This window comes from Lathyrus oleraceus, chromosome 5 (genome assembly GCF_024323335.1).
Source record: "Lathyrus oleraceus cultivar Zhongwan6 chromosome 5, CAAS_Psat_ZW6_1.0, whole genome shotgun sequence".
NCBI lineage: Eukaryota > Viridiplantae > Streptophyta > Magnoliopsida > Fabales > Fabaceae > Lathyrus > Lathyrus oleraceus.
In genome coordinates, this window is record NC_066583.1 from 24,388,956 (window position 1) to 24,461,044 (window position 72,089).

The 72,089-nt window shown below is 36.9% G+C and overlaps 3 protein-coding genes across 3 annotated transcripts; 1 reads left to right on the top strand and 2 right to left on the bottom strand.

Moving 5' to 3' along the window:
• Positions 1-9,592: 9,592 nt before the first annotated feature.
• Positions 9,593-26,057, top strand: LOC127087818 (O-fucosyltransferase 16). The gene is made up of 10 exons (XM_051028738.1): positions 9,593-10,256; positions 10,360-10,428; positions 10,544-10,634; positions 10,757-10,833; positions 11,435-11,523; positions 11,633-11,819; positions 12,589-12,770; positions 21,027-21,129; positions 24,726-25,057; positions 25,151-26,057. The coding sequence occupies exons 1-10, from the start codon at positions 10,089-10,091 to the stop codon at positions 25,575-25,577; spliced, it is 1,725 nt and encodes a 574-aa protein (XP_050884695.1). The 5' UTR covers positions 9,593-10,088; the 3' UTR covers positions 25,578-26,057.
• Positions 26,058-26,410: 353 nt separating this feature from the next.
• Positions 26,411-32,199, bottom strand: LOC127087819 (uncharacterized). The gene is made up of 11 exons (XM_051028739.1): positions 31,603-32,199; positions 30,989-31,074; positions 30,666-30,859; positions 29,672-29,711; positions 28,856-28,937; positions 28,694-28,771; positions 28,474-28,599; positions 27,935-28,056; positions 27,451-27,490; positions 27,196-27,270; positions 26,411-26,733 (listed from the first exon to the last, which is right to left on the bottom strand). Exons 1-11 carry the CDS (start codon positions 31,923-31,925, stop codon positions 26,562-26,564), a joined length of 1,338 nt encoding a protein of 445 aa, XP_050884696.1. The 5' UTR covers positions 31,926-32,199; the 3' UTR covers positions 26,411-26,561.
• Positions 32,200-52,596: 20,397 nt separating this feature from the next.
• On the bottom strand, positions 52,597-57,467 carry LOC127083659 (WD repeat-containing protein DWA2). The gene is made up of 13 exons (XM_051023987.1): positions 57,227-57,467; positions 57,044-57,127; positions 56,809-56,941; positions 56,004-56,115; positions 55,560-55,659; positions 54,666-54,793; positions 54,388-54,457; positions 53,962-54,050; positions 53,780-53,825; positions 53,429-53,499; positions 53,253-53,326; positions 53,126-53,184; positions 52,597-53,022 (listed from the first exon to the last, which is right to left on the bottom strand). Exons 1-13 carry the CDS (start codon positions 57,269-57,271, stop codon positions 52,981-52,983), a joined length of 1,053 nt encoding a protein of 350 aa, XP_050879944.1. The 5' UTR covers positions 57,272-57,467; the 3' UTR covers positions 52,597-52,980.
• Between the last annotated feature and the right edge of the window lie 14,622 nt (positions 57,468-72,089).

Here is a 72,089-nt window from a genome sequence, read left to right on the forward strand (position 1 = left end):
AAGGCCTTCAGCAGCCTTGTTTTCAATCACGAGGTCTTCAGTAACCCTCTCTTTCGTATTAGGGGGATGCTCAATTTCGTCGACTGTTTCTTCATCGTTGTCTGAAGAAGCATCTCCCCAACCGCTTGGCTGGATTATGTTGATGTCGATCTGAGAGCTTGCTGGCGCATTGTACTTCACAAGATAATCATATTTCCCACTTGGCTGTCCCAAGCGGTCCCAATTCTCCTCTTGTCGAAACTCCACATTCTCGACAGCATTGTCATCGTCCTTCTTGTCGAAACCTTCAGTAGTTTCTATTCTTTTCTGGCTTGCGAGATCATCAGCAATCTCGACCATGTTGACATTGACGTCGAAACTTCCAGGGGCTTCCACCATTTCCAAATTGCCATCAGGAGCAACTTCGGCCTCTACCATGTTCACGACGGATGGTTCAGCGTAGTGGGCTTCGACTGCCTGCATAGGATTCGAATCGATCTTCATCTGTTGTTTTTGTTTGTCACCAAACTTCAGCCTTCCGTCATGGATAGCATTTTGAACGAGATCCCTGAAAAGGAAACAACGAGACGTCTTATGGCCCAGAAAATTATGGTATTTACAAAAACCTCTCTTTTTCTGTTGTTCCATAGGCGGTTCTTTAGCGCCTGGCGGTTTTATTAATTGACCATCTTTAACCAACAGATCGAAAATTTCGTCACATTTGGTGAAGTCGAACGTATAAGTCCTTTTGGGGAACTTATCGTTGGTTTCGACTGGGTTTCCGTTCGACGGAGTTAGCACTTTGCACGAATAAGGTGGGCCTTGCTTTAGTTCTGCTAGGTCAATATCTTGTTCGTCGAAGTTACTTGGTGTGCCAATTTGTTCGTTTTCGTCGTACTCATCATCTTGGTGAACCCCTACGTAGGCTACCCTCTCTTTTTTATTCTTATTTGCCCTGAATTTTTCTTCCCTTAACCTTTCGACCTGTCTCACTCTATCTGCTAATTGTGCCATATCCCTCAGATACTGGGTATCTAGTTTCTTCCTTATAGAATAATCTAGTCCCCCTGCAGCCATTTCGACCAACTCATGTTCTGGCACTGGGGTGAAACATCTAGCCTTTAGCAATCTGAACCTATTTAAATAATCATCTATTGGTTCAGAGTGTTTTCTCTTAACACTGGCTAATTCTTTCAGACTTATTTTTGTTTGTCCCATGTAGAATTGTTCATGGAACAGCCTTTCTAACTGGGTCCACGTGTATACTGAGTTTGTAGGCAAAGATGTAAACCAAGTAAACGCGTTTTTTGTTAAGGAACTAGGGAAATATTTTATTTTCAGATTTTCATTACGGGCTATTTCCCCTGCCTCGATCAGATAACGTGCCACATGTTCTATAGTGGACTCATTAGTGTCCCCTGAGAACTTTGTGAACTTAGGGACTTTCCACCTTGGTGGCAGTTCTTCTTGCAGAATATATTCCGATAGTGGGGATGCGTAACTAGGCCTTTGTAAACCCATGTTCATCCCATTTTGTGCCATTATCGTTTCGACCATGGCTGCCAAATTGTTTTCGACAGGTGGATTATTATACCGTATCCGTTGTTGTAATACAGCATTCGCGTCCTGGCCTCTCTGGATTACTATCCTTCTAGGCTCCTGTGGAATAGGGATTTCGACACGAGGCTGTTCGACTACAACCTCTTGGTTTCTGACGTTTGTTTGAGGATTATCCAACGGTATCTGGTTTATCGTAGGCTCTTCCTGGACCGCTACCACTGGGTTATGAATCACTTGTTCTCTGTGTCAAGTTTGAGGGACTCCAAAGAAATCAGCAATGCGCGTCATCTGCGCCGCCAATAATTGGTTTGTTTGGGTGGTGTTTTGTATTAGGGGGTTAAACACCGCTCCCATTTGTTGTGTCAACATTTGGACCATATCATGATTACTCTCGTCCATCTGTTGTCTAATTACTTGCGCCGAATTATTTGTTATCGGCGGCACGTAAAGTGGTTGTTGATTCGGTCTACTCATGTTTCCACCATATCCTGACCCTTGTAAGGGCGAAGACACGTTGGCCATCGAATCCGAATATATTAACGGGGAATTGTGTAAATTTGCCATCACCGAAGTTGGCATTCCAAAGGGTTGTTCCCTACCAGGCGGAGGCAAGGTGAAATTTGTTAAAAAAGGCCTAGAAGTGTTCCCCACAGGAGGGGGTGTCCCAACGGGCATTTGTTGTGCCCTAAAGGACGAACTAGGCGCGTTTTGCGATATTGAAACCGCTGGCATTGACCCTGTTGACGAAGGTACAGCCTCTGATACAGGGATTGATCCTATATTGCCTTCTGTCGAAGGAATAGGGTTGGATACTAGGATGGATTCGTTTGGATTATTTGGCTGGTTCGCCATTTCCCTTACCCTTGTTCTTTTTGGTATTTCTACGTCGGATACGGCTAATTTACCGCTTCTCAGTCTCATACAACGAAGAACAAACTTTGACTAACGATTATCTAAGTTTCTAGATTTCTGCATTGTCCCACTGGGCGTGCCAATTTGTTCGCTGTGAATTTTGGCGAACAACCTCTAGTTTACCAAAACTTGTAGAATTGGGTTACTTGCAGGATCAACCACACAAATCCTAGGACATGTGCAGATCTAGATGGTCTTGAAGATGTCTAGAACCACTTTCATATATTTCATTTTTGTTCTCTAAGTGTTTTACGTCGAAGAAATGTTGATTAAAGCGTTTAAAGAGATGTAAATTTGACGAAATAAAGTAAAATGGCAGAAAATAAACTGATGAAATGTAAAGTGTCGAAAATAAAGCGTAGAAAAGTAACAAACTGGAAAGCGTAAAGGGAAAATATAAAGAACTTTGTTTTCTATGAAATATAACTTTGAAAGAAATTGGTGTTTGTTTACACATACATTTTCCAAATATGACTCTTTTCTCTCACACGGGTACTTTGAGTATTTTCAGGAATTCTGTACAAGTAATTTTTCACACTTTTTCCGATAACAACTACCCTATTTATATACAAATAACATAACTGTTACTAACGACCAAATCCTAAAACTGTGACACATGGCTTTCTTCCTTTCGCCAGATGCTTCCACGCGTCTTCTGCCAAACGTCACAACTCTTTTGAATTTGAATTTGTACTTTAAGTCGAAATGACGTCTTCCTTCAGGCTTTTTGTCGAATTGTCGATATACTACAATGTTCTCTATGTCTGCCAAAGGTGTCTTCCCAGCTGCAGATATCTTGTCGAAATGTCGAAACCTCCATTTTGTCGAAGTGTCGAACCATACTTATTAGCTAGACGTTTATCCCATGTTGTTATTTGTCGGAAGAAACATTTTGTACACCAAATCCCATGGCGTCGAAAACGCATATATACACGGACTCGCTAGGATATCACATCCTATGCCTACGTATCTCATCTAGAATGAGAATCAGAGTTGTCGTAGTTCGGCTAACGCACGCCGAAACAAAACACAACACAAAGATGCTGAGACGTCAAAATAAACACACAAAGGAAACAAACTGCCAATGGCTGGTCTTACGTCCGACTCCGAACAACAAACACAAATAAGGAAACGGAATGCCAATGGCTGGTCTTACATCCGATTCCAAACACACGCAAAAAGGTTATCAAACAGACAAGCTAACAGGGAGTCTGGCACTCGAGCCTAATAGCTGTCAAGCAAACACCAAGAAGACGCTGAGACGTCAGAAGAAACAAAGAAGTTGAACACACAACCTAAAAGGGAGTCGGGAACTCGGACCTAATAGTTGTCAAGCAAAACACACACAAAAAAGAAAAAGGGCGCCCGGAGAGATCTCGCACGATCTCCTGCCTACGTACCTCATCTGGAATGAGGATCAGGGCGACGTAGTTCCCCTTATCAGGAGAGAAACTTCTAACCAGAGACCAAGGGAATAACGAACTAAAAGGGAGACTGACTCGAGCCTAATAGTCGTCATGCAAATTATAACCCTAGGTTGAGGTCTCTAACAAGAGTTTGACTCACACAGGAAGTGAGTCAACTCAAGTCCTAACTCTACATACGTTCAACTTCCTCAAAAGTTAAACGTACGACTCCTACAGAAAAAGAGGTGAGAAGTGGAAAGCAGATAAACATATCAAAAGCAATCACACACTCTATATACAAATAAGAGGCTTCACACAAGGGTGGGCTTTAGTCAAGGGGTCATGTCAACCTCGACAAACAAGCCTGGATGCAATGGTAATCTGGAGCTCTTAACCTCTAACATTGAGAGTTAGGGTGAGCAGATGAAAGGTAATGAGGGTTAGACCTCATAGCTCTTAACCCTGGCCTGGGTGAGCTCAAGACAAAGAAGGTGTGGGGGTCCAGAATGAGGGACCCTATTCCACCTGACTGACTATACAAGATTTTGGGTGTTTATTCAAAAGCATCAGCACGTAGTGCGAGCATAATGAAAGACTCAACTGAATAGCAGGGGATTGATTGCAAATCCCTTCTATCGGCCAATTGCCTCTTCACTTGGGAGGTCTTAACAAAGTAACAGCACAAAAGTAAACAAACACAGTCATTGCCTCTTAAGGAGGACTTCAGCCAAATGCCTGCCAAACAGAAACGACAGGGCTTCCAGACTACATGGAGTTAGAGAGGTTACCTAAGTGGTATGCCAACCACAAGCAAAGCAAAGCTCAAATAATGAGCTTAAAGCAGCTAATGTACCTGTATGAAAAGCTAAACAATCAGTATTCTATTCAGACAAACAACCAACAGATAACATCAGTCAGACATTCCCAATATGTACACAAGGCAAGTCATAAGAGGCAAACACTCAAGTGATTCACCACCAAGGAACCTACAACACAACCAAGGTTAGTGTACAAAGTAAATTTGCATCTCAAGTCATAAGATTGCATCAACCACTAGAGTTAATAGCTTAAACCTGAAATACAAAGCTCAAAAGATGAGTACAAACCCCTAGTGCAAAGCCTAGGGTCAAAAGCAAAGAAAAAAGTCAAAACAGAAGTTGATATTCAACAAGAAGCAACTTTAAACAAGCAAGAACATGTCCTAAAAAGGACCAAGTATAAAGCATCAAGCAAAGTCATCACATGAGTAAGATAAGGCAAAGGCAATTACAAAGCACACAATTGGACATCAAGAATCAAAATTCCATATTAAAACAGAAATGAATCAAACAATCATGAAAATTTTTATGTGCACATAACATGTCAAACACAAGCATCATGCAAAAAATTGGAATCAGAAAAGCTTAATTGGCATGGGAATAAAAATGAACAAGATCAACATCAAAATGTGTGACACACATTGTCACACCCTAAGTTCATGTGCCTAAAACAGAGATGGAAAATGTTAAAAATGCCAAATAAAATCTCACAAATCATGCAACATGTTGGGAATCAGCACATTAAATTTCATGGCAAATGGATCAAGTATGAGCATTTCACAAAAGATTGAATGAAGCATGGTACATTTGCATACATGTTCAAATAATCCAACACAATTAAAAATCCAGAAATTATAAAATCAGAAAATCAACACCACAAAATAATAGACATTCACATGATCATGTAGCAAAATATTTGGATTTAATTGGATTTATTTTCAATTTTTTATGAATTTTACAAGTTACGTGAAAATATTTGGAAATAATATGAAATAAATGTTGAAAATGGAATTTGCAATGAAAAATGGAAATGCATCATGTGAGGATCGAACCAGGTATCACCAAAACGCGGTCGTTTGAGGCTAATGTGGGAAATCAAAAATGAAAAAATGGAATGGCGCTCGCTGGGAATCGAAGCGAGGTATGCGCTAAAACGCTGCACTTCACTAATTGAAGTGGCAGCCTAGTCAGCAGGTCCAAGGACACGCGAGCGAGTCAAAGGAACCCTGGCCTATGGAATAGCCACGAGGCGCTTGCATGGACGCACGCTAGATAAACCCTAGCGCCAACACAGCCTGTTGCAGACGGCGGCTGGGACGGTGGTTTCCACCGTCTTCTTCGTTGAGACGGTGGTGCTACAGTAGCATGCATCGATTTTTTTTCCAGAAACAGGCATAGCATACATCAATCAAAAGCTCATGACATGAGGAACACAAATCCAGCATCAATTCACAATAATTCTTCCTAACCAAAGCAAATCGAAGAGAAAAATTTTTTGCATTCAAAACTTCTACTCAGCAGAACTCAACCAATAATCATCCATTTCAAAATCTAAAAGCATCAGGATTACCAGCATCAAAAGATCTATCTAAACATGGCAATAAAATGAAGAAAGGTGATGATCAAATTTTAACCTCTTGAAGAGCATAATGAAGAAATCGTGGATTCAGGCTCTCACAAGTGTCCAGATCTTCTCCTTTACTCTTGTTATGAAGCTTGATGTAGAAATTGATGCTTGACACGGCCTGGATCTAGCTCAGATTGCAAATTCCATCTTCATGAGTTTGCTTGGAGTATGCACGAATCTTGGCCAAAATCTTCAAATCAATGCTCAATTCTTCATTACTCACACTCAATGAACACAATTATGCAATAAAATCAATGGATTGTGTGAAGAATTTTCAAATTTGGATGGAGAGAAAAATTGGAAGGAGAATGTGATTCTAGATCTAGAACTTGAAAAACTGAAAAATTCTGTAATGATTAAGGCTTTATACTATGTGTTAATCATGCTGAAAATGTAATTAGACAATGGCTAATGGAAGATTAATGAAATATGAGGTGCATGGCAAAATTAGTAAAAACACCTATGCATGGCAAGGCACACGTAAACAGTGTTATGTGGAGGTGTAGAATCACTTAAAATCAGTTTATGAACATGATGGAATGATCAAAAAGCTTGTAGCATCAACCAATTTCAAATTATGGATTTTCCCTCCAAAAAGCACATGTATGCACCAATGGTCATGTGATATGATTTCATGCAATGCAATGATAGGTTTGGAAAATATTGGTCATGACATGCATTTTGCAAAAAGAGGGACTCAATTTGGAGTTTTGGATCCAAAGTTATGGCATTTTGAAGTTCCATGCACCCTTGATGATTATTTGCTCATAACTCCTCAACCATTCATCAGATACTCATGATCTTGGACTTTTTGGAAATGGGAGAGAAAGATCTTCAACTTTCATGTTGGACAAAATTTCATTTGAAGCTTCTTTGATGTTGAAAAGTCAAGTTGAATGTAAGCCAAAAACTTGCCATTTTTGAAAACTTTCAATTACAGGTCACTTTCCATTTTGGGAAACTTTTGATCTGACTTCAAAATCTTCAAAGTAGATGTTTGTAATGATGAATGAACCTCTTTTGAACATGAATGAAGTGTTGAAACTTATTTCTCCCCCTCCTAGCCCTCAGCTCTTGCACAGTTGACTATATAGGTCCTCAGATGACCTTGACATGCCCTGATCAGCTTGAGCCTCAACCACTTGAGGAATTGGCTCAGAAATGAAACCCTAGCTCACATAAGCTCTTCATTATAACCATGTGATCTTCATCATCAATAGAATACTTCACCTCCTTGAGAATCCCTGGTTGGAAGAATGGCACTGATTAGGGTTGACCAGAGGTCAAAACCCTAATCTAGAGGAATCTGAGCATAGACAATGAACCCCTTGAGAATGACATAACCATGATGATGGTAATATATCCTTGCCACCAAGATAATACTCAACCTTTTGAAGGACCAATAAAACCCTAATTGAAGCTCAAACCCTCAGATGGTTGGTGATCAATTTATGGAGACCCTCAGGCTTGAATCATATTACTTCTCCATCTCTGAAAAGACTTTGGAGGATGACTTCATTATTTCCACATGATATGCAATATGCAAATGCCTAATGTCCTAAAACATGAAATGCAATATGCTAAACTAGTCCCAAGAAGAGGAGGGCAAATTTTGAGGTGTTACACACTCCACCTTGGATTTTTGCTTAAGCACATGCTCCTAAATATTACTCAATCTAAGAACCTCCTTGGTGCAATCTTTAACTTTATCAATCAGTTGGATATTCATTTTGTCTTGGAGAAGGTTGGTTTGAGCTACATAAATCTCTTCTCTAGCTAACCTAAACTACTGAGTGATGCCGCCAAAAGTTTTGATAATACCTCTAATAACAAGTTGAAGTCTTTGAAGTTTTTTCCAGATGACAAACACTGGATTTCCAGTTAAAGGCTCATTCCAACTCTGCTTCACAGCATCAATGAACCCCATCTTGCTAATAACCACATTTTGGAATTTGAAGGGACTTCTATTGGGTTTTCTAAGGGCTTTATCTTGCAGACAGAGCAGTGCATGATAAAAAAAACCATGACTCATAATGGAGAGAGTGATGTACAAGTTTTACTGATGCCGAATAAGGTTTCTCAAGATCCTATCAATCCTAGAATAAATCATATCATTTCTTTGGATATTGGTCTAAGTGAAATGGTCACTAATACTATATTTTTCAAAAAGGCCAGTTTTATCCATCATGTCAATAAGGTCTTTGTATTCATTTTCATTCACCAAACTACCACTAATCTTGTCTTGTGCTCTAAGGACATTGTTATAATCTCCTATGAGGCACTAATGGCCTGTGATACTGGCATGAATATTATCAATATCCTTCAAAAGCTTCTTCCTTTGGTCTAAGGTGTTAAGGGCATAAATATCAGTTAACCAGGTTTTCAAACCTCCATTGGGATAATATATACTATAATGGATAAATTGAGGAGAACTCTCATGGTTGATCACCTTGACTTTAGTCTCATCCCACAATATCCAAATCCTACAATTATTATGATTAATTATTATGATTAACATAGTTGTCAATCATATTCCACTTCTTGCTTCTTGCCAAATTTTTCATAACCTTCATAGCATTTTGAGGCTTCACTTTAATTTCAATAAGAATAACAATTTTAGGGTTCATATTTTTGAGACAGGAGATAACCTCATGACATTTTTCTAAATTATTTATCCCCCTCATATTTCAAGAAATTATCATATTGCCCCTTCATGCATGATCTCCAATCCCGAGGACATCAAATCCATTCTGACAACCGGCAAACTATGTTTTCACGAGTACTTGAAGTCATAATTCCTTTACTTTATGGAAACTAAAAAATTAACTAAAAAAATAAAAGGTAGAGATAAAAACCTGATTTTTTTTAAAGATATTCAAAAATAAAATAAAAATTAAAAAGAATACTGAAAATACATATAAATCTAAAAATAATATGGTCATGATTAAAGTTACACCGAGTCTTGATAAAATATGATAAAATGATTAAAAAATACAAAATATTATAATTGAATACTAAAAGACTTATTTATATTAAATAATTTTTCAATAGGATATTACAAGAAACTTTTATCCAAAAAAGTCTATTAAAATAAATAGACAAGAGAGATTCTTTTTCGACTTCTTTTAAAATAACTCGATAAATAACTTTTTAATCATCAACTTCTTTTAAAATAACTCGATAAAAAAATCCTTCCTAGATAATAATATACATTTTTATGGACACAGTAAAAGATACTACGATACTAGATGGTAGCATAACAACAAACCTCCAATGTCGATAAACCGAAAGCGTAAACGCGTTCATTTAAAAAAAATAGAAAACAATAAACAGAGATAGCACGAGAGCCCACGTGCAAGGGAAAGAAAGAATCGAAATTCCAAATAACAAAACTATGGCAAAAGACAATGAAGGCGATGCTTAGTATCGAAAGCAAGAAAATCTTCTGCTAGTGGATGAGCCCAGCCACTTCCATTATTCAGACTGTGCTTTTTTTTTAGTACTTTTCTTTTCTGTTCCATTCTTTCTAGCCCCCACTTATTCACTCACTCATCAATAATCTCTTCCAGAATGTAACGAATTTTCATTTCAACGCATAACGCACTCCTCTCCCACTTCTTCAACTCATGATTTAATTTATTTATGGTTTACATTTAATATTTAAATATTAAAAATTAAAAATTAATGATACCATGATGAATCGAAGATGAAATTATGAAATTATAATACATTTATCGATTTGGTGTCTCCTCCCATTCTACTCTGTTCAAAGGGGGAGAAGAAAAAATGGCATTTCAGCGGCGGCGCCACCACTTTTACCAACGCTTCCGTCTCATGATTCCGATGATTTCTACCGTCGCTGCCGCTCTTCTCTTTCTCTTCGCTATGCTTTCATTCTTAGCTCCTTCTCCCATCGAATCTGATCCTTTGCACCGGAGACGCCATTACACCGCGGTAATCTTACTCACTCTCTTAGCTTTTACTTTATCCGGAATTGATTATAAATCCATCGCTATTTTGTGTTTTTCGTTTTCTTATGTATGTAATTGGTGTACAGTTTAACGGTAAAGCGAATGATGCGGTTGGAAAATCTGATGCGAATGTAAAACCTGTGTTCCGCGTTCCGGTTAGGGCTTTCTCTGGCTTCTGTTTGTGTTCGATGTAGATTTCGCAATTTTGTTATTGGATCTTGATTCTTTGCTTGTGTTTTTTTGTTTTGATTTAATAATTGTAACGATCAGAAAGATGGAGGAAAGATGAGACACGATGTGTGGAGTTCTAGAAATTCGGAGCACTTTTATGGCTGCAGCAATGCCAGCAGCAAGTTTCCAAGTGCGTAAACATTTGTTGGTTCAGTAATCAAGTGATGTGATGTAAAACTTTTCGTTTGAAACTTGATTTGGTTATGTGTATGTATATGAAAATGACGGATAATTATGTTTTTCCAATGGCAGAAGCTCAAGTGACTACAAGGCCTAATAGGTATTTGTTGATTGCAACTAGTGGAGGCTTGAATCAGCAAAGAACTGGGGTATTTCTCTGGAGTACTGTCATTATCGTTGATACTGCTATAGTCAAGCATGGATTCCATATCTGGATTTATTTTCTTTTATAAAGTATGGTTCTGAATAAATTTATTAAATGTGAAATGAACTCAAAGAGCATATGCTTCCTCAATTAGATTTGCCTTAGATTAAGGTTGTCAAATGAAATTAACTTCCATTCCGTAGTAAGTAATGTGGCATTTGATGAGAAAAGGGATTAAACTTGTTGGAGTTGGAGTCATATATTAATTAAATAATCACTGCGCATTAGTGATTGGCACATTTTTCTCCCGTCCGTTGCTTATAGATGCCTTAAATGTTGTTGAGACTCCTATTTGTCTATTGCTTGCATCTGTGAAAGAGATGCATCCCTTGTGTTTTTAGATCCTATCTGCCCGGCTTTAAGAAAAAGTCTCGGTTAATTGTTTGCCGCAAAATCTGGAGTATTGAAACCAGTGAATCTTTTCTGCTTTATATAACGAGGATCGTATACTGCTGTATATAATGACTGCTGTTGGTGCTTATTATTTGCAAACTATATGAGTACTCAACTATCATTGTCAATCATTTTATTTCCGCAAATGGCAGATTACAGATGCTGTTGTTGTTGCACGAATTTTGAATGCTACTCTGGTTGTTCCAAAATTGGATCAACGATCTTACTGGAAAGATTCTAGGTTAGTTTCCGAAAGGATATATTGTAATTTGATTTGGTTGTATTGAAGCGTATCATTCTCGGTGTTTTATGTTAGTTTGTGATGCAATGTCATGCTTTACCTTTTGCAGTAACTTTTCAGAGATCTTTGATGTTAATTGGTTTACCTCATATTTATCAAATGATGTCAAAATTATCAAGCAACTCCCAAGTAGTAAGGGTAGGAAAGCATTATCTGCATACAGCATGCGTGTTCCAAGGAAATGTAACGAGAAATGCTATATAAGTCGTATACTGCCTGTACTCGTGAAAAAGCGTGTAAGTTTTTTATTTCATAGAAGTGCTACCGGTGCTTATTGTGCTGTACAACTAATTAGATTCTCCGAAGTGCCTTCATCTATCAGTTTGATTGTTATTTATTGCTTGGAAGATATATAACAGTAGTAGGAAATTTTAACTCCTTTTATATCAAGGACTAGAGTCCAAATCTCTATGTATGGATGTTACGGTAAGTGTTTTTTAGATGGATTAGGTGCATTTGCATAATGAGTTTTTCAGGCTTTTTCAGTAGGCTACCAATGAATTTTAACCCCGTTGTGTCGATGAATTTTGACCCCGATGTGTGGTGCCTGAAGTGCCTTTTCTATTTGCCAGTGATCTTATAATTGAACTATTTGCAAGATCCAGGTCCATATATTTTCTCGATGATTTACCTGAATTTTTTGAAGATTGTTTCTATTCATGTTAGCCATTCTATGACTGATAAAGCCCGCACTATGGTCATTAAATATTCAAACTTAGTACCCAAATTTAACCCACTTTAAAGTTTTTGTTTCTAGAAATTGGCCGATTTTGGTTATCAAAATAGGACGCGTTGTATGCTTGATACCGCTAGAGTTGTAGGAAAACTTTGGAAGTAATTAAAGCTCTAGTCTCTACCAACTGTCTTTTTTAAGCTTTAATAAACAAGTAATCAATGCTTTAAATTCTGACCAATTTATCCACTAAGATTAATAAGTTAATAACTATTTTGAACGTTTGATTATGAGGAAAGATATTTAATGTTGTTGCTCCATTTATATGGCAGGCTGTTCAACTCAACAAGTTTGACTACAGGCTTGCAAACAGGTTGGATACTGATTATCAGAAGTTGAGATGCAGAGTTAATTACCAAGCTCTAAGATTTACTGATCCAATACAAGAAATGGGTGAAAAATTGGTCAAGCGGATGAGGATGAGAAAGAAGCATTACATTGCATTGCATTTGAGGTAGTCTGTTTGACTTTGCTTCTTGTTGTTTGTTTGTCTTGGCTGTCCTGTTTAATTTACTTGCCCGGGTAATCGTATCAATCGAATTCATCAATTTGGTAACCACTAAAACTATAATATAGCATTAGTATCCATATACGTCGATCACTGTCCTTGATAAAAATGTGCTCGTATACAAATGCATGTTAAAACTGGGTTCAATTCTTGCTTTTATGCTGGTATCCATTTTATTTGCACAAACATGAAACACATGAATGTTCAGTTTCAGGGAGGACCGCAATTTTATTTAACATCATTTACAAGTAATATAATTCATATTTGATAAGGTGGCCATACATGAAACCTGCAAAGCCCTTATGTTAAAACTTTTTGTTTAGTTAGGGAACTATTAGGTGGTTGAAACTAAATCAATCCATTGAAGTTATGGGCGTTTAAATAAAAGTAGGGGAGAAAATATTTAGTAGAACTCTGAATATTATTGTTAATAACTTGAGACTGACTTGTAATCTTTATTCTAGATTGAGTAGTGCATTGTGTTCCATATACCGTAAATTTGTACTTGCTTATTTCTAGCTTTTATTGCAGTGAATATAAATAGAATGATCATATCTAGTGAAACAGAACTATAAAGGTTCGAAATGAGTAAGAACAAATGTACAGTATATGGCACACAATGCACTACTAAAGTTTCAATACAGATTACTACTCCAAGTTAAATTAGAGTCCCTGGCCTCATCTCTATTTTAACACAAATATACACCGGCATGTATAAAGATAATAGTACACTGACATACACTAAGGTTTACTGTCAATTTGCACACAGAAAATTAGCAAGTAATGCAAAATATAGGAAAAATAAAAATTAAACAAACATTCCCCCTTGAATGTGAGAATAGGTGAGCCAAGGAATAGTATAGACCAAGTTTCTCTCTGAGGGTGAGAAATCTTTGAATAGAGAGAACATTGGTTAAAATATCAGCCAGTTGGTGTTTTGCAGGGATGTCACCGCCACAAGAGTCTTGTTAAGAACTTTCTATCTTGCAAAAAGATATCAAGCTCTACATGCTTTGTTCTAGCAAATAAATAGATATAAGATACGACTGAGTTAATGTCATAGTTCTGAGATTGTCACATAAGATATGAGAAATGACAATAGGCACTTTCAATTCATTTAATAGGGTGTTTATCCATAGAATTTCTGCTGCTGTTGCTGCCAGACTCCTCAATTCAACCTCTGCACTAGATATAGCCACCTGAGGTTGTTTCTTAGACCGCCAAGAAACCTATTTATGGCCTTATAATTCACAAGACAAGACCTACAAGTGGACCTTATATCACCTGGGCCTACTTCCCAACCTGCATCACAGTAGACTGTTATGGCTACTTCTATACCAGGAACAGAATGTTTAAGATGAAGACCATGATTATCAGTGCCTCATAAACATCTAAGAAAACTATGTACCACTTTCTAATGATTCTCTGGAGGCTGAGACAGAAATTGATGCTATAGCCACCAATGGTTGTAGTAGAAATAGCTTTGGCTGGGACATTTGTGCTCTGCCAACAACTATCGAATATATCTTACTTGGAAAAGGATTAATGATCTTGAGCCTCCTCACTTCAATCCTCATAAAATAGTCAAGTGTCCCAAGATATTTGAGAGTAAATTTAGAATTCAACTTAGTAATTAACCGCTGAACAAGATCAATAGAACTCTTTATTACAATAATTCATCCTCATAATCGCACACAAAAAGAGAGTGCTGCTGACTGTCATCTACAGTAAAGAGTAAAAGGTCACATTTGTGTGATTTAAAACCAAAGCTCAGTGGTTAATAATAATTTTGAAGTATTACTTTTCACCCTAAAAAAAACAAAGTTCAGCAGTGCAGACCAAAGTCTTTCAAATCAGTCCTTGGGTTGGGAGCCCGTTTCAGCTCAGTAGGAGCTTAATTCAACTCATATACAAGGATATTAGTTATCATGAGTTTGAATGTAAACCTCGTCATCTAGTTTAAATCGACATTTATTTAAATCCAGTTGATGGATGTGCTATCCATTAGTGACAGCTAAAGTGTGTATTGTTCTGGCTGTAACTTCTTTCACCATAGGATATAGTTACAGTGTAGTTAAAGCTAGGTTGTTGATGAAAACGCTTAGCAACTAGCCTTGCTTTGTATTTATTGATGTTGCCATCAATATTTCTTTAATTGGAAACATCCATTTGTCCGATTACTTATCTATGGGAAAGAAGTGAGACCATAATCTAGTTATTGTTGAGCATAAGAGCTTCATATTCCAGCTTCGTGACTGCCAGCCACTGAATATGGTACAAGGCCTGCTGAGCTGAAGAATATTATAAAAAGCCTGGGATTTTACCATTGCCCATTGTCCAAAAGAATTTGGTCGGAACCTGATAGTGTCACTGGCAATTCTTGTCATAGATTTCCCCTGTAGATTTTCTGTATCTGGTGTATGTGATGCGTAGAGTCAGTGTATCACAACTGAGTGGTTCCATTCCATCGGTACTAGTGAACAGAGCAGGTAATATTATTCCAAAACGACTTATAATAAAAAATATTTTTCCAAAACGACTTATAATAAAAAAATGAAGGTAATATTATTTTACTTTCATTTATCCATTAAAAAAGATAAAAGTATTCTAATAAAAATTATTCATCTATTATTAAAAAAGATAAAAATATTCTAATAAAAATTAATGTAGTCTTTAATCTTCATTGATAGCATTGCTTTCAATACATATTTAATCCTTTTAGATGTGTGTGAGAATTGTCAACAAAAAAAAATGTAAAAGGTGTGTTGAAGAAAAAAAAAACAATTTTTTTAAGCATTTGTTTGAATTGTCCGACACATATTATGAGAGTGTCATATGGATGTTGGAATTCGATTCAAAAAATTTTGAAGCAAGAAAAAACACTAATTTTTTTAGGACACTTGTTTGACTTTTTCGACACTTGTTTGACTTTTTTGACACTTGACTTATCTGACATGTGTCATAAAAGTGTCAGATACCGCGACTCACCTACTTCTAGAGATGCGTGTCTGTGCTTCATGGGGTGAGGCAGTCGATGGTGCAGGTGCCGAAGGGTGTATTAGAATGGAGAAAAATCGAGAGAGTTGTAATCTCAATTATTGTATGTCTGTATGTTGATTGAAATAAGTTCGCCGAGCTTGATAGTTCAGATTAAAGAATTTATACAATTGCCTATCCTCCACTTAGGCTAGAGTTATCCTACAATCATGTAACTGCCATGGCCAACTGGCAGAGCTGTCTAACTTACTGTTGTAAATAATGTATTTTTACTATTATAGTAGTAATTTGCATTCGGCCATTATGTTAGAATAGCCTATATAAATAGATTAGTGTTCTTAGATTATTCATACTTGAAATATAATATGAATAGCCTATATAAATAGATTAGTGTTTGTACATTATTCATACTTGAAAAATAATATTAAGTTTCTAATATAATATCATGAGCTATTGTTCTTTAAGAGTCTCGCTTTTGCATAAAAAACCCTAGCCGTCTTGATTGCGACTCTTTTTTTTCTTCTGCCTTCGTTGCAGTCTTTTTCCTAAACACTCCGTGTCAGTTTCTGTTCACGCACAGCCGCCAACATTCCTTTTTTTTAACCAAAAAGTTAGTCATTCTCCGACCCGTTTGACCCTTTCCTGTCGGAATCTGTTCTCACCGCCACACCATCACAACCTCCGTCACAAAACCAACCAGACCCTAGGGACCTCCATTCAACACCGGTTTTAATTTTTCCAAATCATAGATCGGTTCATCCTCTTTCCGTTTTGGGTGTTTACTTTTTTGTCCGAGCACCTTGGCATCACCACCTTTGGAAAGCTTAAACAATACTAGTTGAGAAGAATTCAACCATGATGACTGATAAGAACCTATTTGGAAAAGCAAGGCGTGTGGTGTACTTATTGCAACAAGTCTCGCTACACTCAGGAAAAATGATGTTGAATGGAAAGCCACATAATCAAGAGTTGGAAAAGAAGGGTGATCCACCAAGAAAGGGAAAAAGACACATGGCTGCAAGTACTAGTGCCTGCACTAGTGAAGACAGTCTAGAAGGTATGACGCAACTCAACCAAGGTGAAGTACCAAAGATGAGATCTCTCCTTAGCAGATTAGAAAAACCAACAAGTGATTGTTCTATGACACATTCATGTACGTTTCCATTCTCATTTCCATTTTGTAAATTTCAATTTTCTTTGGGATTAATGCTTCAGATGTATCCTTTAAACAGTATTGGATATTGGATTCTGGAGTCATTGACCACTTGTCACCCTTTAAACAGTGCTAGATAATAGAATGACCTTTACTATTTCAGTAATCAAGATTCGAACCCAAAGTTACTCAACAACAAGAATCAACAAAGAACAACTGGGTGAAGGTTCTCCTGTACCATTATCACTTGGATCATTCTTTTCGTTTAGAGTCATTGAGCAATTCTTTCTATTGTTTTTTAAAACATTAGATGTTAACCGTCTGCATTGTTAGATGTGTGAACTTTCTAAACACAAGTGTGTACCCTTTTCAATTAGTAATGAAATGGATACTTTTCCATTTTATCTAGTTCATAGAGATGTGTGGGGTTCATCGAGTGTTCCAAATATATCAAATGCTTGTTGGTTTGTAAACTTTAGTGATGACTGCACTCAGATTACCTCTCAGATTACCTGAGTCTACATGTTAAAACAAAAGTCTAAAATCAATTTTGTTTTCTCAATTCTTGTCCATGATTAAAAATCAGTTTGGTGTGAATATTAAGAGACTTCAGTATGATAATATCAAAGATTGCTTAATCACATTCATGAGTCCTCACGTGTTAGAACACCCCAACAAAATGGGATTGGTGAGACGGAAAATTGGCACTTGTTAGACAAAAAATGTGCTATGATGATATTTCAAAATATTGGGGAGATAGTTTTAACTTTTAACAATATTGTATCTTATAAATCGTTTACCTTCTACCGCCCTTGCCTTCAAAAGTCTTATCCTGGTTCTATCCAGATGTGTCCGGCATCGAAAGGCTCACTCCTAGAATATTTTGGTGTCATATCCATGGTGATGGTATTGGAAAACTTGATCCTAGAGCCTTAACATGTGTACTTATAAGGTGTTCTTCCATTTAAAAGGATTATAAATGTTATGATCCACCATCTCATAAAGTATGTCTCGAAATGTCACCTTCAGGGGGATAATATAAATAAGAAAGACGAGTCTCTTCTACTTTTTGACCTTGCTCTCAGATTAGAAGTTGAGCTGACCTTGCTCTCAGATTAGAAGTTGAGGCTGAAACTTGAGGTGACAATATTGAGATTGAAATTGATTATGAAAAAGATGGAAATGTTGTAGACGGTGTGAGATATAGGAAAAATTTAGTATATACCAGAGAGAAAACCATTCTCGAAAATCTAGCTCGCCTTAAACCTATAAAAAAAAGGGGCGGGTTGGTTAGTTATCAAGCTCTCAAAATATTTATTTTGGTTGGTTGAAAGTTAATACTTGAACTATAGTTTTGGAATTCTTGTTAATGGTTCTATTTTAGGTGAAATTTCTTGATGGTTTTAAACTTTTAGTTGTCATTTTATCCTTTCTAATTGTTGGTTGATGTTTTCTAATTGAAATGTAAAAAAAAGTCTTTTAATCTATTAAAAAAATGAAGGAAAAAAATCTAAAAAAATACCCGTCACCTTGGCGGGGCAGACTAGATTTTTAAGTTCAATTTTATTTGGCGGGTTTTCCGGCCCGCTCTTTTTTTGGCGAGCTTAAGGCGGACGGATGATCCGTTTTACCACCCCTAATAATAATACCTACTTCTCTATCGAAGACATTGTCCGATAGGAAATAGAAACAAGCCATGAACTTGGAGATGGAGGCACTTGATAAGAACAATACTTGCGAATCAGTTTCTTTACCAAATGAAAAGAAATGAAAAGAAATTTGTAGGGAGACTAGTGGTTGTAAAATACAAGACTAGTGGATCTATTGATAGGAACAATGTAAATTGGTCGCAGAAGGATTCATTCATCCTTATGGAGTACATCAATTGATCCAAAGGCAAAGTTGGAGAACACAAAAGAAGATTCACTTACAAGTTGCACTCCAAATTCCGCAGTATTTTAAAGGAACTTCCGGGTACTAGAATTTCGTTCGAACAGAATGAAAGTGTGGTTCTTAAAGTATATATTGATGCTAATTATGCATGGTCAATTGTATTGTGAACGAAGTCTTGTGACTTGGAAGAATGAAAAACAAATTGTGACATCCCAATTTAGTGTTAAAGTAGAGTTCAAGGCAGTGGTGACACAAGGGATATAAGGGATATGCAAATTACTATGCCTGAAAATCATCTTTGAAGGCTTGAGGATATAGTGTTACAAATCAAGTCTATTATTAGCATAGCGTATAATCCGGTGTAACATGATAAAACCAAATACATTGAAGTTGTCAGACACTTCATCAAAAAAAAGTTAAATAGTAAGCTTATCTACCCTCCATTTCTTCGTCAAACTACATCGCTAATTTCTCCGATTTCTAAACTTTCTTCATTCCTTCGAATGCATTCATGCTAGGAGATTTGGGAACAAGTCCATAATTTCTTTATGAAAAACAAAAGTATTTCTAAATATCTCGCACAGATCAAGTTGGTTGAGTCTTTATTGTCAATTAGTGATTGCAATCATCTCATCAATTAATAGTAGTGGTGACTGAAGGCTTACCGGAGGAGTATGATCCCTTTATCGCTGCAAACTTGCAGACAGTTGACACGCTGCCATTTTGCAAAGTTAATTCAAGGCTTCTTTTGCAAAAAAGTAGTTTATCAACCTCACCCAAACGCTTCTTGCCATTTTAGAAGTAGAAAATGACATTTCTCTCCAATGTTTTGTTCATCAACCTCACCTAACGCTATTACAGCCAGCCAGCGATTGGTACACCACAATATCCGGTCTCCAATCCTTTAGCTATTCATCAAAGGAACTTAAAGAATCACATTGTTCTGCATCATAAACTGAGCTGCCCTTATCAGAACTAGAATTTGACGTCTTCAATCCCCCTTTTCTCTAATCCAACTCCGCAGAGATTTGATCCGAAATTGTAGTTGGAGCTAAGGACAGAACCCGGCACTCCAGTGAAGAGAACAGATTACTTGGAGAAATCATGAGTAATGAGGAAAGAACATGCTCATGATACCGATGCCGAGAAAATAAAGGTAAGTGAGAGAAAAATTAAGAAAACAAAGAAGAGAGAATCTGAATGTTTATTGTAGTATTGCAGAATGGTGTATCTCTTCATTTATAGAGAGCAGAAGCAGAACACTGCTAGATTTAGAAGTAACTGCAAATTTCTGTTAGAAACTAACTTTACTGTAAATAGATTAACAGAATAAATTTGTTCAACCAGCTGTACTATTGCACACAGTAAATAAATAAGTAATGTGCAATATAAGCAAAATATAAGCTACTTTTAACATATAGAAGCTTTGATACCGGAGTCACTCTTTTAGGAATTATTATAAAATAAATATCAATAATTGAAACTTTGAAGACCATATACAGAGCCCTCTGATCTTAATTTAGTATTTTGTTTCTCTGATTCCAAGACCGGCAGGCAGTTTTTAAAATTGCTCATATGCCAGATATTTGTAGCATAGCCTCTAGTACGTCGGTGGTTGTTGGATCTGTCTTGAGAGCTGGAGCAATTTCATCTGTCTTTTCTGAGCTTACATGAGTATTTAGGAGGCTAACGCTCTTTAGTAGTGAACTCCTTCTCCTCCCTTGGGATAAAATGGTTTTCTTAACCTGTTTATGGTGTTCATCTAGTGTTTATTTCGTTGGACATACTCTAAAATTGACTAGAGCTGTTAATTTCTCTGGGTGTGTGTTTATGCACTAATCATGTGTAAAGCTGTAAACTTTAGGTGAACTAAATGAAGTTAAGGATAAAAATTATATCAGGCATAGTTGAAATTTGAGCAAAACAAATAAAACAGTTTTGAAAAACTCCCAAATATCCACATTGAGAGTCTAAGACCTTCATATTTAGACTAGGTCCATATCACAAACTACACTTGGTCCTGTTGATTTTATTTAGACAACAATGGTTTCTACACTTGCAGAGATCCTATTAGATAAGTAGTTGGTCGCAAGGCCGGATACCAAGGATTAAATTTTTTTTGAGTAGTTTCTAAGTTTGACCCACTTTTTTTGCTACAGATTTGAACCTGATATGCTTGCATTTTCTGGATGTGACTATGGTGGAGGAGAGAAGGAGCAGAAGGAACTGAGCAGAATAAGGAGGAGATGGAAAACACTACATGTAAGGCTCACATGCTAAATTTTACTACTATTAAGAGATAATGAAACCTATTCGCTATTAGACAACATTTTTGTATGCTCGAGTAGATACAATTTTTTTTGTTATAATGAAACGGTTCATATAAACTTGATTGGGTTTTTCATTAAATGAATATCAACAATGACTTTTATCAAAGTTGAATAATAAGAATATACAAATGCTAATCTCTTTAAATAGAGTATTCTGAATAAAAATAACAAATTACTAATAAAAATAACAAATTAATTAATTATTTATAACACTCCCCCTCAAATTGGTGAATATATATCTATCATTCCTAGTTTGGAAACAATTTCTTCAAAGTTATTGTTGTTCAGCCCTTTTGTTAGAAGATCTGCAAGGTTGTTTTGAGAGGACACATATGGAGTGTAAATAAGACCACTGTCTAATTTTTCTTTCATGAAGTGTATCAATTTTAATATGTTTGGTTTTGTCATGTTGCATTGGGTTATGAGCTATGCTGATAGCCAACTTATTATCACAATAAAGTCTCATCGGTTCATCGCACTTTATCCTCAGATCTTCTAAGGTTGATTTTAGCTATATTAGTTCACATATCACTTGTGTCATTGCCCTGAACTCTGCTTCAACACTAAATCTCGATATTACATTTTGTTTCTTATTTTTCCAAGTCACAAAATTTCCACCTAGGAAAGTGTAGTAACTTGTATTTGATCTCCTATCAATAATTGATCCTGCATAGGCGACATCGGTATATGCTTCAAGACCTACACTCTCATTTCTTTCAAACAAAATTCCTCTACAAGGTGTTCCTTTCAAATATTGTAGAATTCAGAGCGCAACTTGTAAGTGAATCTCCTTTGGTCGGTGCATGAATTGGCTGACTAAGCTAACAACAAAAGCAACATCAGGTCTAGTATGTGAGAGATATATAAGTTTTCCGACTAATCTTTGATACATTTCCTTATCAACCGCAATATCTTCTGTATTTTCCAACTTTACATTTGGATCAACTGGAGTATTTGCAAGCTTGCATGCTGTCTTGCCAGTTTCCTATAAAAGATTAATAATGTATTTCTATTGAGATATGAAAATTCCTTTCTTAGAGTGGGCAACTTCAATTCCCAGAAGTATTTCAATTTTTTCAAGGATTTAATCTCAAATTTCTTTGCTAAATGTATATCCATCAATTGTTGTTCTTCCTCATCATAACCTGTGACTATAATATCATCCACATATACCAATAACACAGTTACTCCCCCTGTTTCAGAATGTCTGATAAATAACGTATGATCTCCTTGACTTTGTTTGAAGCCCATACCTATCATAACTTTAATGAATCTTCCAAACCATGCTCATGGCGATTGCTTTAACCCATAATAAGGTATGTTCACGGAATCCAGGAGGTATATCCATGTAGATTTCTTCTTCAAGTTCACTATGAAGGAATACATTCTTCACATTGAATAGGTTTAAGTTCCAATTAAAATTAGCTGCTAAAGATAATATCACCCTAACTGTATTTATTTTTGCAACTGGAGCAAATGTCTGAATAATCTACTCCATAGGATTGAGTGAATCCTTTAGCTACCAATCTTGCCTTGTACCTCTCAATCGACCCATTTGCCTTGTATTTAATAGTGTATACCCACTTGCACCCTACATGTTTCTTTCCATTTGAAAAGAAACCGATTCCCAAATATTGTTCTTTTCCAGTGCCTCCATCTCCAAATTCATGGTTTGTTTCCATTTCCTGTCAGACAATGCCTCAGATAGAGAGGTAAGTAGTTTTATAGTGTTCAGATTTGTAAGGAAGACTTTACGGGTAGGTGAAACGTGTTCGAAACTTAGGGAGTACATTGAACAAGATAGAGTCTACGATTTTCTGGTAGGGCTCAACTGTGACTTTGACCATGTTAGAGTACAAATTCTTGACAAAGAAAAAGTATCAATGATGTAGTGTCTATAGTGAGGAGTGAAGAAAGTAGAAGGGAATTAATGCTGACACCACTATCTGTGGAAATCTCAACATTGTTGAGAAGAGTTCAACCATGTTAGTTGATCATAAGAAATTGGGAGAAACCTATGTCGAGAAGAAGGGTGAAGGGGTGTGGTGTACTTATTGCAACAAGCCTCGTTATAATCAAGAAAAATGTTGGAAATTGATTGGCCGACCTCCTAATAGAGAATGAGGACAAAAAAGAGACTTGTCCAGAAAGGGAGGACATGCACACATGGCTGGAAGTACTAGTGGAGACAATCTAGAAGGAGGGGTACACCTTAACCTAAGTGAAGTAAAAAAAGTGAGATCTCTCCTCAGTAAGTTGGAGAAACCATCAGGTATTTGTTCTTTAACGCGTCCAGGTACTTTTTTATTATCTTTTTCATTTGCCAACTCCATTTTCGTTTAGACTTAATGTCTCAGATATACCCTTTAAACAATACTGGATATTAGATTTTGAAGCCATTGACTATATGACACCCTTGCCCACACACTTCTCCACCTATTCACCTTGCCCTAGTAACAAAAAAATATCAACGGCAGATGACACACTTATAACTGTAGCAGGTGAAAGAACACTTAACTTAATTCATCCATGACTCTTAACGTCCTTCATATCCCAAAATTGACTACTAGCCTAATTTCCATACATAAACTCACAAGACCTATCATGGAGTGTTATTTTGTATAATAACTTGTGTTTTTCAGGACAAGAATTAGGGGGGGGCGATTGGAAGTGCTAGAGAATGGAATGGTCTTTACTACTTGGATAACAAAGATTCAAGCCCATATTTTCTCAGCAGCAATTAAAAGTGACTAGGTTTTTTTTATGCAGAATTTGGGTTGGGTCTAACTCATCCCTACAAAACTGGCTTGTAAGGTGAGGATTGCCCCCACTTATAAACACAACACAAACCATATCTCTAAGCAATGTGAGACTAAATCCATCATTTCAAAACTAACACAATGAAGGTGTTAGGGGCTGCAATGAGGTAACTCAAAGTGCCGCAATTAAGGTGACTAGGGGAGGACCGCAATTAAGGCGGAAAGTCCAACAAACCCCCTCACGCTTGAGTCTTAATGAATCCAAAGCGTGGACGACGCGGGAAGCCCAACAATAGATCTAGGATAGGCTCTGATACCATATCAAAGTTGAATAATTTGATATATTATGATTAATAATATACAAGTGCTAATCTCTTTAAATAGAGTAATATACAAACCCCCTCACACTTGAGTCTTAATGAGCCCAAAGCGTGGACGACGCGGGAAGCCCAACAATAGGTCTAGGATAGGCTCTGATACCATATTAAAGTTGAATAATTTGATATATTATGATTAATAATATACAAGTGCTAATCTCTTTAAATAGAGTATTGTGACCCAATGAACCTTACTAAAGATCCAAACTTAAATTACTAATAAAAATAACAAATTAATTTATCATTTATAACAGCTTTTAACATTTTAACTGTCTTTAACTCTGCTTGTAGCAAGATGCCTAAAGAGGCATTATTTGATAGACCATATTTTATCTGACTATGTTTGCATGAGAAAATTGGTTAACAAAGAGAGTATGAATATTGATTTGCAGAAAAGCAATCCTGATAGGGCCAGGAGGCAGGGGAGATGCCCGTTAACCCCAGAAGAAGTTGGTCTAATGCTAAGAGCATTGGGGTATGGTTCTGATGTTCATATTTATGTCGCATCTGGAGAAGTATATGGAGGGGAAGAAACATTGGCGCCTCTCAAAGCATTGTTTCCTAATTTCCATTCAAAAGAAACCATTACTACCAAGGAAGAATTAGAACCATTTTCTTCGTTTTCTTCTCGCATGGCTGCACTTGATTTTATTGTTTGTGATGAAAGCGACGTGTTTGTCACCAATAACAATGGGAACATGGCTAAAATATTAGCTGGACGAAGGTATGCTCTACTCCATTTGCATGTTTATTTTCACATTCTGTTGGTCACTAATAGCTATACTTGCTAATTTACTTTCCGTGCAATTTCTTATAGGAGATACTTTGGGCACAAACCAACCATTCGGCCAAATGCTAAAAAACTCTACAGATTGTTCTTGAACAGAAGTAATTTGACTTGGGATGTTTTTGCTTCCGGTGTCCGTACTTTCCAGAAAGGATTCATGGGTGAGCCAAAGGAGCTTAGACCTGGTAGAGGCGGGTTTCATGAAAATCCATCTACTTGCATATGTGAAGATTCTGTGGCCAAAGCCACCCAAAATTCTGGACCTAGAAAATTTTCAAACAAGAAAGTGAATGATGAAGTGGAAGTTGATGATAATGATGACGATGATAACGATAATGATGATGATGATGATGATCAGAATGATCTTACAGATAAGGATATGTTCAATGAAACAATGTCAGACTATGAAACTTTGAATTTTGAGGATCCAGAGTTGGAGGAAATTATATCAGACTAGTGAAGCTGCAGTATTCAGCGGTGACTATTTGCCGACTCTTTTGTCAAAACTTCTTAAGCAGCTGCTGCTTGTTTGAAAGTTGCTAATAATGACTAGATACCAGAAACAAAAAACACATTTCTCAATACAGGCTGAGCTGAACTTGAAGTGGCTATAGTATGAAGACATCTTGAAAATTTAAATCATAGGAACAATTTGTGCATTTTTAAGAGCATCATGGCCTCGGTTTGTTGCTGAATTTAGTTGGTTTTTGGACTTATAAATGAATCTGGAAAGAGGGTTGATCAGAGGTGAGTAATGAGTGGAAATGGGAGGACAGCCATTCGACATTTAGCTGCATACATAATTGAGTTTTTTAGGAAGTAGGAAAATCTGTATATTGTTGAGAAATTGTGGGCATATACTTTCGTTCATATCTATTTTGACATTGACTCTGTCAACTTACTTATAGAAACATCAGGATACCAACTTAAGTTTTCATGCCTGAAGTGAACATAGATAGTTGTGGTCTGTTGACCTGTAGCTAGTCGTTTTGTTAAATCAGATAATTTCTTTTATACATTTAGTTAAAATTGGTACGTAAATTTTACTCACAAATTTCATGCATAAGTGACCGTGTGTGAGTCTATTGACCCTTAACTATTTATTTAGAGCAGTTGACGGAAGCAGCTATAATTGATGGACTGTCTATGGTCCGTCTTTGAGAGTAAGGAAATAGGAACACTGGATCTGAAAGTGCAGCCAGTTCAGTGGTTAAATAGAATTGTTAAAAATTGTCCTTAGCGAGCCCGGCATAAATTGAAAACCTTCAAGCCATGTGAAGAACTTGTAAATGGAAAAATAATGAGAATACCATTAAGATGGAAAGAATGAATAAAATGATTAATCTAGAGTATATATATCTTTCACAAATGGAGTTCCTCTTAATGACATGATTACTCTAAAAATTAAACAAAATAAACGATGGTGCTTTAAGTCAGATTTTCACTGCGACGAGGGGAAATCAACTGGTGGGTCATGGTCATCTGCTTGGGGCAATGGAGGTGAACCGAAGTCTAAATTGGGGAAGACACCAGGTGGTCTGTCCAGGGGCTCAATCGAGAGTAGTTGGCTTGAATCACCCACAACATCGGCCCATCCATAATGAGGTTCAGCCCTTCATAAGAGACAAATTTAAAATGAATATATAGTAAATTTAACCATACTACAACTTCATTCCTAACTGAAACAACTTTTCAAATTGCACTTCATCTCCTTTTTCTAAAACTTGCACTTTTCATACCCAAAACATTAAGCATATTTTCATCTCTATTTATTTTTGATCATTGATTTAGGACTTAAAATAAAGTTTCCAATACCCACTTATGGATATTTCGTCTTTTAATGTATAGAATATAATGAAAATAATAAATAAATATTAATCATACTAGAAATCATAAATAAAAGATATTATGCCGTTTACTTTAGAGGCTATTTTTTCCATGTATATAACTAGAAGCACCTTGTGGTCACAGCTAAGTTAACACCCAAGTAGAGATCAGTCTCACAAAAAAGTCCCATCCGTGGCCTAGAAAAATAGGTAAATAGAGAGATAAAATGCAGTAGAAAATATCCTTACTCATAATAAGTTTCTTCGTCTACAACTATGTCCCAGCTCTCACCGGTTGTGCTGTTTCCATACTTATGGACTTTCCTGTTGAAAGCAAAAGCCAAACCAATTAGCCGGTGTAACAGAAAAGAAACATTTTTAGGAAATTATTCTGCCAAAGTGAAACTGAGACATTGTTTACATATCTATTCAATAATCCCAGTCACTTTTAAGCTCATCGTGCACAAATAAATCAACTAGTTTATGGAAGCTTTGATTCCATACCCATTTCCAAAGTGCTCTTCTCCCCAAGTTCTTGACCAACCTGGCAAAAGGATGAAAATTGCATTGAATTAAAAAACACACACATGGTTATGTTAGAGAGAGAGAACCATGTAACAGGCATGTGGTGGGTGGAGATTGACACGGCAGCCACCGGCATAGACTTATAGAAGAAAACCCATAAAACCCCCGTTTTGTGGACCTTGGAACAAAGGCAAGTCCAACTTTTCAGAGTCATGAGATACATGATTAATACCTTAAGAAAAGTTGCAGGTAATGCATCCTATATTTTATTACATCTATGGGAAGGCTCAAGCTTTTAATAAAATGAAACCTCCAAGACTACATCATTGGGTGCACTCTGACAACAACTAATGGAACAAACAGACATGGCTTTTGGTTACAGCCCGGGAACAACAACGAATGTGAAAGACGACTTTATTATAGGTAATAATATACTAGTATAATTTTAGTAAATATAACATACGTTCACTGCTTGGAGATACATGCCAAGTTTCCCCGTGACGCGAACCTATGCCTTTAAAGAACCGCTCCTCCCACTTGTCTCCCCATTTTGTTCCAAGTTCAGTTTCAGCCCATTTATCTGTCCTGAGGAAGTGTAAGCAAGGAAAAGAAAGCACCGAGAAGATAAAATTCAGGATTAGAATAAAATGAACTCTTTCTGGTTAAAAATTATGACAAAATTCCAAATACATAATCAACTTAAATCCAAAGAAATCAATAGAAAAAAAAAATCAAGATACAAAAACAAGAGAGAACAAGTGTGGCAAACTAAAAATAAAAAGAGAAAACAGAACTGAAAGTCAATGTGCATGAAAGAATATTATGATTCAACACCTGTAAGCATAGTACCACTGAAATAAACATAAATCAAATAAGATTGTCCGATAAAATTTCACAAAATCCACTGTTCAGCAGTAAGTTATTCATCCATATGAGGCTCACCTATAAACACGTGGATAATCGTTGCTACAAGAAATGAATCAACTAAGCTATAATACATACCATTTGAGAACAGATCCTCTTCCATCATAATGCTCTCCCCACTTTTCCCACCACGATTGTTCATTCAGCCTACCATACTTATGTGCCCCCTTTTCAGTCCAACCTTTAGCATCATATTTTTCCCACCTAAGTTAAACACAGTCAGAAATTCTAAATGTATTTGATCCATTAATAATGCATAGAGAAGCCAGCTTTTGTTTTGTAAGATACATCAACTTACCATTTCTCATACCATCCAGCATTTTCGGTTCCTGATTTTGCTTGTTTTTGTGCGCTCCTCTCTATTCTTGCTATGTTACTGTAAATTGGAACAAGAAAGAAGTTGTGTAAGTGATTCACGGGGTTTACGTATTCACATCAAACAGAGAAATAAAGCAATGACCTCCATTCATCTTGATGAAGATTTTCTTGCCAAGTTTCCCACCAAGAATCCCCCTCAGAATTTCTACCAGATTTCTCCACACCTGCGAGAACTTACAAAATTAATCACAAGCACTCACAGGCTAGGTTATTCAAGAGTTTAAGAAATCTCAACAAAACAACCCTGCTACTCAGTATTTCTTCAATCAATTACACCATTAGATGATAATGGTAGTTGATTCAGACAATGGTTTAATGAAGCTCAGATGATAAAGCATAAAACAGGGGCAAAGTGAAAATAAACTTTGAAGGACAATCTAGCAGCATAATCTGCTTATCAACTGTCAGACAGATTAGGATAGATTTAACTCAGTTATGTCATAATTTAGTGGGAAGATTTTTTTAGTATCACTTTATTCATTTATTCTGACTGGCTATGTTACAGTCATGCAGTCATAGTAATTGATTTATTGCAGTCGACATAAATTTTATAAATTTCTGTAGATATTAAAGAGTTGCAGATATTAGTAGGTCATATGATGTAACACATTTTATATGTATACACATAATAATCATAGATCAATCGAATGTTATTTTTATACATAAATATACATGTTATAGAAAATCAGCTGTTGCAATAAATCTACTGAATTATGTTAAATGTGTTATCAGCATGTTTGAGCAAGGGTCCAGAAGTAAGTCTGAACACCTCAAACTATCTTTTCGATAAAATAATCATGTACTTCTGCCCAGAAGTAATTTTGGACTGCCCCAAGACAAACTAAGAATGCTTAAGAACTTTCAGTAATGTCTCTATATCAAATATATAGTAACATACCTAGCTCCTTATATCCAGTCCAGTCGCTCTTCTCCCACCACTGTCAATTAGATCAATAAAGCCAATTAAATGAATCCACCCGGGGTGTGATATTGATAGAGGTCCTGAATACTGTCAATCTATCATATTAAAAATAAATCCACCTAGGAAGCCAGTTGACGGGGTTACTAAAAACCAACCTAAAATGCTACAAATCATACCTAATTTAATTTAAGTACAAAAAAAAAAGTTAAGGTAATGTGCTAAAAACATATGAAAATATAACTGATGTCATGTCAATGGAAATATTAGCTCCTTAGTTTTTTCAAAAATAAGTTGTGATAATGCATGCAAATCAGCATTGTAATAAATAGGCTGATAAATTATACAACAAATTGAAAAACAAATCAAAGGTTTCTAAAAAACACTCCTTTTCATTATTAACCTTCAAACTACACAGAACTATATCCAGATTATCCAATATCAACAAATAGTTCAGAGCTGAGGAAAAAAAACAACTGAAAGTACATAAATTACATGAAAAGCTAAAATTTTAGTCAAGAGCCAGTCCAAGAGTCAAACTTGATCTTCAAGAAGTGTTTGAATGCAGTGTTCAATATTTTCAAGGAAGAGGGTATGTGCTTAGACACCATGATCCTCTCCATATCACATGCATACTGGGCATACTAAGACATTATCTACACTACTGCAACCTCACTGGTGAGAAAATTATCTAAAGCTATTGGAGCAAAAACATAAAGTTCCCAGTTGTAAGTTTTTGTCATTACTGTTTTTATAAGTTTCCCACAATATTTCTTGACAAAGAGTACTGCAAATCATTTATCAACAGAAAGTTGGCATCAAAATCTTATATTTGATGACTAATCAAAGTAACATAGAAGAAAATAAGATAGCTCTAATTAAAAATGTTACTTTAACATACACTGTTTCTGTAGATTTATTTTCACATTTTATTAACAAAAAACTACATCCAAATATTAAAAGTATAAAATACCGTTTCTTTCCATTCTGATGAACTATCATGGGATTGACCACCCATTCTTGTCCATCTACATCTATATCCATTTTCACCGAGCTCTTCCCCATTTTCTCTGTACCAGGTACTCCCATCTTCATTAGTGCCAGACTCCTTAACATTTTCATTTAACAGGCTGATACCCCAGTCCTTCTCATTTGCTATACCAGTGTCTGTTTAGGAACCAGTGACACAAACATACATAATAGTCAACATTCCAGGATTGACTAGCAGAAAACATGTAAGATAGCCTTCAATCAACGTCTGGAGCAAATAAAAGAACTACATCAATGATAAACTACCTCTTTTGGGCGGGGTGTCTCGTGACTGTGGGCCAGAATTTCTTGGGGTGCAACGAGGAGAGAACTTTTCCTGCTTCAAAATGGACCTGTGCCCATCATGGCATAAAGCATAGTAATAATTGAGAAAAAGTTGCAGCCAATGTAGTACAGTATATTTTAAAAAGTATAAAGAAAAAACAATTAAAGTAATATTCATAACATAATATTTTCCACAAACAAAGGAGCATCCTTCATTTTCTGAAACAAACTGAGAAATGTCGGTAATGCATATAGAGAAAGTAAAAAAAGATGAACAGTAAACTCAGTTCTTCCATGCTCAGGAAGGTAGTTCAGAACATTTCAGTACCCTCACAAGATTTATGCATCTCAATTCTTACATACTGAACCAATATGAATAAAACAAATTAATCTCTTATCAAGTGTGCACTGTGTACAGTCTCGAGATCTAAAATCACACGAAAACCTCACATTCATACAATTATTTCATTTTGACTGCTAAAACCGTTTTCATTTTCCATCAACATGAAGAATTCAGACAAGATGCAAAGTTCAGCTAATTACAATAACAAATCTGAAAACAAGAAACACAAAGTTGATTTTAACGATAGACATACGGTGGAGAAGCGAACGGCATTGCAGCTGGAGTAGCTCGAGTTCTAACTCTATGAACGTGAGGGTTTTTCTTCGGATCGAATCTCCGTTCCTCGATTTTCTCATGTCCACTCGTTCTTCGAATCGGAGTAACCGATTCAGAACAACAGCATCGAAATTCGAGATTACCGATTCGAACTCGTTCCGCATCGGAAAACGTCTTTCTTCGCTTTCTCCGGCATAACTCCGGGAAGTAATTGTTCGGTAATAGAGCAACATTGAGTCGTGTTGCTCTGAGCTTGAAATCGAACTGCGTCGTTGAGAAGCCTCTAGAACTCGCCGCCATTAATGCAAAATTAGTAACATTGACGAATAAAGCGCAATGCAATGCAGTTGAATGTGTAACTGCAAATCGTTCTCCTCTGTAACCGTTTTCAGTTAGAGTATAATAGTAGTGAGGGTAAAATTGGAACTTAAAGAGTGTGAGTGTGATGAGGGAATGTTTTGAAGCATTTGATTTTGATCTGAGAGTGTGAAAGTGGAAGTGGAAATGAGGAAGAAAGGGGAAAGAAGAGTGAGAGCGATGAGATCAGATCCGAGCATGGCTACGAATCCCGAGGTTTGCTCAGTGAATACATATACACGTGAGCAAATGGGTCCCGCTACATTTTCTGTCCCTTGTTCTTATTCCACTTTCGTATTGACACGTGTCATTTTTTCACGCGCCATCGGTATCTTTGTTGGATGGAAAGGTGAGAAACGCCATATCACTGTTCTATTTCTTTTGTTACTTTTTGATTTAATATTTTTATAAATATAAAAAAATTGATGCTCTCTTTGCAAAACCTTAATCTTAAATTCTAATTAATACTATTAAAAAAAAAAGCCAACTAAGTATCTTTAAAGAACTTTAAATAAATTTTTTAAATTATTGTTAAAAATTAGATACTATAATCATATTCAAATCTTAACTGAAAGTTATATGTTTAAGTTCATAGAAGTTATTACTATTTTATTTATAAAAAAAATTAGTATATTAATTTCTTTTAAATGTAAAAATTTTATATTATGTAAGATTGGATGAAAATAAATTAAGCAAATAAAAAAGTTAATGAAAAACTCACACAAAATTGCATGTTTAGAAAAGTTCGATGGAATTAGAATATGATATTCTAGGGATTTTAATGTATCTATTTTTGAAAAATCCGTGTGAAGCATGCTCAAAGCAACCAATATATTCTGGATTGATACATTTTCTACAAAGTATGTGTTTGGTGTCTATGTTCTTTCTCCCTATGTCAATGCAAGTTCCCCTACTTAAAATTCCTTTTTCAAAGTTGCAAATATTCTCAAATATGGTTTTTATTTGAGGGTTGGATCATACTCGTCATATTTTGGTCCAGGCAATGGACCTCCCTTGGTTTGTTTATCGACCATATTGATACAACTTAATTAGTTGTCCATTCAACTTCCCCCAAAGTTATTACACATGTAAATTCTAAAAATCTAATCTTCAATCATCACACAAAAGACGTTTTTGTTTGGTCTGATCATTCTAGTTGTAACTACATTTGCAAAAGTGGTTACTCCTGGCTTTTAAATAACAAATATATGTCAAATAATCAACATCAAACAACCTCTTACTCTTGGTCTTGGATTTGGAAGTCCCACCTTTAAAAAATCAAGGTCTTGATTTCCCTCGTGAGTCACAATATCATTCCTACCATATCCGTAATGGATTACCGTAATATGAGAATTTATCATTATGCACCCGTTGTGGTTCGGAAGATGAATCATTTCTTCACGATGTCAGAAATTGTAGTGACAACAACATTTAACACCATTTTAGATTTTCTAATGCTTATTTTTTCACAAGTCAATATAGAAATACATGCTCAAAAATGTCATGTTGAGCCTTAACTACTATCTTTTTGCAACATGACTTTGGTGGACTTAGAAGAATATAAATTCTACTTGTATCGGTTATGAAATCAATCAATCCCGTATATCGCTTCTATCTTAAGGCTCCTAACATGAATAACTATTTCCCCTATTGCTTCAATAACCTGTATCCTATATAAAAAGAAGATAGACTCATTAAATGAAATCAGTGCAATCACACTTTCATAATTAGTAATATTTATGAAAGCTTTCTTGGACCCCCTTTGTGAGTAGGTGATCAGTATATTTTGATGCATTTTCTTCTATTATAGTACTTAGACATCTCTATAATTTATTTTATTATTTTTATTATGTTAGTGTGTTTTTATATTTAAGTTTATTTCTGACTTTATTTTATTTTCGTACTTTATTTTTAGCTTAAATAGTTATTTGATACCTTGCCACTGTGCAGACCATAACTTGAGCTTCGAGAATCGGATTGATGCATTCTAATATGAGTTGAAAAGGTAAGAGAAAGAGCTACAAGTTTTGTATTGAAGTCAAAAGCTGATTCAGAATGAAAGAGGTTCGAATAAAATTGTCTCAAAGTAGTCTGATTCTTTTCCGTTTTATTAGAAAAAAATTAAGGATCAAAAACCTCTATTTAGGGACTAAATAGTGGACGGCACGCTAAAAGTCTGAAATTCATCATTTTTCTATTTTCATAGTTTCGTAAAATTCCAAAATAAATCTCAAAATTCTTATTTGACTAAATTAGATTAATTTTTGTGTTTTTGTATTTTGTTTCCTTTTATTTTAATTATTTTTTTAGGTATTTCAATTGTTTCTGCGAATAGAGACATTGTCAGTATTTTCCTATTTGTTACTGCATTGCTGAATTAGTTTTGTGTTTTCTTATTCTTTGTTGATTTTATCCTAATGAGTTTAACATGGATTGTCAAAGAACTCTTAGAGAACTTTCTGTCCCTAATGTGAATTATAATGCTTTGTATATTGAATATCTTGTTATTGATGTATCTTTCGAATTGAAATATGGTTTAATACACTTGTTGGCGAGGTTTAATGGTCTTGCAAGTGAGGATCCGCATAAGAATTTGAAGGAATTCCAAGTTGTGTGTTCTACACCTTTAAGATCTGAAGGAATCACAGAGGACCATATCAAGCTCAGAGCATTCTCGTTCTCACTTCAAAGAGCTGCAAAAGATTGGTTGTATTATCTTAAGCTAAATTCTGTTACAAGTTGAAATGATATGAAAAGAGTGTTCCTAGAAATATTTTTTCTTGCCTCAAGAGCTGCTTCGATCAGAAAAGATATATATAATATTAGACAGGTTGACATGGAGTCATTGGCCGAATATTGGGGGAGATTTAAGCTATTAGTGTCGAGTTGTCCTCAACACCAAATTTCTGAATAATTGCTAATTCAATACTTTTATGAAGGGATGTTACCTATGGAAGGAAATATTTTGGATGTCGCTAGTGATTGAACACTTGTTGATAAGACTCCAATTGCTGCCAAAACCTTGATTGATAACATGTCGCCCAACTTCCAACAATTCACAACTAGAAACAATTATGTTGTCCAAACAAAGGATGTGAATGAGAGTCAAGCTTTTTCTTCTAACAAGGCTCTAGAAACCAGACTTGATGAGATTGCTTATTTAGTGAGACAAATGGTAGTGGGTAAAGCTCAAATAACAAAGTTGTTTGGTATTTGTACTTCTTTTGAACACCCGACCGATACATGTCTTATTCTACAAGATGAGTCGACCGCTGAGATACCTCAAGCATACGCGTTAAACATCTACAACCCTCAAAGCAACAACCAGTACATGCACAACAACACTCCTGACCTATCCACTAATAGGTACCATCCCAAATGGACAAATGATCCAAACCTTCCGTATAATAATTCATCCACGCAACAACCTAGTCAACAACAATTAATGCTACTGCTGCCACCACCACAAAACACCTCACAAGTATCCACCTCTGCACCTCCCTGACCTTCACTAGAGGACCTTGTCATGCAAATGGCTGTAAATAGTCTCCAATATCAGCAACAAATATATTCTAGCATTCAGAATTTGCAGACACGGATTGAACAACTTGCCACCTAAATGAATGTAATGCATTAAGGTCAATGGTCAAACCAACTACCAGCCAAAACAGTAATGAATCCAAAAGACCATAATGTGAGTGCAATTTTCTTGAGATCTGGAAATAATGTTGAAGCGGTTGAACCAGGGATGGAAAAAAATAAAAAAGTTGTTGAGCCCATGCCTGATTCTGAGTTTGTTGTTGAGAAAAAGTATGTATCTCCAATTCCTTTCCCACAGAGAGTTGTGAAAAATAAAAATATTGATGAGGAAGAAAAGGAAAGAGAGATAGATTTTGCATGTATTTAGAAATGTGGCAGTGAATATTCCACTACTTGATGTGATTAAGCAGCTTCTGAAATACGCAAAATTTCTGAAAGATTTATGCACATACAAGAGGAGGTTGAAGGGAAACGAGAGAGTCAATTTGGGACGAAACATTTTGGCCCTTATTCAACCTAAACCTTCACCTAAAAAGGTTACCGTTTTAGACCTCAATCTGGCCACGCCACAGAAATGCAAGGACCCAGGATTTTTTGCTATTCCATGTACCATTAGAGATAGTAAATTCGAAAATTGCATGTTAAATTTAGGAGCTTCTTTTAATGTTATGCCTACTTCTATTTTTAACAATCTTAATCTTGGTCCTTTGCAGCATACAAGTCTTATTATTCAATTGGCAAACAGTATTAATGCTCGCCCCATTGGAGTAATGGAAGATGTGCCTGTTCAAGTTAATGACTTGAGTTTTCCTGCAGATTTTTACATTCTGGACATGTATGGAGAAACAAATTCAAATAGGGTACCCGTCATTTTAGGCAGGTCATTCATGAAAACATAAAAAACAAAAATTGATGTTGATGATGATGATGACACAATATCCATGGAGTTTGGTGATATCATTGCTAAATTTAACCATTTTGATGTTATGAAACATCCCATGGAAGAAGATTCTTTTTTTCACATTGAATTTCTTTCTGAGTTTGTTGATCATACTTATTTTGATTTGTTTTCATCTGACTTTCCATCATTGTCTGACTTTGATGATGCTTACTATTGTAATTCATGTACTAACACTAACCTTTGTTTAGTTTGTGTTGAGGTTGAGGCTGCCTTGTAGGTTGAAATTTTTCCTACAGATGAAGTTGTAGATGAAGTTGTTTATGCAGTTGAAGCTCTCGACATCCCAGATGCCTCAACCAAACTATCCATTGAACAACCACCTTCTTTAGAACCTAAAACACTTCTTAAGGATTTATATTATTCATCAAAGCTTCAATTTGAGCAGGAAGAGAAATTATTGCAGGAACATAAGAAGGGAATTTGATGGATCTTGGTTGACATTCATGATATTAGCACATCCATGAGTATACATAAGGCCTCACTTGAATATTGAACAAAAATAGTGAGGCATTCCCTTAATCCTTTTATCCTTGATGTTGTGGAAAATAAGATCAATTTCAAGTGCCCATTCGAAACTTTTACTTATCGAAGATCCTTCTTTGATTCTGAAATATGAGGCGAAGGCACTAATAAAAATTTCAAGGTCAATGGACACTACCCAAAGCTACTCTAGAATATCCCCACTTTAGAAGAAGAGACTATAGAAGAGCTCTCTTTAGGAAATGTTGCTTATGCAATCATCTATCCACCTTGACCTTTTGGGTGTGTTTTTTCCTATCTCTCCTCTCTTTTATTTTATACTTATGTTCTTTCATCGAGGACAATATGTGTCTTAAGTGTGGGGGAGGGAATCGCTTACTTGTGTGTTTTCTTGTTTTTCATTTACTTACTTGTTTTCTTATTTAGAAAAAATGCATGATTTTTCATTGGTTTTTGGGTTGCAACTGTTATTTGAGTAATTTCTCTTCTCTATTGCTTAATGTCTCGAGGTGTGATGTGATTGATTTGTTGTGCATTTTTGGCATGTTAAGTATGACCAAGCTCTAAATTATGCATCATTTATGGTAGATCATTAACCTTTGTGAGATTTTGAGCCTAATAATTGATAACATTCAAAAATTTATTTCTTTCTTTCTACTGTGTGACTTCACTCATGTCTGTTAGTCTCTAGAGTTTGAATTGATTCTTTTTTTGAAACTATTGATTACTTGTGAAACTGATATGATAAAGGTAACTTGTTTTTGTTTTACTTTTAGCCATTTATCCAAAAAGTAAATCCTGAATGATATCGTCCCTTGTTTGTAAACCCCCTTGAGTCTATTTATCTAATTCTTTGTTTAAACTCATTACAAGCCATAAAGTGAAAAAAAGTCACCTTATTTAAAGGGTTGAAAGAGCTTGTTGGAGTTGTGTGAGGTTGAATTAGCATTAATATAGTTGTAATATTTCAAGGCTTGACATAAAAGAAGAAGGAAAAAAGAAGAAAAGAAATAAGGAAGAAAACTCTTGTCCTTATTGTATTCCTTTTGAAAGAAAAAAAAAGTAAATAAAAATAAAAATAGAAAAGAGAATAGAAAACGCAAAAGTGTTGTTTGAAAGTGAATGAAATATTTTTAGTTCAACTCACACAACTCTTTTCAATTTTCTTTTGACCATTTGAATTTTAGCCTAGTACCCCCTTAGGATTTATCTCACTTGTACCCTAGTCAAGTTATAACCGAATAAAAGTCCTTTTGATCTTTGTGTGCATGTAATTCAATTGTGAATGTTAGAGTCATTTTAAGCTTACTGTAGTGTTAATTTTCAGCAATATGTAAGTAGATCAATTATCATTCAACAATCATCAACAACTATTTACAACAACTCACATAATTATACTTGCAATTCACAACATATATTCACACATCGAATAAACATTCATGCAACACTCAATCATGTTAAATCATCTTAGCATCACTTCATCATTGATTCATTCGCTTGCAACAATTAACCATTCGTTCATTGTCGTCAACTATTAAGTAATAAGTAAAACAATTAATTTTCAAAAATTCCAGTACCTATCTAGTATCTTAATACAACACTATGAGATATCCATATTGTTAGCTTTCTACCGCTTCAAATCGCACCTCATTGGAATTCACGAAACTAAAGTTATGGCAAAAACAGTCGGATAAAGTAATAGATTTCAACTCAAAAAAAATTCAAATTTCAACTAGCATCAATGGATTGCCATCTGAGGGCAATCGTTTGACATGATTCTTCATTACAATTTTTCATGTTTTGGCTAAGAACAATTGATTAAATAGGGGAATTAATCGATTAAATAGTTTAATTTTTCTAATTTTTCAAGCGGGAAATCGATTAACATAGGGTGACAATCGATTGACATCAATCAATTTCCCAAAAATTCAAGTTTTTAGTACATTTACTTCATCTTTCCCATCCCCTAGCCCTCATTCATCAAACCAATTCATATTATAACATCCAAACACACCATATCATGAATTTAACAACATATAACAATCTCATAACAATTAAATATGTTATAACGCACATATTAAATCATGAATCATAACAATTGGACACCCAATTGATACAATTTTATCCATAACACACGAACACATAAATAATGGTGAAATTAAAAGAAAAACATAAAGGAGGGTGAGGATCTCTCTCTACCCTTCATACAGTATACACCCATAGAAGAGTAATCTCCCCCTTACCTTGGATTTCTAACAAAGCAAGTCCTAAGCTCCTCAACATTGGTGTTTTCTCCCCAAACCCTAGGTTGACTCCCTTGCCTCTTTTCTCTTGTTCTCCAAAATAATACGTACTATCAAAGTTTAGTCCTCACTGTTTTTTATTTAAGCCAAAACCTAATTCCCTTAGTTATGTTATTCTCTAATCACCCTCAACTTACTCTCTTATTTTCCATATTGTCCTTGTTACTCTTACTAACTCCAATTTCTTTTATTTTAATTATTTAATTCTAGTAATTCAATTATCTATCAAATTCTATTATTTCTACTATTTTTCTATAAACACCTTATTTTAAATTATTCCACTCAACTTAAATTAATTAAAATAAATGTAATTAATTTCTACCATTCTTTTAACTCTCTCCAATACCCTGCAAAACACATATACTCACTAATTATCGAAATAAACCATATAAATTAATTTAAGTAATTTAAATAAAGTGAAACTAAATTAAATTAATTAATTGAATTCAGGGTGTTACAACTCTCCCACACTTATAGAATTTCATCCTAAAAAATTACCTGAAGAAAACAGGGTCGAATACGACTCTCTCATCCGACCTTCCAACTCCCACGTTATGATGCCTCCAGCAGGTCCTCCCCACACCACCTTCACTAGCACAATATCTTTTCCTCTCATGTGCTTCACTTCGTGATCCTCTACTCTCAAGGGAGATTCCTCAACGATCAAGTTCTCTCTAACTTGAACATCATCCACTTGAATCACATGAGAGAGATCAAGAATATACTTCCTCAGTTGAGACACATGAAAGACACCATGAAGATTCAAAAGAATCGTCAGTAAAACAATTTTGTAGGCCACTTCTCCTACTCATTTCATAACTTGATAAGGACCAATGAAACGCGACGTGAGCTTTTGAGATTTCAAAGCTCGAACAACACCAGTTACCGGAGTAACTCGCAAAAACACATGATCTCCCTCTTGGAACTTAAGTGTTTTCCTCCTCTTATCATGATAACCCTTATTGTGACTCTACAAAGCTTTCATATTCTCTTGTACCATCTTGATCTTCTTGGTAGTCTGCTGAACAATCTCATATCCAAGCATGACACTTTCACTAAAGTCATACCAATACAAAGGTGTTCTACACCTTCTACCATACAAAGCCTTAAATGGTATCATTCTAATACTAGAATGGAAATTGTTGTTGTAAGTGAACTCAACCAACGGTAAGTAACTGTCTCAGTTACCTCCCTGCTCCAAAACACAAGCTCTCAGCAAATCCTCAAAGACTGGATAATCCTCTATGTCTGACCGTTCATCTGTAGATGATAAGTAGAACTCAACTTGAGTTTAGTATTCGTGGCTTTCTGCAAACTCCCTCAGAATCTCGATGTGTATCATGGATCTCTATTAGAAACAATACTCGACAGAATTCCATGCAAGCTAACAACCTTCTCAATATACAACTCGACTAACTTCTGTAATGAATAATTGATCTTAATCGGAATGAAATGAGCTGATTTAGTTAGTCTATCAACAATGACCCAGATAGAGTCACATCCTTTCATCGTCTTAGGAAAACTTGTCATAAAATCCATGGAAATGTTATCCCACTTCCAGTCGGGAGTACTCAATGATTGCATCAAACCCAACGACTTCTGATGTTCAATCTTCAACTTCTGACAAGTCAAGCAAGCGTAAACAAACTCAACTACTTCTTTATTAATTCATGGCCACCAAAACAACCTCTTCAAATCATGATACATCTTAGTGGAACTGAGATGAATACCCATACCACTTCTATGATCTTCCTCAAGAATACTCTTCTTAAGTTCTGGTGCATCTGGTACACAAACCCTGTCTCTGAGTCTTATCACACAATTCTCGTTGATTCTGAGATCACCTCATTTTCCTTAATTGATTAACACTAACTGGTCGATCAATACTAAATATGATTTTGGAGCTTCTTTGATTTCTTCGAGAATACCACTAGTCAACTTCAACATGCCCAACTTTACACTATTAAAAGTCCTATCACATAACAAACTCAGATATCTGAATTGCTCGATTAACTCCAATTATTGAACCATAAGCATCAACACTTGTAACGACTTTCTGCTCAAAGCATCAACTACGACATTGGCTTTACCCGGATGGTAACTCAAGCCAAAATCATAATCCTTCAAAAATTCGAGTCACCTCCCCTGCCTCATATTCAACTCCTTTTGATCGAATAAATACTTCAAACTCTTGTGGTCACTAAACACCTAAAACCTAGAACTAAACAGACAATGCCTCCAAATTTTTAACACAAACACCACAATTCCCAAATCTAGATCATACGTAGATTATATCCTCTTATGAACTTTCAACTGTCTAGAAGCATAAGCCAGAACCTGACTATTTTGCATCAACACACCGCCCAAATCCATATTGCAAACATCAAAATACATAACAAATGATTCACTTGGACTCGACAAAATCAAAATTGGAGTTGGTGTCAGCTTCTTCTCGAGTTCTTGAAAACTCTCTTCACATTGAACACTCCACACATAAGCTTGGCCTTTTCGAGTCAACTGGTTCAAAGGCAATGCCAACTTCGAAAAGCCTTCGATAAACCTTCTGTACTAACCAGCCAAACTAAGAAAACTTCTTATCTCAGTAACAGACTTCGGGGTCTCCCATTGCAATATTGCCTCTATCTTTGATGGATCCACTGCAGTACCACCACTAAACATGACATGACCAAGGAAGCCCACTTATTAGAACTCACACTTAGATAACTTCGCATACAACTTATTCTCTTTCAAAGTCTGCAACACAACTTTCAGATACTCCGCATGCTCTTCATCAGACTTAGAATATATCAAAATATCATCGATGAACACAACCATAAACTGATCTAAGTGCGGATGAAATATTCTATTCATGTACTCTATGAACACTCCAGGCGCATTAGACACACCAAACGGAATCACTGAATACTCATAGTGACCATATCTTGTTTTGGATGCAGTCTTCAGAATATCTTCTAGTGTCACACGAATTTGATGATAACCCGATCGCAAATCAATCTTAATGAATATGTAAGATCCAACCAACTGATCCATCAAATTATCAATTCTCGAAAGAGGATACTTATCTTATATTCACTTTATTCAATTGTCGATAATCAACACACAATCTCATGCTACTATCTTTCTTCTTGACTAACAACATTGGCTCTCCCCATGGTGAAACACTCAGTCGAACAAACTTTTTCTCAAGTAGATCCTCTAACTGTTTCTTCAGCTCACCCAACTTTGAAACAGACATCCTATATGACACCGTCGATACAGGACTAGTACCAGGTACTAAGTCTATAACAAACTCCACCTAACACTCCGATAACAAATCACTTATGTCATTTGGGAACACTTCAGGAAACTCACAAACAATAGGTAGGTCTGTAATCATTTTCTAGCTTCCTCCTCTCAAGGATGATAACACCGTGAACACTTAAGCATTCTGTCTCAAGGACATTCCTACATGTCTCGATGTAATGAAACTCGTCTTCATACTCTCATAGGATTATAGAAACAACACAACCTCAATAACCCCTGCATATTACAATCAACAGCACGCTGAACCAACCCCCTTCACGCCTTAAACATCTTAGAGAAGTAGAAGCTTGTCCCCCATTTTTTCAATCTCGCTCATGCTAGCAAGCGGTTAGAAAAACAAAACAAATATTGACAGTGTTTCACACACATGTCAAGTACCAGGGAACAAACAAAATTACACAACCTAGCCGGATGGACCGACCTGCTATGCTACCACTATGTAACACCATAAACCTCGAAACTTACAAACAAAAGATTTAGTCTACAATTTAAGTTGTCACTACAACAACCATTCAAAACTTTCGAAAACATTTAACAACATGCCGTGGAAATTGTCATAATAACAACTTCAAAATTCAATTTCAGGAATAAAGTGTTAGACTTTAAAGCATATAATTCAACATTAACTCAAAACATAAGAAAATTGTCCCATCCCGATGTTACAGATCAGAGCATTTAATTGACTAAAAGCGAAAATAATAAAATAAATGAAGGTAAGCTCCAAGGGTTATCTTCCACTCACAACAATAAAACTTCACTCCTAATTATCTGCAAGATGTCCACGGTGGATAACATAATGCAAAGGGGTGAGAATACACTCAAATATGTTAGCAATTCAAATATTAGGAAGGGTAGCCTAAACAACAACAACAATCATCGACAAGTAATGTATTCACATAACAATAATCAGTTCACAAATACAAACTTGTATGCAATATGACAACACCTCGACTTTATATGCATGTGGTACCAACTTAACATTTGATTCTCTTAGGAACCGGGTTCCCTTTTCTGAAACTATGACCCCCCACCCCCCCTTTAGCTCCAAGCCTCCATTCTGAGCATGGGACAAACCATTAGTCCCCCTTTTGAACTAGCAAACATGCCTCTTTCAACGTTACGACACAATGATGCACGTTAATTAAAATAAATGCAACAATAATAATAGTGCTTACAGTCTCCCTTCTAACCATAAACAACATGCATTGACACACAATAGTAATCAATCATTCTAAATTACTATCAAATAATCATAACAACAATGCATACAAGCATACAAATAGTTCCCCTTCTGAACTATTTATCATTACATCAAATATACATAGTTAATCACCATATAATCATGAATCTCACAATAATAGCAATTGTATTCACCTCATACAACATCATATGCATCTCATACAATTGCTACACTACATAAACATTAATATGTAAGTAGATTAATTATCATTCAACAATCATCAACGAGTATTTACAATAATTCACATAATTATACTTGAAATTCATATCATATATTTACACATTGAATAAACATCCACACAACACTCAATCATGTTAAAATATCTTAACATAGATGTATCATTGATTCATTTGTTTGCACTAATTAACTATTTGTTCGTTATCGTCAACTATTATGTAACAAGTAAAATAATTATTTTTCATAAAATCAAGTTCCCATCTTTCCTCTTAATACATTACTATGGGATAGTCATATACGTTAACTTTCCAACGCTTCAAACCACACCTCATTTAAACTTATGGAACTAAAGTTATAGAAAAAGCAGTCGGATAAAATAATAGGTTTCAACTCAACAATTTTCCAAAATTCAACTAACATCAATCAATTGACATCTAGGAGAAATCGATTGACATGATTCCTCATTACATTCTGCCTTTCCAATTTTTCACGTTTTATCTAAGAACTATTGATTGAATAGGTGTGCAATCGATTGACACACGATGTCAATCGATTGCACGCCTATTCAATCAATTGACATCAGCCAATTTCCCAAAAATTCCAGTTTTCAGCATGTTTACTTCATCTTGTCCATCCCATAAACCCCATTCATCAAACCAATTCAAATTATAACATCCAAACACATTATATCATGTATTTAACAACATATAACAATCTCATAACAATTAAACATGTTATAACACACATATTAAGTCATGAATCATAACAATTTGACATACAATTGACACAATTTTCATAAAGAATACATGGACACATCAACAATGGTGAAATCAAAAGATAAACCTATAAGAGAATGAGGATCCCCATCTACCCTTCATATAATATACACTCACAGAAGAGTAATCTCCCCCTTACCTTGGATTTCCAACAAAGTAAACTCTAAACTCCTCAACAATGGTGTTTTCTCTGCAAACCCTAGATTGTCTCCCATGCCTCTTTTCTTTTGTTCTCCAAAATACTACGTACTGTAAAAATTCAGCCCTCACTCAGTTTTGTTTAAGCCAAAACCTAATTCCGCTAATTATATTATTTCCTTATCACCTCTCCTATTTATCATATTGCTTTTACTCCTCTAACTAACTCCAATTTCCTTTAATTTAATTATTTAATTCTAATAATTCAATTATCCATCAAATTCAATTATTCCCCTTATTTTTCTACAACCACCTTATTCTAATTATCCCACTCAAGTTAAATTAATTAAAATAAATCTAATTAATTTCTACCATCCCCTTAACTCTCTCTAATACCCTCCAAAAACACATTCTTACCAATTACCCAAATAAAACATATAAACTAATTTAAGTAATTTAAATAAAATACAACTAAATTCAATAAAATAAATTAATTGAATTTAGGGTGTTACATAAAGCATGAGTTGGACCACATACAATTTTAAATTGGGATTTGAGTACTCAAAATGCTCGTTGAACCTCCTTTTGTACTAATTCTTGTCATTGGGAAATTGGGATTCTTATTGTATTTCACTTTTGGAGTCTTTTTATTTAAAACATAATATGTTTAACACATTAATGTCGTTGTTAGAAAGATGTAACAACTTCAAACATGATTATGGATTACTGTGATCACCTCTAGAAAAAAGACTTTTCCATCAAGCATTACAAAATTTCCATTCTCAATAAATACAATCAATTGAACCTAGCATACTTAGAAAATCAAGTGCCTCACCGAGTTGTAGTAGACTAGCAATGTCTTTATTCTTTGGTCTTCTCATGTACTCATCACCAAATATTTCACACACGTCCATTACAGACATGTATAAGCACTCCAATATTTTACTTTCACCAATGTGAACATAATCATCCACATTTTCAGCTTAGTTGGTGATCTATATGCTAGTATACAAAGAGTAGCAATGCACATATGCAATGATGAAGGTCTTGTTCTAGTGAATGCATTAATCTTTCTTTGAAAGTATTCATCATGATTTCCCAAGGCTTCAACGATGCGAATGAACACATATCTTTTTATACGAAACCTTTAATGGAATTGAGCTTGTGTATACAAAATTTTCAAAGAAATGATCATTAAACAAGCGATTATGCACTTCTTCACAATTTTGATATATCATTAATCTTCTTTTTCTACGCCTATTTATATTGCGGACTTATTGCTCCGCCTCACATACTAACCTTATCAACTCCTTTTCGGTGTTATCGTTGAGACAATCATTTATGACTTCCATCCAAATTTTATTCCATTCAACATTTATGACTTATATTGTTTGCTTATAGGAGTTTGTATAAATTGATAATACCTTTGATATGAGTCTACTTACCGATTCCTTTGATAATGTTTAGAGTAACTCTAGTTAGAGTTTTTCCCAAATTCTCCACGCAGAGCAATGTTTTTCAAATCTAAATGCCATTGGAGTTCTCCATGCTGGAAAACCGTTGCAACGTTGTTTTGAATAAAATAATCATAAACACCATCAAATGTTAATTTTATGAGTTTTACTTCATTTTTATTTTTATTTTTTTATGCTACTTTAATAATTATTTAGTTTTTAAAGTATGATAATTCAAAATCTTTTACATTCAAATTCTTACACTCAATTTTTTCTACACTGAAATTTTTATATAAATTTATATTATATATTTTTAAAATATTAATATATGAGATAAATTTATAGGATCTAATATGAATTCTTTATAGTTATATCATTAAAATGAAAATTAGATAAACTATTTCAAGATGATGTGGGTTAATAAATCCCACAAAACCTAAAAAAATGAATAGCACCATTGAAAATGCTCTCGGTGGTCTTTGTGCATGTGATTTATAATGAATATGAAATATCATAGGAGTATAACAGTTCACTCACTTCCTTTACCGCACTAAAGGTGCTATAGATAATTAACTATTCTTGCATTGGGTCTAAGTCTAAGTTCTAAGTTCTACTAGTATAGTTAATGATGCTGCCACTAAAATCTTCTGGATCAGAAGTAATTGAAAATTCCCTTAAAAATACAAGAATGACTTGTCATTCACTCCCAAGATAACATCCTTGTGTTAGAAGATTTTCCAAACACAAGAATGCGACCTGCCCGATACACAAGCAAGCCAGAAACGAAAAGTAGACTCAGACAGAAACTGAATACACGTTGGATACCAAAAAGTCGTAACACCTTATCCACAAACCCAACCTCATGTCTAGTCATCATAAAAAAAACTCTAAATCTTCCCTTCCACACTTTGTTTAACTTAATCTCAGTATCTCACCTCGTGTCCATCAAAGTTGGCACGAGGACACGTCAAAGCACCTGTTGACAATTTGATTGAGAAATTGTGGTTACTGGATAAGAAGCTGAGTCAAAAGGAGTACACACTTACGTGGCACTGAGAACTAAATAATGGACGAAAATATTCATGGTGATTAACTTCTTTACGTGGCAACGGAAAACAAGTCAGCTTAGAGTTGAGATTGCTTGGTTTGCTATTCAACCAGGAGACCAAATGATCTATGTTATTCCTCATTTTTAAATCTAATAAATATTATTCTTCATTATCTAAATTTAGAATAATGCACGAGAAGGACTTTTAATATGCATATATAATGTATGTATATTAATTACTTCATCCGTTCCACCAAAATTAATTTTCAATAAAACTCTAATTTTTATTTTCTAAGTATATATTTTAATTAATAACCTTAATTTTATTTTTATATGATAATTTGAATATACTAATAATAGAAAGTTTTATTCAAATACCCTATTTTTTCAATTTTTTTTTTAAAATAACTCCGTTTTCAAAAAAAATCTCAAACTACCTCAGTTTCAAAAATAAAATAAAACACGTTAGATATAGGCACCAGACCAATTGACGCATACCCTAAAACTTTAAGTGGAGGCGCCAATTGGATTGGCTACAACACATGGTGCTGCCAATCCAATTGACGGTCATGTGTTATTTGGAAGAAGAGGCGCCAATTGGTCTGGCGCCTCAATGTAATGTGAATTTTTTTGGTTATAAATAGATGTGTTGTGTGATTCGTTTGTCCACATCTCATTTCGTCATATTGCAAACATATTTGGTGTTCGTCGTCACTATGGAAAAGTGATTTATTTGAGAGACAGACATCTGATGTTGATGCTCTTTTGGAACATCTGTAGTTTCGATCAACTGAAGAGGGAGTTGGTTCGTTGGTTAGATGGAAAAATACCATAAGGGGAAAAATTAGAAGTATTGAGAGACTCGATAGTATATTTGGTTGGGTGCGAGTCAAAACTGATAAGGATGCTAGGAAAATGATGTTTGGACGAGATGACATCAGTTTGATTGTTGTAATCAGTTAGAAATATTCTGTTTTAAGTTTGCTTATGTTGTAGTGATGTTTGTTGTTAACCTTGTTGTAACAAAAAGATAATGATATATAAAAATCCAAGGTTACAAAAATTGAAAGGAGATACTAAATTATGATGCAGATGTTGCTCCTAGATTGAGACATTTGTTCTTATTGTGTCCTGGTTGACGACATATACTACATAATCTTATCATTTTATCAGTCGTATCCATTTCTGTTCTAATACGCGTGTTGTTTAGTCGTCCTTTTTTCTTTCTTCGCATCTCATTGTTGTGCCAAACTATGTTACCTTCACATGGAGGCCGGTATTCCTTCATTGGTAGTACTGAGAAGCTTTTGTTATACACATTCATGATGGTAATGGCCTTGTAAACATCAGATAGATGACTGTAAGCATCCTGGCGAGTATGTGCGCATGCCGTAATGGCCTTGTAAACAATCGCACCAACTTCTGTTTAGTTTGACAACATAGGATAATTTGGCCTCCCCTCATTGTGGTCAATTGTTTCCTGTACACTAAAATTTGCCTATGACGGTCAAAGACTGTAACCGTGTGTGTGCTAGCTTTGATACTTTCATCATTTTCATACAACATTCACTAAATATTTGACCCGACATTAACACTGCACTCCATCTTTCACCTCTGGTTGCAAAGATAGAAGCCAACCTAAAATAGGTTGTTATGATCAAAGCGGTTATTGGTAGATTTCTAATGCCTTTGAATACGTCGTTCATGCATTCCACAAGGTTTGTTGTCATGTGACCCCATCGATAATCTCTATCAAATGCCCTTGTCCACTGCTCTACTGGTACGTTATTCATCCATCCTTCCTGCATCTGTATTAGACAATCTAATTTCATCACGGTACTGTTGAAATGGCGGCTGAGTTAGAGCATACCATGCATTCACCACTTTTTTGTGAAGGTTTTTATCTTTGATTGCACGCATGAAGTTTTGTGCGATATGTCTAATGCAATAGACATAGGTAGAAGGAGGATCATGTCATCCAATATCATGGTTATTGTAAGCACTCTCAATGGAAGCATGTCTATCTGAAATCAAACATAGATTAGCTTGTGGAGCGACATGTATTCTGAGATGTCGAAGGAAGAAACCCCAACCACCAGCGGTTTCACCTTCAACCAGAGCAAAGGCAATGGTAAAGACATTATTATTGTCATCTTGTGCAACAACCATAAGCAAAGCACACTTGTATTTTCCGTATAACCATGTTCCATCAATTTGAATAATAGGTTTGTAGAATGTAAAACCTTTGATGCACGGTTCAAACACCCAAAAAAGGCGGTGAAAGATTCTATTTCCAACAACACAGGTTCTGTATGGCGTAATTGCTGACAATGTCTCCATAATTGCAACAGTTCCTAGTACGTATGTTTTTAGGGCCCATAAAAATTGTGGCAATTCTTTGTATGAATCCATGTTCAACGACCTTTGTCCTTGCAATCCACGCTTTCTTGTAAGATGGAGTATAATTATATCTTGTGACGATATGAGATATTATTATACTCACCTTCACTGATGGGTCTTTGTTAACAAGCGGAAAAATGTCTTGACATATCAATGCAACGCTTAATTTACAGTGATCTTGTTCAACATTAGTTTGGGGTCCGCTTGTTTGGCATATCAATGCAATGCTTAATTTATGCATGTTATGTATTTACCTTTACTAAGACATATCAATGCATCGCTTAATTTATGCATGTTATGTATTTACCTTTACTAAGACATGTAGATAAAATAGGAAGTTACAGTTTGGGGTCTGCTTGTTTGGCTTATCTTTATAGCTCGTGTTATGTATTTTTACTTTTATGGTGCAAATGGTCGACACGTGGTATGAGTTATAATAGATGTCCTAGACACTTTATTACCCAGTATCGCAATCTCTTGGATCACCTTCGACCGACAGATATATGGCCATTAACCTAATTATTTTGTAATAATTTGTTAATTTCTTCTACCAAATTTATAATCTAATATATGTTCACATTTCAGTTCATTTGGCGTTAATATCTAAATTTGGATCATAACCATGAAATCAACGAACAAGACGCAGCCGCTTGAACTGCATGCACACCGATCATAAGATTCATCACTATGGAGATGCACAATACTGATCGTGTTAAATTGCAGTTCGGTATGCTTCAACACATTCCAGATCCCCCGACAAACCTAGGAGAATGACATCTACGCAAAGTTAACGACCAATGGAATTTTAACCCATGGCAAAGCTTCACTAGATCTGAGTGTCGCAAATGGAAGCACCGACAAGACCATGTCTTAACAGACGTTGTGATGTCAACTAAAGAAAAACCAAGTCGTAATTATATGACTTGATACATATCGGTTGGATTTGAGCTCATCGCCGAGGATATGTACCTATACGACCCACGTTAGGAAACTTACACACCAAAAGGCTTAACATCTAACCCCTAACAATATTGTCAAACCGACTACTCACAACCCCTTATCCATCAAAATTTCCCATCCACAAACACACAAACATACAACCCTAACATGTCATACACCCAACCACAATACCAAGAGCATACCCCGTACCACCACCAACAACTAGATCATCATCAAGACATCCAACATCGCTATGCACCCAACACATCACCCTATCATAGCCGCCTTAGTCAAAACATTCAACGACCATTTAACACCAACCGTCCCTCTTCCTATCATAGCCAAGAAGCCCAAACATCTCAAAACCAAAACCTTCAACAATCATATGTCTACCAAACACCACAACAATCATTTCAACTTTTCCTCGACGCATCATTCACATCAATGTCTCCCTTCAATCGTCTCGGTCGCCCTCCAACAACTCAAACACAACCCAACTACTCTAGCATGGGTCATGAACTCAACTATGGCGGTACCCCTTTGATGCATACACAAGACTATGCCGATTTTTCTGACTATCTCAAGCAATCTCCTACAGTTGATGGTGATGTTCCTGGCCCCTCAAATGCTCAAACACCTGGGGTGAATCATCAACATGAGTTACGAGTTCAGGTAGCTAGGGGATGTGAAACCGGAAATCGGTTAGGTGATCTCGGTCATCGACATTAGTCTTTTTTGTGTAAACGAGTATTAATATTAATATGAATTGATCTGATTTCGACTTTATCTATCATGTACAATGTTTTAAAAAAAAAATTATGAAACACACAAAAGTGTCAGACCAATTGACGCCTCCTTTAAAACTTAACACATAGGTGCCAATTGGATTGACAACACAATGTGGACTAGCCAATCTAATTGGCGTCTCCTCTATAAGTTTAAGAGCATATGCCAATTCATTTGGCGCTTCCTCTTCAAAGTGGGGTAGTCTGAATTTTTTTTTTTAAATTAGATTATTTTGGATTTTTTTTTGAAAAATTGGATTATTTGGATAAATAATTCCTAATAATAATAAACAAGAAAAATTTAGTAAAAAAATTTAATCTCAATGAAATATAAAATGATCAACTATAAATTTGTTTCGGAAAGGAGAAAGTAATAATTTAGCCATATATCAATCAATAATTATTCATCAAAGATTAAGATTAATTTTTCTTGTATAACTAAATACCAATGCTAAATTTCAAACTAAAATCCAAATATATATCCATATTTTCTTGTGGATTTTAATGTTAAGAATAAATATTAAAAAAATTTAATATTCAAAATTATTTTAATTAAAAAGAAATATTGAAACTAAAACAAAAAATTTCCTGACTTACTTAGACGATTTACTTATTTAAGCCAATTTTTTTTATATAACATATACTAAAAATTAAAGGGAGTAAATGATTTAGTAGAGGATTTAACTTTTCCATCGAAAAAACACTTCAAATACATCCGATAAAAATAGAAAATACAATGTTTTCTCGTTAAAGATGTATATGTTCATACAAAAAACACTATGAGTACTTTTGAAAACATGCGAGGCTTTCAAGAAATGTGTGGGGTGGCTAAAGTTCTCTCTCTTTACAAGCTCAGTTTTGATGCCAAGCTTCACACTTAGAGCACTATGCCCATTTTTAAAACAGAATATATTCAGTTTGTAAAATACTTAGCATAGTTTGCAAAATACTCATAAAAACAATAAGTCCATTTCATCTAGCATAGTTTGGGTTTTCGGTTTCCTGATTACATACAATTTATAAACTACAGGGGAAATGAAAAATGTCAATTAGGAAAGAAGTCACTAACTTATCACGAAATTAAAACACATTACAAGACAAATTGGGGAGATACTTAAAAGAACTTGTAGTTCTATAGATTACATAATGACTTCATCAACTACACAATATGGATGTCAAACCAAAGAATAGGCTAGAAATCACAGTCTAGACTAAAATTTTCAAAGTTGAAAGATAAAAATTTAACCAAAAAATTGTTGATTTTTAAGCTAAGGAAGATTCCTGGTCAAAGATGTGTTGCCAATATAACATCTATTCCTGTAAGACACATCAAACCCACCAGCGATCCTGTTGAGTCTTCCACTCATCTGTTTATCTCAAAACCCGCAAGGCAGGAAATTACGACATACACAACATGATTACAAATGGTAACATCATTTCCTGGAGATGAAAGGCTTTACAGATTCTACAACCACCTGTGTTTTGAAAAGTAGAAGTCCGTAGTTAGCTCAGTTTATTTGGGGGAAATAACCGTGTTTTACCAAACATGTAAGCAAAGAGATTTGCTCGTTTTCTTACCCTTCCATCATAGGACAAGGATGCAAAGATCCATGGTTCACGAGAACTCCATGTAAGCCCTGTAAAATGAATAAAAGATTGATACACGGAAGTCTGAAAAGATCATGGGTTATTTTGAAGCTCTTACCATAAATACTGTCTTCATAGTCACTGTATGTATTAAGCAATGGATCAACCAAACGGGCCGGTGACTCTGGTTGGCTGGCAAATATGCAAGCAAAGATTAACAAAAAATACATAAAAAATTTGTTTTCAAAAAAATACATAAAAATATGTAATGATATTTAAAGATAAGAATATGACCTTTCAGTTGTTAACTCGTCATGGTTTATAGAAGCCGACCACAAGTTGACAGTCGAATCCGTTCCAGCACTCTGATAAATCCAAATTCAATGACAAATAAGTGAAATAACTAAATATTCCATAACACGCAAAGATGTATTCACCCTCAAAAATAATTAAAATTTGCATGTTTGTGTACAAGTGCGTAGAAAAAGCTCTTAAGAAAATTAGTTTATCTCAATCTTGAGCAAAGATGTGTTCACCCTCAAAATTAATTCCACTGCAGAGGAGCCTTATCCTTATTTATTTGTGTGGGGGAGATTATATATATTTAGAGAGAAAGAGAGAGGGAGGGAGGGAGAGAAGGAGGACCAAGATTATTCCGTCATACTCTGGGTTACACTTGACGATCCATGTCCTGGCAATACAAGTAATACATATTGCTAATCAGATGTCTGAAAAAGAAAAACTATCATCAAATAGTTTATCTACAGTATGGTTCTTGGACTGGGGATTTAGATAAAATAAGCTTTAAAAATATTCATGGTAGGTACCAATGTGTATGGCCTGGAAGCTCTTGGATGGGAACTTTTGGTTTTCTTAGATCCCAAATGCGTATCCCTGACTCATGTTCTGCTGTAACCTGTACAAAACATAGCAATTCAAATTTGCCAATATGAATAAAAGGAGGTTGAATACTACAATCTAGAAGATAGTTTCATCTGTCGACTCAATCAATTATCAGAGTGAGAAAACCCAGAAAATATATATTTGAGTATTTTGACGGTAGGAAACACAAAAACTAACTATCTGTGGTGTACATTTTTGTTTCTAGAATTGAATGTCAACAATAAGTGCTGACAGTCCATATTATAGCTTGGGTGAATTTCAGAAAATGTTAGTTCACACATATATAAAACCAAATGGAAGGTATAAAGACACATATCAGTAGAATGAGGCTCACAAAGTTCAACTCTTACAAGTATGTTGTTTTTTCTAGGATGGTAATCAGCACTGCGGACATGGGAACACTCAATTGAGAGTGTCTTCCTGTGATATAAATAATCCAATTAGTAAACGTGAAATTCCAAGAGGAACTAAAATAAAAACTACTTGGCTTCAGGGAATATATATCCCTCTTCCAGCACCCTAAATCCTGAACTTGAAATGCAACAAGTAATTTACTTAACCAGAAGGAAGACTCCAAATACATTGAATTTCTAAATGAAGCAGTAAAATGATGAATTTAGGAACATACTTCATTGTCCTCACATCCCAAAACTGGAGAGATGATTCACAAGTTGCAGCTACAGAATTAACATCATGAGGATCCCATGCTCCTCCAGATAACTTGTGCAGTATACCAGCTGAATCTTGTGATTGTACCTGGGTTTTTTGTTGTTTGCATGTGTTGAGAGGAAGGCGGATTAAGTCAAAATCACTAAAAGTTCCATGGAACTTAAATAACGCAGACACTGTCAACATAAATGCACTTGATTATCAAAGTCCTAACTCAGGTCCTAACAAAACCTCACATAAAACTCTGGTGTTTGACTTGCATTAAGATTGGCAATTAATATCAATGTTAAATGTTAAATTTCCCATCCCAAATTAAACTTTCATCTGGGAACAAAATTAGATCCCTTATGGATGGTATGTAATCCATTCTCAGTTACTTCTATCACTGACTGAAGCATCACAAGTTCATAGTTGTTTGGGAAAACCCATTGGCCATTATCTCCACTCATCTTCAATCTTCCTTTTCTAAAATGCCTCCCATCCAAAGAATGTTTTAACATTCAATAAAGTAACTAACTAGTTAATTGTTCCTACATAACAACTAGGGAATGTAAAATATTATTCCCTTCATTTTAAAATTTTAAATGCCTATAGTCTAAAAGAGAAACTGTTTGGTTCTATTTTGCACAAAACCAGATAACCTTTCATGGTTTACTCTCCTCAAATCAACATGTTTTCTTCACCCGCGTTGTAAAGATTTAATTGTTTGTTTATTGCAACAGATGATGGTAACTTGAGAAATGATAGCATGTGATTTTGAAACAATATGTATTTCCCAGTATAATATTCATATGTTTTTGCGGTGCATATGTCATTGTCAGAAACTGAATATATTATGCCACGAGCTTTGTACCTGTGCAGTTTTCTTGGACACGTCCAAACTCCACAAACATAGGCTTTCATCGTTGATGCTAATCAACTTATCATGCCTTCCGGTTGGCCACCAAAGAATACTGGTTGGTAGCGAATGTTCAGTAAGAAACACTAGAAGACTATGTAAATGTGAATGATGGTCATATAGTAAAGAGGAAAGTTGTAAAATAGTTAAGGAAAATATTTCAAGACTTCGAAAAGACTAGTCCAATAGTGTGTGAAGTGAAAAAAATCATAGATGTAGCTTAATCAAAATAGTTAACTAATTTCTCCAAATAAATTCCATTAACATCTTCAGACAACTACCTAAACGTCAGGCAATGAAACAGCATACAATAAAAGCTGAAGTGAAAAATGATAAACCTAACAAGTCGCCCGAGAGATTCAGACCAAATACATTTGCATAACGGAATTGCGTACTGACCTTTTAATCTTACCGGATTTAGTTTCAAGAGATGTAATTCTCTCTAACTGAGGGGAATTTAACTCGCCATACAATTCCGGAATCTGCCATATTGCTGCCCCATATGATTCACCTTTATGAACAAAATGTAATCATAAGTCTTTTAAGTTTCTAACTAGAGGCTTTTTTGGATTGGATTAATTGAGCTTATCTACAAACATAAGTTTGTGAGACTGTTTGGAAGAGCATATGAAACACAACTTATGACTCTTGAAAAAGCTTATTTTCATAAGTTTCCAAGATAACTTATGAAAACTATTTTATTTTATTTTATCTTTTCCTATAGAAATAGTTTATACATAAGTGCATATCATGATAAACATTTGTGTTATAAGTTGTTTTTCCAAACAGAATCCAAGTCCTAATGGATAAATAGTTTACTTAAGTACGTATAGCATATGCGCTTATCATATAAGTGCTTATATATAAATTATTTTTATAAACAAAAGAAAATAAAGTCCAAATGTTTCTACATAAGTTTTAAATTGTTTTTACAAGGTAGAGCTTATGAAATAAGTTCAAAATAGCTTATAAACATGCCATAAATTGTTTCCATAAACCCTCTCAAACACTAAGAAAAGTGCTTACGTTGGATAGATAACCTTAAATAAGTCAATCCAAACCGATCATTCGAATATACTAAAAGAAATTGATGCACGCACAAACTATCAATGGAAACATGTTTTACATCATATCAAAATTCTCAAATACCACTACCAATACAAAAATGAAAGAAAAAACGAAATTAAAAGAGAATGGTGAATACCGTTAGAGTAGACGGTTGAGAAAATTCGCTGATCAAAAGGACAAGAAACAAGGTCCCAGATCTCGTTGGGATGCGAAAACAATCCCTCACAGAAAAGTTCAGTTCCATTTGCAGAAAGCCGAATAAGATGAACCTATATATATATAATTTAACGATTCATTCAACAATCAATTTAGATCAAATTCTACGAAAACTGAATTGGCGCGTGCGCGCGCGTGTGTATATATACACACACCTCATTTTCTTCTTTAAGACTGAGAGTTCCAGCGAGGAAACTTGTGTGATCTGTATCTGCTTTTACATCTGATATGCATCTAGCCTAGAGTGTGAGAAAATGAACAAATTGAAAGTGTATAGTTAGATTGATTAATGGAGATTGTGAATGAACGAGAATTGGTTATGGAATTGTGAAATTGACCTGATATTTGAGACCGTATCCGATACCAGATGAAACAGCTTGCATTGATCTTGCTTGTTTGCAGGTTAGTTGAACGATGAATCTGCAACTACTAGATTTGAATGATGAAGAGGTTCAGATACACTTACCGGAGTTAAACCCAAAAATTACACCGTGGTACACGGTTGCTGCTTGCATAATTTTTTTTGGAGGCGCGATGTTTTTTTTTGGGGTCGAAGTTGTGATATGGGCTAGAAAGACGAAATTGCACAAAAATCTACCCGGTACCCCCTACTTGATCCTGGCAACCCCATAAATTTCAATAATGTCAAAAGAGTCTCTCATTATTTACCTCCTTTAATAGTAATGTTTGAAAAACAATATTGATGAGTCATGAAGCTCTCTTTATTTACCTCCTTTAATAGTAGTGTTTGAATATAAAGCTCTCTTTATGATCCACCAATGCGTTGATGCAGATAATTTTGAAAAGTTAGTGATGTTGAATCAGTGAAAGAAGCATGACAAATTCTTGAAAATCGTTTGAAGGCGCATAAAAGGTGAAAGAAGTGGGGTTAGAAACTCACAAAAGAACGTATGAATTGCTTCAGATGGAAGACAATGAAAGCATGAGTGATTTTTTCAATAGGGTTACAAAACTGGTGAATCAAATCAAGATATATGGAGAAGTGTTGACATCAAGATCAGTTGTTTCAAAGATCTTAAGGTCATTAGCTTCAAAGATTGACCACATGGTAGTAGTAGCCATAGAGGAGTCAAAATATTTGTCAACATTGACAAAGGAAGAGCTTCAAGGGACACTTGAATCTCATGAACAAAGAATGACTGAAAGAGCTGCAGGCAAGTCGAAAAGCGGTGTGGCTTTTGTCGCATTACGCGAAAAACCGGCGGGAAACGAAAACAACAGAGCCGCCACCGTGCGTTATTTATCCCAAAAGAGGGAAAGGAAACGCTCAGAGTAAACCTGGACAAGACATGGTCTCGCGACAAAAGAGAATGGGATCGGGAGTCGGTTATGCGAAGGGAAGGTATTAGCACCCCTACGCATCCGTCGTACTCGACGGGATCCACACACAATAGGAAGGAAAATGGTTGCTAAAACACTGCTCAAACACACACACACACTGGCTGAAAGAGACACAAGAAAACAAACAAGACTGACTCGGCAGGATATCGCATCATGGGCCTACTTAGTCTATCAAACATAGACATCAGAGTCAAAGTAGTTCGAACTAGGGGAAAACATGCTCGCTAGGATGTCGCATCCTATGCATACGTATCTTCTTGGACGAAGAAGAATCTGAGCATTCGTAGCTCGGCTAACACGCACACAAACAAAACAACACAGGAAATCGACTGCCAATCGCTGGACTCACGTCAAACTCCACACAAAAAAGGGGCAAACATGGAACCCGAATGCCAATCGCTGGACTTACATCAGCTTCCGAACTAAAACACACCCACACTGGAAACCAGATGCCACTTGATGGACTTATACCGGACTCCAAGCACACAACAAGAGGATACGGAATGCCAATCGCTGGTCTTACATCCATCTCCTGACACACACAAGACAAAACAAAAAGGGGCGCCCGGAGAGATCTGCTCATCTCCTGCCTACGTACCTCATCTGGTATGAGGATCAGGGCGACGTAGTTCCCCTACGGAGGGATACAGGACTAGCCTAACCAGATAATAGAGGGAGACACAACTAGGGAGACTACGACTCGAGCCTAGATGTTATCATGCAAATCAACCCTAAGTTAAGGTTTCTAGCTAACTTGCACAGGAAGCAAGCTATCCTAAACATGACTTGCACAGGAAGCAAGCCAAACTAAACCTAACTTGCACAGGAAGCAAGCTGAAGCAAACACATAAGCACAAATAGCACACACTATATGCAATCAATGGGCTCAATCAAGGTTAGGTTTTAGTCGAGGGGTCATATCAACCTCAACAAACAAACCACTGTAACAGGGTAATGTTAGCTCTTAACCCTAACATTGAGAGTTAGGGTGAAGCTGATGAAAGGGGAGTGGAGATGAGACTTCACAACTCTTATCCCTGGCCTGGGAGAGCTTAAGACAAGAATGTGTGGGTTCAGAAGGTGGGAACCCTTCTACACATATGACTGACACAATGTACAATGATCTTGGGTTAGTATCTGCAATGCATCAACACAGTGGTGTGAGCAAATCAGATGACACACAGAATAGCAGGGGATGGATTGCACATCCCTGGTATCTGCCAATGCCTCTTCACTTAGGAGGTCTTTGGATATGTACAAGGACAAATGTAAACAAACACAAACATTGCCTCTTAAGGAGGACTTCAGACAGGTGTCTGGCCAAGTAACAGGCCAGGTCTTCCAGACTACATGGAGTTAGGATGTTATACCTCAATGAAAATGCTCTTAAGCAAAGCAAAGCAAGTTCTCAATGGAACTAAAGCAACTAATGTACCTGAAATCAATCAAATACAATCAGTACTCAGACAAACCAAAACCAAACAGCAAAGATCAACAGTTAATTTGTACAGGCAAACAATAATCACAATGCACAAAGGGTGCAAGCCATATGGCACAAACTCAAGTTTTAAAACCTACAAAACAAAGTCAAATTTAGTCATGAACAAGCAACAAGTCAACTCCAATTGAGTAAGCATCATCAAGCATAGGCCATTGTGCTATTAACCTGAAACACAGCTCAAATGTGAGAGCACAAACCACTAGTACAAGACTAGGGTCAAAATGATATCAAAAGGTCAAAACAGAACATGAAACTTATCCAAAATCAAGATCAAACAATTAGGAAACAAATCCAAGTGGTTTCACATTCATATCATTCATCATTATCATTTCATGAATCAAAGAGTACAAAACATGCAATTTGAAACTTCAAAGGACCAAACAGAATGATCACAATCAAATCAATACCAAAGCATTTCAATAAATCTTCAAAAAATTCATGATCAAACAGTATCCATAACATGTCAATCATACCAAATTTCAGCTCATTTGGACCAAAGGAAACAAGTCAATGAAATTCATAAAGTCAACACAAGTTCAAGCAAGCTCATTTATGGCATCAAAACAAGCATCAACTTCAACCAATCATAAAACAGAAACAAAGCATGATAAATGAATAAGACCAAAGCCAAGATGTTCTCCAAGATGTCTACAATACACATGCCAAATTTCAAGTTCATCCAATAAATAACCAGAATTTCATAAACCACATACAAACATGTATCACAAAAAGTCAACAAATGACCAAACAGGGGAGAAAATTCCAATCAAATAGGAAATGCCATCAATAAATCCAGAAAAATTCACATGTATTCTCAACATCCATATGCTCAATCATGCAAACATTCAGCTCAATCCAAGGTCCACAAGCATGGAAAATAAAATTATGAAGTTTCACAATGAATGGTGTGACACAAATTGTCACACCTCTATTCAAAAAATCATATCTCATCAACCAGGAACTCAAAAATTGCAAACCACATATCAAAATGCTCCTTAAGATGTCTAGAACATGCACAAAAAATTTCATGAATTTCTAATGAAGCATCAAGATTTTATGAATGAAAGAGTGAGCATGGTGCACAAAAGGACACATTCAATCAAACCCTAGGCATTTAATTTTTCACACGTGCACAATTTTATTAAAAATAACCAAAAAATAATACACATCCCAAGGAGAATGGTAAAAAATAAATAATGTAATTTGGATTAAAATTGGAGGAGTTATTGATTTTTGAATGCAAAAGACATTGAGAAAAAATGTGTGAAGATGAGGCAAGAGTATGATAGGTGTATGAAGAAAATACAAAAAAAAAATGTGAAGGTGCTTCACCAAGGAATCGAAACGTGCACTCAAGGCCTGGCGCACTGTTGCTGAATACAAAACTCAGCGTTTTGTTTAATTGAGATGGTCAATGCCCGGTCAGCAGTGGTCCTGGACCAATAGCGTGCCAACATGGGCAAAACGCATGACCAATCACAATGCTTCTTCCAAAAACACCATGCGACGCATGAAAACAAAACCTAACGGATCTAAACGCGTTTGGCAGCCAAAATTTTCCAGTATTCATCGAGTTCATCACTACAATCCCAGGTCAAGAACTTTTCTTCTCCAATTTCAAAAACAAACACATCATTGTGTTCGTCTTCCAGCATACATACACAATCCATCAACGATTCATCAAGAAAACAAAAGGCATGTGCAAATCGAAGGAAAAACAAATCAACATCAAAACTTTAAATGCTTGTAACTAACTCATTTTAGCACGAAAATCAACGGTTCAAAGCTCATTTAACTCAGCGTTCAAAGATCTATAACTAACATTCAACAAATTCATGAATCGAGAGCATCAGATTTTGACCTTTATGAAGAACAGCAGTTGAATTCGTCGTTATTCCAGGCCTATGAAGTTCCAGGATCCGTGTATGATGTTTATGGAGGTGTTTGGAGAAGGATTGAGTCCTTAATCGCTCACGAACTCAGCTCCCCTTAAAGTCACCATTGATGCTCAAGCTTGAAGCATCCTTTTATCCTGCACTATATGCTTCAATCTCACGGATCAATTCCACCCAAGAACCATGCAATAACATGAATTTGGCGAGATGAATGTGTGTTGTGTGAAGAAAAAAAACCAGAAAAGTTTGAGAACAAAATCTTGATTCTAGATCTAAAAAATGGAAAAAATGATTATTGTTGATGCCATTTCTGTTAGGATTAGTAATATATATGCCAACGGTTAATCAATTTCACTAATCAAACTTAAGCCAAATGTCATGGTTAATCAAAATGAATGTTATGTGCAAATTGCTAAAATCAACTCATTATGCATGGGGTGCATTCTACAGTGCATGAAAATGGGCCTAAGCAAATTCCAAATGTGGTTTTTAGTCAGATGTAATTGGTAGAATGTGTAGGAAATGATTAATTTGAAAGCCAATTTTTTACCCCTCCCTTTTTTAATTCAAGTCACTTGAAAAAGGCCATTTTGATTGGATGATTTTTGGTGAAATGTGATGAAGGATTTGGATAGAGCATGTCAAATGTGACTTGTAGCAAAAAACCTCACTCAATTTGGCCAAATGGTTTGAAAGTTATGCCACTTTGAAGTTCAAAAATTCTTGACAATGATTTGATCATAACTTGCCAACCACAAATGAGAAATGAGTGTTCTTGGACGTTTTGGAAATGGGAGAACAAGATCTTCAACTTCCATGTTGGACAAAATTTCATTTGAAGCTTGTATGATGATGTAAATTTGAGGAGAATAACTTTCCATTTTTGGCAGTTTCCAATTACAGGTCACCTGCTATTTTTGGAAACTTTTGATCTGACTTTATTTTCTTCAACCTTGACCTTTGAAATGTCAAATGAGACTTGTATGGACATGAATGAAGCCTTTCGAACCATCTCCCACCTTCAAATCCTTGATTTCAGGCACAGTTGACCATAGTTGACCACAGTTGAATTTTTAGGGTTTTTGGTGGATTGAACAATGACTGATGACTTCTGAGCACCCAATATTTGACCAAACCACTTCAAAAGGACCCCTAGGTCATGTGAACATGTTAGACCAACCCTAGGGCCTTGCTTCCTTGAGAAATGCACCTGCTTGCTTTGTTTGACCTGGTCTCCTGACCAGTTTGACCTAATCTGTCTGAATGACTTGCACTTGGGCAAAAGGCAATGCAAATGTTATGCAATGGACTATGTTATGTTAATGACCTAATATGAAAATGAATGTAAAAAAGGTAGGTGCAAATTTGAGGTGCTACAGCTGCCCCTATTCAATCAACTGGGAACCCGAATGGATGAGAGCGACGGTTGTCAGACTTTCAGGGTAAACAGGGATTGAATACCAAGAACCGTAGAATTTGCACAATGCAGGGATCCACCAATGGAAACGTCCACTGGGATCTGATATTTATTACTGGGTATTTTTGGTTTTTCTTCTCAAAGGATACGGCCACATCCAGACATCACAACGACGATGAATTGGAATAGAAATCACAACTAGATGCCAACGGACAACTAGGAAAAACTCGACGTTTACCAAGACCAACGGAGAGGTAAATCTACTGGGGACGACCAGGAAGGGATACAACCATACGTCAGCGGACGACATGGGAAAAACTCAACGTTTACCAAGACCAACAGAGAGGTAAGCCAGCTGGGGACGACCAGGAAAAACTCGACGTTTACCAAAACCAACGGAGAGGTAACCAACTGGGGACGACCAGGAAAAACTCGACGTTTACCAAGACCAACGGAGAGGTAACCAACTGGGGACGACCAGGAAAAACTCGACGTTTACCAAGACCAACGGAGAGGTAACCAACTGGGGACGACCAGGAAAAACTCGACGTTTACCAAGACCAACGGAGAGGTAAGCCAAACATCAACGGATGAATGAGAAGACTCAACCAGACGTCAACGGACGAAAGGGAGAAGCTCGACGTTTATCGACACCAACGGAGAAGGAGAAGACTCAACCAGACGTCAACGGACGAACGGGAGAAGCTCGACGTTTATCGACACCAACGGAGAAGGAGACCAGACATCAACGGACGACGGATGAACTGGGAAGAAAGCAAAACATCTAGATGTCAACGGACAACTAGGAAAAACTCGACGTTTATCGACACCAACGGAGAGGAGGACTACTGCTAGGGAAGATGCACAACTATACGTCAACGGACGAATAGGCAAAAACTCGACGTTTATCGACACCAACGGAGAGGAGGACTCTTCTAGGGAGACATAACACAACCAAATCATCAACGGATGATTGAGAAAAACTCGACGTTTATCGACACCAACGGAGAGGAGGACTGCTTCACTAGGGAAGGAGGACACAACCAAATCATCAACGGATGATCGGGAAAAACTTGACGTTTATCGACACCAACGGAGAGGAGGAAAGCTTCACTAGGGAAGGAGGACACAACCAAATCATCAACGGATGATCGGGAAAAACTCGACGTTTATCGACACCAACGAAGAGGAGGAAAGCTTCACTAGGGAAGGAGAACGACGTTACGAACATCGAAAGATGATGTTTACCGACACCAAAGAAGACCAGACACTTACGCATGACTGGGAAAGCACCGAAAGATGGTGTTTACCGACACCGAAGAAATAACACACGCGGGTGCTGACAGGATACTGACATCTACACGTGTCAAGGCAAGGCTACACACTTGCAGGGGGTCTCACTGGGGATCAAGGTCACGACAGCGAGCAAACAGGAAGGAGCACCAAGAATACCGGGTTGTAGGCATAAAACAGGTGGCCGACCAAAGCGTGAATTGGTTAGTGTTCTAAAACACTCATCATCCTGAAGAGGGCTAGAAAAGTGATCTTGTTAAAGGATGGACATTCGGTTCCACAAGGAAAACGAATCTTACTTTGCTGGAGAAAAACAATCAAAAGACTGACCAAAGAGTGCATGAGATATATTATCTATAGCCGTCAAAACGTAGATAACACACTCGCATGGAAGATTATCCATAACCGGGTTGGAGGTTGTTAGATGGATAGATCGACCGACATCATCCTGAAGAGAGCAAAGGCAAACTTGTTAAAGGATGGACATTCGATTCCGAACGAAGGAATACGAATCTTACTCAATTGGGGAGGACGACTTCGACCCAAGAGCGCATGAGATATATTATCTATAGCCGTCGAAACATAGATAACATACTCGCATGGAAGATTATCCATAATCGGGTTGTAGGTTGTTAAATGGATAAATCGACCGACAAGAAAGGCATCGGGATACCAGGACTAGGTATGCAAAGATGACCAATCAAAAGGGATAAAGTTGCTTAATCAAAGCAACTATCCGAAAGGTGAAAGGAATATCAAGACCGAGACTGGGTAAGGATAACCACAAAGAGGGGATTACATCTACCGGTTAGTAGGTAGAAAACCACGGAAAAGTAACCGTCATCAACTAGGATGAGCACAAAGGGTTAACTCCAACAAGGGGAGAACAGAGGATTCACATCTACCGGATAGTGGGTAGAAGACCGCAAAGGTAGGACTTACAACTGCTGGTTTGTAGGCAGAGGCCAACAAATAGTCTGCTGAGAGACAGCCACAAGGATGCCAGTTTAGGATCGATCCAAAAAGGCAATACTTAATCAAGACTCATCCTAATGAGGAAAGAACTCAATAGGGAAAACCCATCCCAAGGGGAGGGAACGGAAACAACCGTCATCCACGAGGATAACTCAGTGGGGAAATGCAGAAGGAAATGACAGACACTTTCTACCTAAGGGGTCAACTCTATATGGAGAGATCAGACACACCCACATCTGCTAGGGGAAAAGATCCAAGCTGGCAAGATGCTACTACTTGGGGAGTAACAATGCTGGGGATACCCACTTGACTAAAGAGTCACTTGTTGGGGAAACACCTCTCTCAACCCTGCTGGGGAACCTAGTTCTGAAGTCGATCCAATGGTGCGATGCTACTCTCTTCCAACAACCCAATCTCAGCTGGTCACCACGGCTTAGGGCTCATGGATATGCTTGCAATGCAGATGCATGAGTTTTTTTTTTGTTTTTTTTACACAATGCCCCATGATCATGGAAATGCTACGCACAAATGATGCAATATGCTATGCTTATCTAAATGATGAATGCATAAAAACACGTCTCTTTTAGAGACAACACCGGAGAGCTCCAGGAACTCTGCTGAGGATTTACCACGTCCATTTCCACCCTACTGGGGAAGGACAACCTTTGCTGGGAAGACATCTTCAGACTTGGAAAACAATCACAACTCCGCTGGGGATATGGTAACCTTCAGGCTTGCAGAGGAGGCACCGATCTCGAATCTGCTAGGGAGATGACACTCTCAAACCCATTGGGGAAATACGGCCTATCGGACACGGGCCACCCTACGATTCATCGAACACTGGTGTTTACCATCCTACCACAATGTTGACTTTCCACTTTTGAGGACTCCCAGACTCATCTGGACTTTTCTGATTCATCACCTTGTATTCCTGACTCCTCCGTACTTTACAGAGACCGAACTCCTGGGATTCATACAAACTTTTCAGACCTCAGACTTTGAAGAGTCTTCTTGATTAACCTTCCAGGATTTTCACCGTCCTTTCATTGTTCGTCTATCCCTTGCCCCTGGTTGGACTCTGTGGGGATCTTTTGTCAAAAGGCTTCATATCACAACCTGCCAGTGAATGAAGATATCTAACAGCACCCGCACAAGAGATCGTTAGATAAAAGCGTGCCCCATATTTCAACACCTTGGTCGCTCAAACTTCCGAATAAGATTTCCAGATTTCAATCTCATAAGCACGCATCGGAAGGGACCTCTATGTTTCAAAATGCAACTATTCTTATCAAAATAAACGGATGTTTTCGTAATCAAAGCGGTAATGAAAACAAAAACAAAACTATTTGACTGAACACGCATTTATTGACTGAAAAAGGATGGCTCAAAATCGAGCAACACACAGGAAGCAAACCTTGGAAAGAGGTGATTGCGCACAAAAGGAAAAATCTATCCTAATGGCAATGTGAAGCCGTGATCTCATCGGGTTCCAACTCGGTTACACCCCACATGTCCTCAAGATTTTCCGCACTTTCGGCCTTCTGAACCAGACGCTTCCGATCGATCTCTGTCGGAGATTAGCTGTGTTGTCTTAACCAAAGCACAAACGATCATGCTGGACGCAGTTGTTCGTTTCAATCCCTCTTTTGCCTGGACCGCCCTTTCGGGTTTCAGTCCACCGGGATACCCTTTTTTGCCCAAGCCGCCCTTGTGGGGTTTTCGACTTGCCGGGTGTACAGTTCTTTTCTTTTATCCCTAATTTTTGCCCGAACCTTTTCTCTTTTTCTTGGTTCGCCGGGATGCCCCTTTTTTGCCTGGACTCTCTTATTCTTTTTGTCCAGCGGGTCTCTTTTAACGAAGTATTTTCTAACTGCGTCCGCATCCGCAGGGGATGGAAAATCCTCGCCACTCATGGTCGTCGGCAACAAGGCTTTGTCGGAGAAAGCCTTCTTGACCATGCTGGGGATTCATGACTGTATATCCACTTGCCCCACGATCGTCTCGAGGAGGAAGGATCCTTTTCAACACCACATCTCTTCCATGCTACCCACGAGGTCGCACTTCTCGGTTAACAACACGCTTCATTTATCGGGTACAACTGCCCCATGACAAGTAACTGTCAGCCCTTTTCTCCTCGGTCAGGCTCAACGTGTCATACTGAGTCCTCATCCACTCATCCTTTTTCAAGTTTACGTCCAACGGGACCCCATGACGAAACCTAAGTCTCAAATGGTAGTACAACCTTCATCCCATATCTGAGTGAGAAAGGCGTTGCCCCAGTAGATGCACGTACCGAAGTACGACACTCAGGATACCAACTTTGTACTCAACCACCATCGTTGGTGCATTCAAATGTTATCGGGGAAGCACTAGCTCACTCACTTTAACCTCTCCCCATCAGACATCAGAATCCGTTCGGATTCAGGGTCAGGCCCCTCCTCCGGAATCGGTCACTCTCAATCTTTTGATTTGAGTACCTCGAGATGTCCTCATCAGGGACTTCAAACTTCCTTGGTTGATAATCCTCAATGGTATACTATATATCACGAATCAGTTAGAATTACTTTCCATCTCGCAACCCGTCCGGTCAATGCTAGCTTCTCGAGCACATACTTGATCAGATCCATCTTAGAAATCCACAAAGTGGTATGAACCAGCATATACTGTCTCAGTCGGCGAGCAGCCTATGCCAAAGTACATCAAGTTTTCTCGAGCAGTGAGTGTATTGTTTCACAGCCGATAAACTTTTTGCTTAGGTAAATTGCATGCTCTTTTCGACAAGACTAGTCGTGCTGACCCTATACACACCTCATAAACCCCTCGAGGGCTGTCAAGTACCAGATTAACAATCATCCCCATGGGAAGCATCAGAATCAAAGGTTCCTTTATCCTTTTTTTTTCATTTTTCAGTGCCCTTTGGCAATCATCGTCCTACCTGACCGTTTGACCTCTTTTCTTTCGTCTTTTTTTTTTTTATTCGTTTTCGGTCCAGGCGTTTTTTTTTTTTTTTTTTGCAGGATCAACCTCGATTCCTCTTATATGCTCACAACAAGCCTCAGTAGCTTGATGGACAACACTCCATAAGTGCACTGATTCAGACTCAACAGTACGAGTTATCTCAACCGGTCAAACAACCTGCCCCAGTCTACCGGATGCCCCTGTCCTGCTTGGGACTTTGTCGTCATGTCATCAACATGGCATTTGCTTTCACGATGAATCATATCATGAAACAAAGTCACCATAGACCTGTGATACTTGGCACCGGCCTTCTCGATACTGAACGACATCACCTTATAACCAGAAGGTGCCCCTTGGGTGATGGACATGGTTTACTTCATATCATCTGGCAGCAATTCAATCTGGCCTTGGCCAAGAAGCCATCCCTGAAGGTAAACTGAGCATTATAATCAACCAATACCTCGTTGTGACGTACCGGAAGTTCATTTCTCGAACTAGCTCTGTTCACGTCTCAGCAGTCCACACACATTCTCATCCTTCCGCACCGGTTTCCGCTTCACTGGAGGAAAGTCTTCTCTCCATGGTAGCTCGTGCCCCCCCCCCCCAACATGGGTATTCCACCCCGGTGTATCTTGGTACAACCAAGCACAAATATCAGCCTGCTCTTTCAACAGGGCTACCATGCTGTTCTTGACTTGCCTCTGCAGCGGCATCAACTTTCACTTTCTGACCTCGGCGGTACTTGGAATAACCATCTTGAATCACCCATCGGGCGGTTGAATTACTTTCTCCTCTTGTTTCAACAACCTGGCTAATTCCAACAGATCACAATCTTCTTCGCCTTCTTCTTTGGCATGTTAGATCGGATTGTCGAAGTCATACAGAGGTGTAACCGAATTGTTGTCAATGAGATCAGGAGGATAATCACTTTTGAGGTCGGAACGAGACAAGTTCAAAAAGAAAAAACGGAAAAAAAACATTGCCATTTTTTTTTAAAACTACAAAAAGTGAAAAACAGGGAACACCGTTGTTAATTACAAAAACATCCATTTATTACTGATGCAAAAGGTTGCATAATGAAACACATGAGATGGCCCTTACAATGGACCATTACGTTTCGGGCAAAACGTATGGCTTTCATGCAAACAAAAATTGAAAAACAGAAATACTACTCTTCAGTATGAGTGACAGTGATGCTTTTGGAGTCCTTCCAGTTTCCTGGTACGCACGACCTTATCCACAACTCGAGCTCGCGGTCACAGTCGATCTCTTCACTCACTGAACAAGCGTGATCAGGAACTAGCATTCCTGCACTGACAAAGGGGTACAGTGGACGACATCCTTTGTCTTGTCTAGACGACTCCTGATCTGGCTGATAGCCGACCCCAAACATGTCTGCTTTTACCACGATGTCGATGATCCTTCCCCAGCCTTGGGCCTTTCTGTTCTTCACCACTTCCAGAGCTTGTTTATAAGAAGAAATGGACAACTTCTTCTCTTTCTCAGCAACAAAGGCATTCTCCACCTGGACGGTTTCGATTGCTTGATTGGGTATTTCAAGTTCCTCACTGTCCATTTCTACTTCCTTCATCTTCTGGGTCGTGTCTCTCATCAATACACACCCCTCTGTGATGACGGCCGCACAACAATTATCAATACTAGGGAAAGCTCCATCCTGTACCAGAGGTTTTGGGACCACGGCCATTGGAACCTTTAACTGATCTTCCTCAGTCACCCCCATTCCTCTCTTGACCTTTTTCACCATCTTCATCTTTACAGGACCCTTCCTGGGTACAGGGTTGACATCCCCATCCATGATCTGTGCCAAGCTGATGGTCTTGGAGTCTACCATGTCCTGGACGACATGCTTGAAAGCCCTACAACCCTCAACACTGTGTCCGGGTGCCTCAGAATGGAACTCGCACCTGGCATTCTCATCATAGTGTGCAAGCCTCTTCTGTTGTGCTATGGGAATCAAAATCCTTGGCCGGACTAACCCCAAATCCCTCAATCTCCTGAACAGAAGGGTGTAGGTCACAGGTGGTTCCTCAAACTGACGATCCTCTTTCCCCTTCTTGACTTGGCTTTTAGCTTTCAAAACCTTCTGTTGAGGTGGCAGTTGTTGCAGTGGTACAGGTGGATTACCAACAGGAGTGGTTACAGTGGCAGCATAAGGGTGATAACGATCCTTACCGCGTTCTTTCTTTGCTGGCACACCACTTGACTCAACCCCCTTCTTGAGCGGACCACTGCCAGAGGGTTTCTTTGCTACAGTGACAGAGGGATTTGTTACTTCGGATGACAGATCCTTTCCCTGGACTTTCTCCACCATCAGCCACTTCTCAATCTTTTCCAATCCCTCAGCCATGGCTTTCTGCCCCAAGGCAAGCCCTTGCACAACACTGAACAAATCCATCATCATCTCTTTCAGTTCAAGGATGTCGGCGTTGGGAAGATCCATCAGCTTGAATTTGTTGAGTCTGACCGAATATCTGAGCAGAAGAGCTATGCGCACTGGTTGGATACTGAAACCTACAAAACAGCAAATGGGTTAGTATGACTCACGCATGCAGTGTCTATCCGTACCAGGAATATTCCTTCCTTTGATTCTAGCGTCACTGAGACAGATAATTTTTCATCAACGACATTCAGACATCTGGATGTCTCTCAACCAGAATCCTAATCAAAAATGGACCCCGGGTACGGGTCGACATGGGTTGAATGCAGATGAATGCGAAATGATAATGATGCAAATGCATGAATGCAGGCCACTGTGCCACCAAGTCATCTGAAGACCCATTCTCTGAACCAGTCACAGTCATCTGAGGGACTAAGTCACCATAAATTCGACTTGGGGAGTTCCGAAATAAACGGAACTGGAGATTACATCACTATCATCACAGGAACATCCACTGAACGGATGACAGCCAGATCCTCTGAACAGGTACTCTCAAATTCAACCCGGGGATCCGAAATAAACGGAGCCCGCTGATAAACCACGGACAGAACTCCGGCGTCCCAGAAATAAATGTCCATAATTCACAGTCACAATCAGTACCAAGAGTCACCAACAAGTCACCGACTGTACCTGTTAAAATGATCATTCCCTCCCCACTCACAGGTGTCATCTAGGCCAGGGTAAGGTCAAGAGAAACGCAGCATAAATAACCTTTCGCAGAATATTATCATATACTCACCCGAAGTATGTAACGATAATACCCCACCAGGGTCTGAACTGCTCGTGATATCAATGTTCCGCTAAGTGGCGCATACCACCCGCTTCCCATGAATCACTATATTCCTAGGTTTCCTAGATTTCACTCATAGCCTGGGTATTGGGCCTTTTACCTCATAGAACTCCCACCCCAAACAGAGAAACACAGCACAACCAGCAGATGAATATGAATGAATGCAAACATTAATGCCAACAATAAATGCAAACAATAAACAATGAATGCAATAAATAACAGCAAACAGCAACCAAAAACCTAACCTAGAGAGCGCTAGGAGAGACTCGCTTAGGGAAGATGGACCAGCAAGAGGTCAACTTCTCTCATGAATCCCCAGCAGAGTCGCCAGCTGTCGCATTACGCGAAAAACCGGCGGGAAACAAAAACAACAGAGCCGCCACCGTGCGTTATTTATCCCAAAAGAGGGAAAGGAAACGCTCAGAGTAAACCTGGAAAAGACATGGTCTCGCGACCAAAGAGAATGGGATCGGGAGTCGGTTATGCGAAGGGAAGGTATTAGCACCCCTACGCATCCGTCGTACTCGACGGGATCCACACACAATAGGAAGG

Bases quoted from the DNA above. Each gene is read 5' to 3' on its own strand.
- LOC127083659 (XM_051023987.1), bottom strand. From the start codon at position 57,271: ATGCAAGCTGTTTCATCTGGTATCGGATACGGTCTCAAATATCAG. The intron at 57,128-57,226 runs GTCAATTTCACA...CTCACACTCTAG, and splicing joins GATACGGTCTCAAATATCAG to GCTAGATGCATATCAGATGT. The intron at 55,660-56,003 runs GTCAGTACGCAA...GCTACCAACCAG, and splicing joins AAATCCGGTAAGATTAAAAG to TATTCTTTGGTGGCCAACCG.
- LOC127087819 (XM_051028739.1), bottom strand. From the start codon at position 31,925: ATGGCGGCGAGTTCTAGAGGCTTCTCAACGACGCAGTTCGATTTCAAG. The intron at 28,600-28,693 runs GTAAGTTGATGT...TGTTTAACTTAG, and splicing joins GCTGGATGGTATGAGAAATG to GTGGGAAAAATATGATGCTA. The intron at 27,271-27,450 runs GTATGGAATCAA...TGCTTTCAACAG, and splicing joins GAAGAGCACTTTGGAAATGG to GAAAGTCCATAAGTATGGAA.
- LOC127087818 (XM_051028738.1), top strand. From the start codon at position 10,089: ATGGCATTTCAGCGGCGGCGCCACCACTTTTACCAACGCTTCCGTCTC. The intron at 12,771-21,026 runs GTAGTCTGTTTG...TTTTTGCTACAG, and splicing joins TACATTGCATTGCATTTGAG to ATTTGAACCTGATATGCTTG. The intron at 21,130-24,725 runs GTAAGGCTCACA...ATTGATTTGCAG, and splicing joins GGAGATGGAAAACACTACAT to AAAAGCAATCCTGATAGGGC.